Below are 68,617 nucleotides of genomic sequence, written 5' to 3'. Positions count from 1 at the left end.
CCAGGCCATTATTGCCAATGAGCTGGCATATGATGATGGTGCACTCCATACAAACTTCCGCCTCATGGGTCGTGTACACTTGACTTCATCTGGATCTCTGGATGTTTGTCTGAGGTCTGGATCCTCATAAATCACTTCCCGTACGGCTAATTCCCTCAGGTACTGGATTCCATTCTCCATAGTGGTCCACTTGCCTGGTAGACATAAAAGTTCTTCCTTGAAGGGATACCCTTCCCTCACAGCTGAGAGGAGACGCCTCCAGAGGCTGTGAGATTGTGCTCCATCTGCAATTGCTTTGTCAATGCCTGCATCTCTAGCAAGGGATCTCAGCCGTCTGGCTTCCCTGCCTTCTAATTCCACACAATTGGCTCCAGAGTCCCAGCACCGGAGCAGCCAGGTGACAAGCTGCTCACCTATACAACGACCAAAATCTTTTCACACATCTCGTAGCTCACGCTGGTATAGGTTTCGGGTAGTTACTGTTGATTTTTTGGCATCCTCATCTTCCTCCTCCTGAATCCCTGATGGCCCAGCATCATCGTCTCTATACCTAGATTTAGCAGAAGACTCTCTGCATTCTAAATGACCAGAATCCCTATACCATTTTTTCACCTTCTCTACAGGGGCAACTTGCACTGCTACAGATTGTTTCTCTGACCCAGACACAGGAGCTGGAGCCACTGCAGGAGCTGGGAGCCGCTGCAGGATCCATCGTAGGGGTTGGAGTGGCCGTTAGATCTGTCACAGGACTTGGAGAGGCCAAATGGTCTGTCACTAAGTTGATAGCAGTATCAATTGCAGCTTGATAGGCATGAGCCAGGCCCCAGCACATTACAATGATTTGTGTTACTTTGGAACTGCCAGAGTCATGACACCTTTTTTTCAAGCATTCTATCAGTTTTTTTTTTAGGATTTTGCAGTTGTTCAGGGGTGAATTTCCAGAACACTGGAGGTGCCCGCTGCACTAGATGCCTGCCCATATCCTCCCATACTCCCTGCCACTCACAACTATCCTGCCTCCAGGCAGATATCTGGATGAGATTCCTAAATAGTTGTTTAACTTCAAGCAAAACCTGTAGCACATTCAGGAGGCATAACAACAAGAACATGCTGGTCTGAGTATCCCAAGGATATTCAGTATCTTGGAGAACTATTTTAACAAGCTTGGAGGATTAGAGGGTGGTGAAGGAGAAAGGGAGAGTGAACGAGTATGAAAAAGTATCTTCCCCTTTCCCCGCCACAGACTGACTCCATGATGAAAAAAGGCGATAGGTATAATTGCTAATAGTTTCCGAGATACGGTTTCCAGAGTATATAGAGTTGACGATGTTATAAATGGCTCAGGATTCAAATTAGGATTAAATAAAAAAATAGGATTTATTAAAAGATTATAAAGGAATAGAGGTAAGCAAACAGCGCTGGGTGCACCGGGAGTCTCCGCTCCACCGGGACGCACACCAGCTACATCAAGCAGCTGATTTTTATGCACCTAGACTAATACATATTCATTACTACTTCTAAAAAAGTAGATTATTATAATTAGCTTCCGGGGTCCAGTTCCTCCTACTGGAGCATGCGCATCAGTCTCCTCTGGGGGTCTCTAGGGGTCTTTCATGCTGAAGGCTCGTAGTCTTCCTCTCACCCTTTGTACTTACTCGGCACTATTCCAAGTTTATGGAACACTCTCTGTACACTCTCCACAGGTCTTGTCTCCCAACCGTCCTTCAGCTTCTTTTTTCTTCCTCTTAATCTCTTGGCCCCCCTGGCCAGATACCAAGGATCCTCATAGTATCCCATAACAGTCACTAGTTGTTATCAGTTGTTCTGAAACTCCCAGACATCAAACACAAACAGCTTTCTTATTTGACGCTTCACGAGTAATTAAAACATTCTTCCCCAGCCATTCACAGACACATCTATAGCAGTGTTAAGTTAATCTCGAAGAAGACAGGAAAAAAGGCTGTAACTGTTAGAACTAGAAGTCAGGAATAACAAAAGCAAACAGGTTCATAAATTTAAGGAGTGTTTTCTGAAGACGTGATAAATTGACTGGAATGAGGGGGAGACTGGGGCACACTGCATCTGTGGTTCAAGAATTAAACTGCCATTGCAGGGCCCAGAGGCAGACAGGATTCAAACAGAATTATTCTTTATGGACACGAATTGGAATTGTTAAAACATTCCTCACAACGACATCACTGAGTACAAACACCAAGTTAGAGTCATGATCAGATATTTCATTGTCTCATAAGCCACTGCTACAACACACAGTACCATAATGATCTTAAACCAGGGCCCAGAGAGGATAAACAACATGACAGAGAGCACATACGGAAAATAATGTGCTATAATGCTCAATTTGGAAAACAGGCACAGCAGACTTGGGATAAAAGCAATCAGTATTATGACAACTAACTATTAAACAAGTTTAATACTTATAACAATTTTAGTTTAACATACTCTGGTCAGATCTGTTATTATCTCAAAACTTTGTGCCCCACGTTGGGCGCCAGAATGGACTGTTGTGGTTTAACCTGGCTGGCAGCAAAACACCACATAGCCATTTGCTCAACATCCCCCCTCCCTCTCTGGGATGGGGGAGAGAAACGGGAAAGTGAAGCCCGTGAGTTGAGATAAAGAGAGTTTATTAAGACACAACAACACTACTAATACTGTGTAAAAACAAGTGATGCGCAACGCAATTGCTCACCACCCGCTGACCGATGTCCAGCCTAAACCCGAGCAGTTCGGCACACCTCCCCAGGGTAGCCAATCCTATATATTGTTTAGCATGACATCAGATGGTATGAAATACAGCTTTGGCTAGTTTGGGTGACCTATCCTGAGTCTGACCCCTCCCTTCTCTTGCTGCACAATCAGCCTGCAGATCTGGGGACCAGATCTCGGGACCTTGCAGTAGCACGATTCTCAGAAAACCCCTTTCCCCCCATTTTTTTTTTTATTTACAACTCAGGTAGCCATGTCTTTAACAGCAGCTTCAATTTTCCATCCTTTTCTCTCACCGTCTCTGCATGGTCACGCAGGTAAAACCGCAGGGTGGCACGGGCCGTGGTCCCGCTCTGCTCTCTTCCTTTCACAGAAGGACGCTTTCCCCAATACCTCAGACACTGGCTTGTACAGCCTGAGAGAAAGATAGTCTCTCCTCACTGGTGGACCTATTCCAAATCTTTCTCCACAGCCGAGACGCAGGCCTGTAGGGAAGAGGAGAGGCTTTCTTCATACTGCTTTTGACTTACATGTTGTGAAAGCGGCATTTCTTTTAGGAACAGCACAGTCTCGCAACTTCCACTTAGTGAAAGTTATGATAGCTCCACCTTTACCTTCCCCATGGGTTTCTACTCACTGCAAGGCATAATTTGAGTGCACATTAAGGCACCTTTTTCCACACTGCCTGTTGTCGAATCCTAACAAATAATTAAGAACATTCTTCAAAGTCATGCTTACCTGTAAGCACTTGAGCTTCTGAGTTGGCGGGGCTTTCTTTTTAGCTTTCATTCTCATTATATTTGGAAGGGCTGGAAAGGGAGCTTAGAAGCCACAGAAGTAATTTCACTGAAAACAGACAAGGTGAAGGAAGTACTCAAACTCCTCGACATTAAAGAACCGTAGAACCCAGGAACACTTACCTGACAGCTCCTGAACTTGAGTCACTTCCACGCTGCTTCACAGTGACTTCGCGCCACCAGGGTCTCACCGTACTGAGAGGGCACCAACAACGTAGCTAGCTCATAGAGTCAATAAAACTGTTTCACAGAGATGGGAGAAAATGTGAAGAAAAAGCAGCCCTCTGGGGAACACTGAATCCGCTCCACCACAACAGCAGAAAAGCACCCTAGAGAACCTGAGCCTCAAACTCCCCCACCGGGAAGGCAATTCCCCACAAGTCCTCAGGCTTCCTATATAGCAAAAGTCAAATGATCCACACCTGGCAGGTTTCACTTCACAAGGGTGGAGCCAAGAGACCTCCTGGAATAGGCTCATCTACCTGGCTTCAGTCTTTTAAGCTTAATTGCTCCTTGTCACTACTAGAAATAACCTGACAAGGGGCTTAGTGGTTAGAGCTGACCTAATGAATTAACTACAAAAAGTGCACAAGGGTCATATTTCTGTTAGTCATTCTGTGAGGACAAGTAGTACAGAGCCTGTTTAAATAAATAAATAAATAAACAGACAAACAAATAAACGAAAGAAAAGACATCAAAGAAAAAAAGAAAATGACCTTAAAGACAAAATTGCTCTCATAGATTTTCATCTGTCTAGTCATGACAGATTAAGAATATAGCAATAAGAGTTACTTTTCTTGGCATTAATGGTATTTAAATCTGCTTTTCTGAGATGTCTTCTTTATGCAGGACTTTTCAAAATCTAGCCCCGTGACCCCTGACTACACTGCGTATAAACTAACACTTCCACTGCGTATAAACTATCACGTATGAATGCCAGGATCGGGATCGTCACTCACTATTCAGGTCAAGGACTGGTCCAAAGGTTTGGGTTTTGATTTGGGTACATGCCTACCTTGCTGTTTCCTGGCAGGTCATGGGAAGAAGATTGGCTGGCTTGGGGGAGCTCCTGTACACGTGGCTTTTAGGCTGCAGCCAAAGTGTTCCTCTAGATCTGGAAGTCTGAAGAGGGTTGCAGCCTCCAAGCTCAGATACAACCACATGTTAGTCTGGCGCAACTGATTTTTGTGTTCCTTGCACTGGCTGTGCAAGGAACCTCCTCTCCAGAGGCAAGGACATGCGTCTCTTTCGTGCTCCTTCGTTAGTGTCGCATTAAGGGGTGTAGCTGATTAACCGTTATGGGACCGGTCGGATTCAGGGTACCGAACCTGTCAGATACACCAATAACGCGTTACCAATCTGGGGTCCGGTCAGATATTCACCAATAACGTGTTAACCGTCTGGGGTCTGCTTGGATTCAGAACACTGAACTATCACGGTCACAGATGCACCAATAACGTATAACCACCCTTACCCTAGTTGCACTTAATGAGAGCTATGACAATGCAATCAAGTGTGGTTTATTACAGCAACAGATAACCAGGTTCTTTGGATTGCCGGCGATAGTGCCTGTCTGCAAAAGCAAGCTAGCATGCATGAAATACACAGGTGTTACAGGTGCGCAGCCTAGAAATTAATGCGTTAAATGGATCAAAGATTCTAGAAAGATTTATAACTGTTATATATGGAGTGGTAATTCGTGTCGAGAAAATGGTTGATATTAATAAAGAAGGGGAACTTTGGGAATGTGGCCATGGGCATTGGAAAGCCCTGTGGTTGAGATAACATTAGACTCTTAACGATGAGGCCATCAGGAATATGAAAGAGTTTAGAGGGAACAAAGAAAGTAGATTCAGGAGACTCCATGCAGTCTCGGGTTTCTTGTTCTCCAGTTAAGGCATGGATGTTTCTGGGTGTTTGCTGTTGTTACATTCAAAGTTGTTTGAGCAATGAAAAGTTGTTTTAAAAAGAACTGCTGTGGAGAGAAGGGTATAAGAGGGGAGCATGCCCTCAAAATAAAAAAAAAAAAAGCAACACGATGAAGTTGCATCAATAAAGAAGCAGGAACAAGAAGTGAAGAGGAACAGGCTGGCAGAATGGAGACCAGGACGGGAACAGGCACTTTGATCACCTCATGAAGATAGGTTCGGCCAAACTCAGCAAACTGCTCAGAGGAGCTCGTACAGAAAGTCGCTGGAAATAGGCGCACTGGAGCTGGGGAGAAGCTCGAGCTGAGAGAAGCGGACCTGTGCACACAACTGCCTCTCGCTGGTAAGCAGTTGCACGTTATGGGGAATCATACGTCCTTAGGAACAAAGACCGTCCTGGTAACCTTACAGCTTATTCTCCTTATTAACTATTGGACAGTTTATGAGCCTCAAATATGGGACCAAACTGAGGTCAAGGTGTGGGTCTCTGCAACTAAAAATGACAAGGTTGCAGTGGGATTTATCAGCACCTGGCGAGCAGCCTCTGAGGCCTTAAAGAGCCAGGTGGAGCCACAATCACAAACGTGTGGCTTGCCAGATAGCGAGGGAGCTACGGGCACCTTTACTGATCCGACTGCTACGCCATGGGCCCCTCTGCTGTTACAGCCATCGAAGGCTTTTGCTGTTGCGCTCCCTGCTGACCTGAACGTGCCTTTTGACCCAGGCCTATTGGCCTTCGCAAGGAGATGGATATGCTTTTCTTTGATCAGGGAAGAACGGGATACATAAGGCCTGAAGACCAAGTTGCTTGACAAATTAAAGCCAGACACATCGCTCAAAAGGAATGGAAAATGGAGACTGTTAAGTCATAGAACTTAAAGGATTGTTTGTTACCTTTTCTGATTGTGCATATGTATAGGCATACTCGATTTTTATTAAGTTATGGAACTTAGAGGATTGTTTGCTACCTTTCCTGATTGTACATATGTATAGGCATACTAGCGTTTAGTATGTAAAGCACTGTTCTGTATATTTAGAACATTTGATGTTTGTGTGTGCGTGTTGGTGGAGCGTAGACTCCCCGCACACCCAGCGCTGTTTACTTGCCTTTTATGCTTTTTATAGCTTTTATACCTTTTAGAAATGTTTGTTTTTATAAATATTACAAAATTCAGATTGAGTTGAGACCTCATTTATAACAATAACCAAGTGTTCAAATGTCACCCATAGGCATCATAATGGGGGGGGATGGAAGGTGGACTCTGCGCCCCAGCGGAGCCTTCCCCCCCCCCCCCCACAGTTCTTTGAATGGGGCCTAGAACCCACATAAGTAAGTCCACGGAAAACTGACAAGGTGAAGGAAGTACTCAAACTCCTCCACAGTAACAACCACAGAACTCAGGAACACTTACCTGTAGTCTTCTCAACTCGAGTCACTTCCAAAGCGCTTCGCTGTGAAATAGTGCCACCAGCGTTTTACTGAAGAAGGCACCACCTATGTAACTAGCTCTCAGAGTCTCTAAATCTGTTTCACAGAGAGAGCAGAAAAGTTGAAGGAAAAGCAGCCTACTCGGGAATGCTGAGCCCAATTCACGACAAGAGAAAAACACCCTAGGCAACCCAAGCCTCAGTTTCTCCTGGGGAGGCAACTCCCCCCACCTGTCCTCAGGCTTCCTATATAGCAAAGGTCAAATGACCCACACCTGGCTGGTTTCACTTAACAAGGGTGGAGCCAAGAGACCTTGTGGAATAAGCTCGTCTACCTGGCTTCAAAGTTTTAAGGTGAATTGCTCCTTATCACTAGTAGAAATAACCTGACAAGGGGCTTAGTGGTTAGAGTTGACCTAATGAATTAACTACAAAAGGTGCACAAGGGTCATATTTCTGTCAGTCATTCTGTGAGGAAAATTAGTACAGAGCCTGTTAAAAAAATAAATACTAATAAATAAAAGATATGAATAAAAAAGAAAATGACCTTAAAGGCAAACTTGCCATCATAGATTTTCATCTGTCTAGTCATGACAGATAAAGAACGTAGCAATCTGATTTCCTTTTCTTGATATTAATGTTATTTAAATTTTCTTTTCTGAGATCCCTTCTTTATGCAGGACTTTTCTAAATCTAGCCCCATGACCTCTGACTGCACTATTTATAGAATCATAGAATATCCCGAGTTGGAAGGGACCCATAAGGATCATCAAGTCCAACTCCTGGCACCGCACAGGTCTACCCAAATGTTTAGACCCCGTGACTAAGTGCACAGTCCAATCGCTTCTTAAATTCAGACTGGCTTGGTGCAGTGACTAGTTCCCTGGGGAGCCTGTTCCAGCGTGAAACCACCCTCCTCTCGCTGAAGAACCTCTTCCTGACGTCCAGCCTAAACCTTCCCTGCCTCAGCTTAACACCATTCCCGTGGGTCCTATCACTGGTGATTACAGAGAATAGGTCAGCACCTGCCTCTGCACTCCCCCTCGCGAGGAAGTTGTACGCTGCAATGAGGTCCCCCTTCAGCCTGCCCTTCTCCAGGCTGAACAGGCCCAGTGCCCTCAGCCGCTCCTCATACGGCTTCCCCTCTAGGCCCTTCACCATCTTTGTCGCCCTCCTCTGGACGCTCTCCAGCAGTTTACTGTCCTTTTTGTACTGTGGTGCCCAGAACTGCACGCAGTACTCCAAGTGAGGCCGCACCAGCGCAGAGTAGAGCGGGACAATCGCTTCCCTTGATCTACTAGCAATGCTGTGCTTGATGCACCCCAGGATATGGTTGGCCCTCCTGGCTGCCAGGGCACACTGCTGGCTCATGTTCAACTTGCTGTCAACCACCACCCCCGGATCCCTCTGTGCGGGGCTGCTCTCCGGCATCTCGTCACCCAGTCTGTACGTATAGCCAGGGTGGCCCCATCCCAGGTGCAGGACCCGGCACTTGCTCTTGTTAATCTTCATGAGGTTGGTGATCGCCCAGCTCTCCAATCTGCCCAGATCTCTCTGCAAGGCCTTTCCACCCTCAGCCCCTCAGCTGAGTCTACAACTCCTCCAAGTTTGGTGCCATCAGCAAATTGCTCAAAACATATTCTAGTCCTACATCTAAATCGTTTATAAAAACATTGAAGAGGACTGGCCTTAAAATGGAGCCTTGAGGGTCCCCACTAGTGACCATGTGCCAGCCTGATGTGGCCCTTTTACCACAAGCCTTTGAGCCCTGCCCGTCAGCCAATTGCTCACCCATCGCATGATGTTTTTGTTAGGTTGTATGCTGGACATTTTGTCCAGTAGGATCCCACGGGAAACCATGTCAAAAGCTTTGCTCAAGTCCAAAAAATCACGTCAGCTGGTTTCCCTTGGTCGACCAGATGGGTGATCTTATCATAAAAGGAATTCAGATTTGTTAGGCAGGACCTACCCCTCATGAACCCATGTTGGCTGGGACCAATGACTGCATTGTCCCCCAGGTGCGCTTCAAGAACTTCAAGGATCATCTTCTCCATAATTTTACCAGGTGCTGATGTGAGACTAACAGGCCTGTAGTTGCCACGGTCTATTTTCTTGCCCTTCTTGAAAATTGGTACGACATTTGCCAGCTTCCAGTCCACTGGGACCTCTCGAGATTCACAAGACCATTGAAAAATAATTGAGAGAGGTCCCGCGATGGCGTCAGCCAGCTCCTTAAGCACCCTGGGATGAATCCCATCCGGACCCACGAACTTTATGAGCGACTTCTGCGGCAGACTTCTGTGTGGTGGTTTTACCATGTTGGGCAGCTAAACCCCACAACCGTTCTCTCACTCCCCCTCTTTTAGATGAGGAGGGGGAGAAGTAAAGCGAAGAACAACTCACAGGTTGAGATAAGGATAATTTAATTAAAGGAAAATAATAATAACAATTAAATAAAGATTATTATAAAATAAACTATTTAACTAAAGGGAAATAAAAAAAGAAAGGGGAAAAGGGAAAAAATAAAAAGAAGGGAGGAAAACAAACAACTAAAATAAATGAAGGCTATATGGAAGTGCAGAGGAAAGAAATTACTCTACTTCCCACAAGTGAGCGATGATTGACCACGTCCTTGAAGCAAGGCCTCAACGCACGCAGCCGGTGTTCGAGAGGAGGATGAACGTTTTCCCAAAGAGAGACCACCCCTCCCCTCTTCTTCCTGTTTCCACCTTTTATTGGCGACTCTGCGCCCCAGCGACTCTGCGCCCCAGCGACTCTGCGCCCCAGCGACTCTGCGCCCCAGCGACTCTGCGCCCCAGCGACTCTGCGCCCCAGCGACTCTGCGCCCCAGCGACTCTGCGCCCCAGCGACTCTGCGCCCCAGCGACTCTGCGCCCCAGCGACTCTGCGCCCCAGCGACTCTGCGCCCCAGCGACTCTGCGCCCCAGCGACTCTGCGCCCCAGCGACTCTGCGCCCCAGCGACTCTGCGCCCCAGCGACTCTGCGCCCCAGCGACTCTGCGCCCCAGCGACTCTGCGCCCCAGCGACTCTGCGCCCCAGCGACTCTGCGCCCCAGCGACTCTGCGCCCCAGCGACTCTGCGCCCCAGCGACTCTGCGCCCCAGCGACTCTGCGCCCCAGCGACTCTGCGCCCCAGCGACTCTGCGCCCCAGCGACTCTGCGCCCCAGCGACTCTGCGCCCCAGCGACTCTGCGCCCCAGCGACTCTGCGCCCCAGCGACTCTGCGCCCCAGCGACTCTGCGCCCCAGCGACTCTGCGCCCCAGCGACTCTGCGCCCCAGCGACTCTGCGCCCCAGCGACTCTGCGCCCCAGCGACTCTGCGCCCCAGCGACTCTGCGCCCCAGCGACTCTGCGCCCCAGCGACTCTGCGCCCCAGCGACTCTGCGCCCCAGCGACTCTGCGCCCCAGCGACTCTGCGCCCCAGCGACTCTGCGCCCCAGCGACTCTGCGCCCCAGCGACTCTGCGCCCCAGCGACTCTGCGCCCCAGCGACTCTGCGCCCCAGCGACTCTGCGCCCCAGCGACTCTGCGCCCCAGCGACTCTGCGCCCCAGCGACTCTGCGCCCCAGCGACTCTGCGCCCCAGCGACTCTGCGCCCCAGCGACTCTGCGCCCCAGCGACTCTGCGCCCCAGCGACTCTGCGCCCCAGCGACTCTGCGCCCCAGCGACTCTGCGCCCCAGCGACTCTGCGCCCCAGCGACTCTGCGCCCCAGCGACTCTGCGCCCCAGCGACTCTGCGCCCCAGCGACTCTGCGCCCCAGCGACTCTGCGCCCCAGCGACTCTGCGCCCCAGCGACTCTGCGCCCCAGCGACTCTGCGCCCCAGCGACTCTGCGCCCCAGCGACTCTGCGCCCCAGCGACTCTGCGCCCCAGCGACTCTGCGCCCCAGCGACTCTGCGCCCCAGCGACTCTGCGCCCCAGCGACTCTGCGCCCCAGCGACTCTGCGCCCCAGCGACTCTGCGCCCCAGCGACTCTGCGCCCCAGCGACTCTGCGCCCCAGCGACTCTGCGCCCCAGCGACTCTGCGCCCCAGCGACTCTGCGCCCCAGCGACTCTGCGCCCCAGCGACTCTGCGCCCCAGCGACTCTGCGCCCCAGCGACTCTGCGCCCCAGCGACTCTGCGCCCCAGCGACTCTGCGCCCCAGCGACTCTGCGCCCCAGCGACTCTGCGCCCCAGCGACTCTGCGCCCCAGCGACTCTGCGCCCCAGCGACTCTGCGCCCCAGCGACTCTGCGCCCCAGCGACTCTGCGCCCCAGCGACTCTGCGCCCCAGCGACTCTGCGCCCCAGCGACTCTGCGCCCCAGCGACTCTGCGCCCCAGCGACTCTGCGCCCCAGCGACTCTGCGCCCCAGCGACTCTGCGCCCCAGCGACTCTGCGCCCCAGCGACTCTGCGCCCCAGCGACTCTGCGCCCCAGCGACTCTGCGCCCCAGCGACTCTGCGCCCCAGCGACTCTGCGCCCCAGCGACTCTGCGCCCCAGCGACTCTGCGCCCCAGCGACTCTGCGCCCCAGCGACTCTGCGCCCCAGCGACTCTGCGCCCCAGCGACTCTGCGCCCCAGCGACTCTGCGCCCCAGCGACTCTGCGCCCCAGCGACTCTGCGCCCCAGCGACTCTGCGCCCCAGCGACTCTGCGCCCCAGCGACTCTGCGCCCCAGCGACTCTGCGCCCCAGCGACTCTGCGCCCCAGCGACTCTGCGCCCCAGCGACTCTGCGCCCCAGCGACTCTGCGCCCCAGCGACTCTGCGCCCCAGCGACTCTGCGCCCCAGCGACTCTGCGCCCCAGCGACTCTGCGCCCCAGCGACTCTGCGCCCCAGCGACTCTGCGCCCCAGCGACTCTGCGCCCCAGCGACTCTGCGCCCCAGCGACTCTGCGCCCCAGCGACTCTGCGCCCCAGCGACTCTGCGCCCCAGCGACTCTGCGCCCCAGCGACTCTGCGCCCCAGCGACTCTGCGCCCCAGCGACTCTGCGCCCCAGCGACTCTGCGCCCCAGCGACTCTGCGCCCCAGCGACTCTGCGCCCCAGCGACTCTGCGCCCCAGCGACTCTGCGCCCCAGCGACTCTGCGCCCCAGCGACTCTGCGCCCCAGCGACTCTGCGCCCCAGCGACTCTGCGCCCCAGCGACTCTGCGCCCCAGCGACTCTGCGCCCCAGCGACTCTGCGCCCCAGCGACTCTGCGCCCCAGCGACTCTGCGCCCCAGCGACTCTGCGCCCCAGCGACTCTGCGCCCCAGCGACTCTGCGCCCCAGCGACTCTGCGCCCCAGCGACTCTGCGCCCCAGCGACTCTGCGCCCCAGCGACTCTGCGCCCCAGCGACTCTGCGCCCCAGCGACTCTGCGCCCCAGCGACTCTGCGCCCCAGCGACTCTGCGCCCCAGCGACTCTGCGCCCCAGCGACTCTGCGCCCCAGCGACTCTGCGCCCCAGCGACTCTGCGCCCCAGCGACTCTGCGCCCCAGCGACTCTGCGCCCCAGCGACTCTGCGCCCCAGCGACTCTGCGCCCCAGCGACTCTGCGCCCCAGCGACTCTGCGCCCCAGCGACTCTGCGCCCCAGCGACTCTGCGCCCCAGCGACTCTGCGCCCCAGCGACTCTGCGCCCCAGCGACTCTGCGCCCCAGCGACTCTGCGCCCCAGCGACTCTGCGCCCCAGCGACTCTGCGCCCCAGCGACTCTGCGCCCCAGCGACTCTGCGCCCCAGCGACTCTGCGCCCCAGCGACTCTGCGCCCCAGCGACTCTGCGCCCCAGCGACTCTGCGCCCCAGCGACTCTGCGCCCCAGCGACTCTGCGCCCCAGCGACTCTGCGCCCCAGCGACTCTGCGCCCCAGCGACTCTGCGCCCCAGCGACTCTGCGCCCCAGCGACTCTGCGCCCCAGCGACTCTGCGCCCCAGCGACTCTGCGCCCCAGCGACTCTGCGCCCCAGCGACTCTGCGCCCCAGCGACTCTGCGCCCCAGCGACTCTGCGCCCCAGCGACTCTGCGCCCCAGCGACTCTGCGCCCCAGCGACTCTGCGCCCCAGCGACTCTGCGCCCCAGCGACTCTGCGCCCCAGCGACTCTGCGCCCCAGCGACTCTGCGCCCCAGCGACTCTGCGCCCCAGCGACTCTGCGCCCCAGCGACTCTGCGCCCCAGCGACTCTGCGCCCCAGCGACTCTGCGCCCCAGCGACTCTGCGCCCCAGCGACTCTGCGCCCCAGCGACTCTGCGCCCCAGCGACTCTGCGCCCCAGCGACTCTGCGCCCCAGCGACTCTGCGCCCCAGCGACTCTGCGCCCCAGCGACTCTGCGCCCCAGCGACTCTGCGCCCCAGCGACTCTGCGCCCCAGCGACTCTGCGCCCCAGCGACTCTGCGCCCCAGCGACTCTGCGCCCCAGCGACTCTGCGCCCCAGCGACTCTGCGCCCCAGCGACTCTGCGCCCCAGCGACTCTGCGCCCCAGCGACTCTGCGCCCCAGCGACTCTGCGCCCCAGCGACTCTGCGCCCCAGCGACTCTGCGCCCCAGCGACTCTGCGCCCCAGCGACTCTGCGCCCCAGCGACTCTGCGCCCCAGCGACTCTGCGCCCCAGCGACTCTGCGCCCCAGCGACTCTGCGCCCCAGCGACTCTGCGCCCCAGCGACTCTGCGCCCCAGCGACTCTGCGCCCCAGCGACTCTGCGCCCCAGCGACTCTGCGCCCCAGCGACTCTGCGCCCCAGCGACTCTGCGCCCCAGCGACTCTGCGCCCCAGCGACTCTGCGCCCCAGCGACTCTGCGCCCCAGCGACTCTGCGCCCCAGCGACTCTGCGCCCCAGCGACTCTGCGCCCCAGCGACTCTGCGCCCCAGCGACTCTGCGCCCCAGCGACTCTGCGCCCCAGCGACTCTGCGCCCCAGCGACTCTGCGCCCCAGCGACTCTGCGCCCCAGCGACTCTGCGCCCCAGCGACTCTGCGCCCCAGCGACTCTGCGCCCCAGCGACTCTGCGCCCCAGCGACTCTGCGCCCCAGCGACTCTGCGCCCCAGCGACTCTGCGCCCCAGCGACTCTGCGCCCCAGCGACTCTGCGCCCCAGCGACTCTGCGCCCCAGCGACTCTGCGCCCCAGCGACTCTGCGCCCCAGCGACTCTGCGCCCCAGCGACTCTGCGCCCCAGCGACTCTGCGCCCCAGCGACTCTGCGCCCCAGCGACTCTGCGCCCCAGCGACTCTGCGCCCCAGCGACTCTGCGCCCCAGCGACTCTGCGCCCCAGCGACTCTGCGCCCCAGCGACTCTGCGCCCCAGCGACTCTGCGCCCCAGCGACTCTGCGCCCCAGCGACTCTGCGCCCCAGCGACTCTGCGCCCCAGCGACTCTGCGCCCCAGCGACTCTGCGCCCCAGCGACTCTGCGCCCCAGCGACTCTGCGCCCCAGCGACTCTGCGCCCCAGCGACTCTGCGCCCCAGCGACTCTGCGCCCCAGCGACTCTGCGCCCCAGCGACTCTGCGCCCCAGCGACTCTGCGCCCCAGCGACTCTGCGCCCCAGCGACTCTGCGCCCCAGCGACTCTGCGCCCCAGCGACTCTGCGCCCCAGCGACTCTGCGCCCCAGCGACTCTGCGCCCCAGCGACTCTGCGCCCCAGCGACTCTGCGCCCCAGCGACTCTGCGCCCCAGCGACTCTGCGCCCCAGCGACTCTGCGCCCCAGCGACTCTGCGCCCCAGCGACTCTGCGCCCCAGCGACTCTGCGCCCCAGCGACTCTGCGCCCCAGCGACTCTGCGCCCCAGCGACTCTGCGCCCCAGCGACTCTGCGCCCCAGCGACTCTGCGCCCCAGCGACTCTGCGCCCCAGCGACTCTGCGCCCCAGCGACTCTGCGCCCCAGCGACTCTGCGCCCCAGCGACTCTGCGCCCCAGCGACTCTGCGCCCCAGCGACTCTGCGCCCCAGCGACTCTGCGCCCCAGCGACTCTGCGCCCCAGCGACTCTGCGCCCCAGCGACTCTGCGCCCCAGCGACTCTGCGCCCCAGCGACTCTGCGCCCCAGCGACTCTGCGCCCCAGCGACTCTGCGCCCCAGCGACTCTGCGCCCCAGCGACTCTGCGCCCCAGCGACTCTGCGCCCCAGCGACTCTGCGCCCCAGCGACTCTGCGCCCCAGCGACTCTGCGCCCCAGCGACTCTGCGCCCCAGCGACTCTGCGCCCCAGCGACTCTGCGCCCCAGCGACTCTGCGCCCCAGCGACTCTGCGCCCCAGCGACTCTGCGCCCCAGCGACTCTGCGCCCCAGCGACTCTGCGCCCCAGCGACTCTGCGCCCCAGCGACTCTGCGCCCCAGCGACTCTGCGCCCCAGCGACTCTGCGCCCCAGCGACTCTGCGCCCCAGCGACTCTGCGCCCCAGCGACTCTGCGCCCCAGCGACTCTGCGCCCCAGCGACTCTGCGCCCCAGCGACTCTGCGCCCCAGCGACTCTGCGCCCCAGCGACTCTGCGCCCCAGCGACTCTGCGCCCCAGCGACTCTGCGCCCCAGCGACTCTGCGCCCCAGCGACTCTGCGCCCCAGCGACTCTGCGCCCCAGCGACTCTGCGCCCCAGCGACTCTGCGCCCCAGCGACTCTGCGCCCCAGCGACTCTGCGCCCCAGCGACTCTGCGCCCCAGCGACTCTGCGCCCCAGCGACTCTGCGCCCCAGCGACTCTGCGCCCCAGCGACTCTGCGCCCCAGCGACTCTGCGCCCCAGCGACTCTGCGCCCCAGCGACTCTGCGCCCCAGCGACTCTGCGCCCCAGCGACTCTGCGCCCCAGCGACTCTGCGCCCCAGCGACTCTGCGCCCCAGCGACTCTGCGCCCCAGCGACTCTGCGCCCCAGCGACTCTGCGCCCCAGCGACTCTGCGCCCCAGCGACTCTGCGCCCCAGCGACTCTGCGCCCCAGCGACTCTGCGCCCCAGCGACTCTGCGCCCCAGCGACTCTGCGCCCCAGCGACTCTGCGCCCCAGCGACTCTGCGCCCCAGCGACTCTGCGCCCCAGCGACTCTGCGCCCCAGCGACTCTGCGCCCCAGCGACTCTGCGCCCCAGCGACTCTGCGCCCCAGCGACTCTGCGCCCCAGCGACTCTGCGCCCCAGCGACTCTGCGCCCCAGCGACTCTGCGCCCCAGCGACTCTGCGCCCCAGCGACTCTGCGCCCCAGCGACTCTGCGCCCCAGCGACTCTGCGCCCCAGCGACTCTGCGCCCCAGCGACTCTGCGCCCCAGCGACTCTGCGCCCCAGCGACTCTGCGCCCCAGCGACTCTGCGCCCCAGCGACTCTGCGCCCCAGCGACTCTGCGCCCCAGCGACTCTGCGCCCCAGCGACTCTGCGCCCCAGCGACTCTGCGCCCCAGCGACTCTGCGCCCCAGCGACTCTGCGCCCCAGCGACTCTGCGCCCCAGCGACTCTGCGCCCCAGCGACTCTGCGCCCCAGCGACTCTGCGCCCCAGCGACTCTGCGCCCCAGCGACTCTGCGCCCCAGCGACTCTGCGCCCCAGCGACTCTGCGCCCCAGCGACTCTGCGCCCCAGCGACTCTGCGCCCCAGCGACTCTGCGCCCCAGCGACTCTGCGCCCCAGCGACTCTGCGCCCCAGCGACTCTGCGCCCCAGCGACTCTGCGCCCCAGCGACTCTGCGCCCCAGCGACTCTGCGCCCCAGCGACTCTGCGCCCCAGCGACTCTGCGCCCCAGCGACTCTGCGCCCCAGCGACTCTGCGCCCCAGCGACTCTGCGCCCCAGCGACTCTGCGCCCCAGCGACTCTGCGCCCCAGCGACTCTGCGCCCCAGCGACTCTGCGCCCCAGCGACTCTGCGCCCCAGCGACTCTGCGCCCCAGCGACTCTGCGCCCCAGCGACTCTGCGCCCCAGCGACTCTGCGCCCCAGCGACTCTGCGCCCCAGCGACTCTGCGCCCCAGCGACTCTGCGCCCCAGCGACTCTGCGCCCCAGCGACTCTGCGCCCCAGCGACTCTGCGCCCCAGCGACTCTGCGCCCCAGCGACTCTGCGCCCCAGCGACTCTGCGCCCCAGCGACTCTGCGCCCCAGCGACTCTGCGCCCCAGCGACTCTGCGCCCCAGCGACTCTGCGCCCCAGCGACTCTGCGCCCCAGCGACTCTGCGCCCCAGCGACTCTGCGCCCCAGCGACTCTGCGCCCCAGCGACTCTGCGCCCCAGCGACTCTGCGCCCCAGCGACTCTGCGCCCCAGCGACTCTGCGCCCCAGCGACTCTGCGCCCCAGCGACTCTGCGCCCCAGCGACTCTGCGCCCCAGCGACTCTGCGCCCCAGCGACTCTGCGCCCCAGCGACTCTGCGCCCCAGCGACTCTGCGCCCCAGCGACTCTGCGCCCCAGCGACTCTGCGCCCCAGCGACTCTGCGCCCCAGCGACTCTGCGCCCCAGCGACTCTGCGCCCCAGCGACTCTGCGCCCCAGCGACTCTGCGCCCCAGCGACTCTGCGCCCCAGCGACTCTGCGCCCCAGCGACTCTGCGCCCCAGCGACTCTGCGCCCCAGCGACTCTGCGCCCCAGCGACTCTGCGCCCCAGCGACTCTGCGCCCCAGCGACTCTGCGCCCCAGCGACTCTGCGCCCCAGCGACTCTGCGCCCCAGCGACTCTGCGCCCCAGCGACTCTGCGCCCCAGCGACTCTGCGCCCCAGCGACTCTGCGCCCCAGCGACTCTGCGCCCCAGCGACTCTGCGCCCCAGCGACTCTGCGCCCCAGCGACTCTGCGCCCCAGCGACTCTGCGCCCCAGCGACTCTGCGCCCCAGCGACTCTGCGCCCCAGCGACTCTGCGCCCCAGCGACTCTGCGCCCCAGCGACTCTGCGCCCCAGCGACTCTGCGCCCCAGCGACTCTGCGCCCCAGCGACTCTGCGCCCCAGCGACTCTGCGCCCCAGCGACTCTGCGCCCCAGCGACTCTGCGCCCCAGCGACTCTGCGCCCCAGCGACTCTGCGCCCCAGCGACTCTGCGCCCCAGCGACTCTGCGCCCCAGCGACTCTGCGCCCCAGCGACTCTGCGCCCCAGCGACTCTGCGCCCCAGCGACTCTGCGCCCCAGCGACTCTGCGCCCCAGCGACTCTGCGCCCCAGCGACTCTGCGCCCCAGCGACTCTGCGCCCCAGCGACTCTGCGCCCCAGCGACTCTGCGCCCCAGCGACTCTGCGCCCCAGCGACTCTGCGCCCCAGCGACTCTGCGCCCCAGCGACTCTGCGCCCCAGCGACTCTGCGCCCCAGCGACTCTGCGCCCCAGCGACTCTGCGCCCCAGCGACTCTGCGCCCCAGCGACTCTGCGCCCCAGCGACTCTGCGCCCCAGCGACTCTGCGCCCCAGCGACTCTGCGCCCCAGCGACTCTGCGCCCCAGCGACTCTGCGCCCCAGCGACTCTGCGCCCCAGCGACTCTGCGCCCCAGCGACTCTGCGCCCCAGCGACTCTGCGCCCCAGCGACTCTGCGCCCCAGCGACTCTGCGCCCCAGCGACTCTGCGCCCCAGCGACTCTGCGCCCCAGCGACTCTGCGCCCCAGCGACTCTGCGCCCCAGCGACTCTGCGCCCCAGCGACTCTGCGCCCCAGCGACTCTGCGCCCCAGCGACTCTGCGCCCCAGCGACTCTGCGCCCCAGCGACTCTGCGCCCCAGCGACTCTGCGCCCCAGCGACTCTGCGCCCCAGCGACTCTGCGCCCCAGCGACTCTGCGCCCCAGCGACTCTGCGCCCCAGCGACTCTGCGCCCCAGCGACTCTGCGCCCCAGCGACTCTGCGCCCCAGCGACTCTGCGCCCCAGCGACTCTGCGCCCCAGCGACTCTGCGCCCCAGCGACTCTGCGCCCCAGCGACTCTGCGCCCCAGCGACTCTGCGCCCCAGCGACTCTGCGCCCCAGCGACTCTGCGCCCCAGCGACTCTGCGCCCCAGCGACTCTGCGCCCCAGCGACTCTGCGCCCCAGCGACTCTGCGCCCCAGCGACTCTGCGCCCCAGCGACTCTGCGCCCCAGCGACTCTGCGCCCCAGCGACTCTGCGCCCCAGCGACTCTGCGCCCCAGCGACTCTGCGCCCCAGCGACTCTGCGCCCCAGCGACTCTGCGCCCCAGCGACTCTGCGCCCCAGCGACTCTGCGCCCCAGCGACTCTGCGCCCCAGCGACTCTGCGCCCCAGCGACTCTGCGCCCCAGCGACTCTGCGCCCCAGCGACTCTGCGCCCCAGCGACTCTGCGCCCCAGCGACTCTGCGCCCCAGCGACTCTGCGCCCCAGCGACTCTGCGCCCCAGCGACTCTGCGCCCCAGCGACTCTGCGCCCCAGCGACTCTGCGCCCCAGCGACTCTGCGCCCCAGCGACTCTGCGCCCCAGCGACTCTGCGTGTCTGTTTCTACTGACCACAATGGATATTCTGCATTCACGTTAATGCACCTTTTTCAAACAACCCGTTTTTCAATCTTCCAAATACTTAAGAACATTCTAAGGCAGGGTTATCTGTGTGCACTTGGGTTTAGGAGGCCTTCCCCCCCCCCCCCCCCCCCGGTGCTTTGAATGGAGCCTAGAACCCACGTAAGTAATTTCACGGAAAACAGACAAGTTGAAGCAAGTACTCAAACTCCTCAACAGTAACAACCACAGAACTCAGGAACACTTACCTGTAGTCTTCTGAACCTGAGTCACTTCCAAAGCGCTTTGCTGTGAAATAGTGCCACCAGCGTTTTACTGAAGAAGGTACTACCAATGTAACAGTCTTATAGAGTCTCTAAAACTCTTTCACAGAGAGGGCAGAAAACATGAAGGAAAAGCAGCCTACCGGGGAAGGCTGAGCCCAATTCACCACAAGAGAAAAATACCCCAGGCAACCTAAGCCTCAGTTTCTCTTGGAGAGGCAATTCCCCCTCACCCCTCCTCAGGCTTCCTATATAGCAAAGGTCAAATGACCCACACCTGGCCGGTTTCACTTAACAAGGGTGGAACCAAGAGACCTTGTGGAATAAGCTCGTCTACCTGGCTTCAAAGTTTTAAGGTCAATTGCTCCTTATCACTAGTAGAAATAACCTGACAAGGGGCTTAGTGGTTAGAGTTGACCTAATGAATTAACTACAAAATTTGCACGAAGGTCATATTTCTGTTAGTCATTCTGTGAGGAACAGTAGTACAGAGCCTGTTAAAAAAATAAATACAAATAAATAAAAGATATGAATAAAAAAGTAAATTACCTTAACGGCAATCTTGCCATCATAGATTTTCATCTGTCTAGTCATGACAGATAAAGAACGTAGCAATCTGATTTCCTTTTCTTGATATTAATGTTATTTAAATTTTCTTTTCTGAGATCCCTTTTTTATGCAGGACTTTTCTAAATCTAGCCCCATGACCTCTGACTGCACTATTTATAGAATCATAGAATATCCCGAGTTGGAAGGGACCCATAAGGATCATCAAGTCCAACTCCTGGCACCGCACAGGTCTACCCAAATGTTTAGGCCCCGTGACTAAGTGCACAGTCCAATCGCTTCTTAAATTCAGACGGGCTTGGTGCAGTGACTGGTTCCCTGGGGAGCCTGTTCCATCATGCAACCACCCTCCTCTCGGTGAAGAACCTCTTCCTGACGTCCAGCCTAAACCTTCCCTGCCTCAGCTTAACACCATTCCCGTGGGTCCTATCACTGGTGATTACAGAGAATAGGTCAGCACCTGCCTCTGCACTCCCCCTCGCGAGGAAGTTGTACGCTGCAATGAGGTCCCCCCTCAGCCTGCCCTTCTCCAGGCTGAACAGGCCCAGTGACCTCAGCCGCTCCTCATACGGCTTCCCCTCTAGGCCCTTCACCATCTTCGTCGCCCTCCTCTGGACGCTCTCCAGCAGTTTACTGTCCTTTTTGTACTGTGGTGCCCAGAACTGCACGCAGTACTCGAAGTGAGGCCGCACCAGTGCAGAGTAGAGCGGGACAATCGCTTCCCTTGATCTACTAGCAATGCTGTGCTTGATGCACCCCAGGATATGGTTGGCCCTCCTGGCTGCCAGGGCACACTGCTGGCTCATGTTCAACTTGCTGTCAACCACCACCCCCGGATCCCTCTGTGCGGGGCTGCTCTCCGGCATCTCGTCACCCAGTCTGTACGTATAGCCAGGGTGGCCCCATCCCAGGTGCAGGACCCGGCACTTGCTCTTGTTAATCTTCATGAGGTTGGTGATCGCCCAGCTCTCCAATCTGCCCAGATCTCTCTGCAAGGCCTTTCCACCCTCAGCCCCTCAGCTGAGTCTACAACTCCTCCAAGTTTGGTGCCATCAGCAAACTCGCTCAAAACACCTTCTAGTCCTACATCTAAATCGTTTATAAAAACATTGAAGAGGACTGGCCCTAAAACGGAGCCTTGAGGGTCCCCACTAGTGACCATGTACCAGCCTGATGTGGCCCCATTTACCACAAGCCCTTGAGCCCTGCCTGTCAGCCAATTGCTCACCCATCGCATGATGTTTTTGTTAGGTTGTATGCTGGACATTTTGTCCAGTAGGATCCCACGGGAAACCATGTCAAAAGCTTTGCTCAGGTCCAAAAAGATCACGTCAGCTGGTTTCCCTTGATCGACCAGATGGGTGATCTTATCATAAAAGGAATTCAGATTTGTTAGGCAGGACCTACCCCTCATGAAAGTCGCTGGAAATGGAAGCTTCCCCCCAGACTGCCTTTCCAGACGCACGAAGGCCTGCAGTTCACAGGAGCACTTGAACGGATTGTGCCCGGCTTCCAGCTCCCGCACCGTCTGGCAGCTCTCAAAGAAGTCGGCGGAAGGGCTGAGGATCGAGTTCATCTCCATATTCAGGATCTCCAGGGCCGAGAAGCCACCACACCCCGGCAGCTCGGCCAGCCTGTTCGACGCCAGCTTCAGCTCTTTCAAGGACTTCAGCTCAGCAATCCCCTGGGGGACGCTCCTGATCTGGTTGTTGTGTAGGTCCAGTTTGTTGACATTGAGCGGCAAGCACCCGAACACGGACTCTGTCAGCTGCTTTGAGGACAGGTCCAGCTCCTTCAGAGACTTGCTCCATTGGCAGTGCTCCTCGGCTCCATCGTTACGCAGCAAGTTGCTGCTCATGTCCAGATACCTCCGTGATTTCATGTACCTGGTCATGGAGCTCACCTTGGAAAGGCTCTCAAATTTATTATTTAATTAAGACATTCCTTCATTATTTAATTATTATTCGGTGGTGTATTTTCATGCTTTATGATAGGATAAGCAGGCAAAAAACCCGGGAACCATATCTCTCTCCTGTTCCACAGCAGTGTTTTGATTGGGTTAAATAGCGGACACGATGAGAACACTGGGTAAGGTGATATTTATTTTTATTTTATTTTTGAATTAGAGCAGCACCTTCAGTATTGAATGCCAAACACTGGGGTTATTGTCCTGGCAAAGACATAAACCAGTCTCTCTTTCTTTCTGTACGACACTGGTCAGAAAGTCCATCTTAGCTGAGGTCTGAATATGGAACTAACTCCAATGGAACTAATCTATTGTTCTGGTTTAGCATACTATTGTGATATATGGAGTAATAATTCGTGTCAAGAAAATGATTGATATTAATAAAGAAGGGGGAGATGTGGGAGTGTGGCCATGGGGGTCAGCAAGCCCCGTGGTTGATGGTAACAGCAGACTCTTATTGATGAGGCCCTCAGGAATGTAAAAGAGCTTAGAGGGAACAAAGAAGGGTGATTCAGGAGACGCCATGCAGTCTCGGGTTCCTTCTTCTCCAGCCGTTAAGGCATGGAAGCTTCTGGGTGTTTGCTGTTGCTGTTATATGGGACCAAATTGAGGTCAAGGTGTGGGACTCTGCTACTAAAAACCACAAGGTTGCGGTGGGACTGCTCAGCACCTGGCGAGCAATCTCTGAAGCCTTAAAGAGCCCTGTGGGACCACAGTCAGAAACGTGTGGTTTGCCAGACAGTGAGGGAGCTGCGGGCTCCTTTACTGATCCTTCTGCTACGCCATGGGCCCCTCTGCTGCTACAGCCATCGAAGGCTTTTGCTGTTACACCCCCTGCTGACCTGGACGTGCCTTTTGACCCAGGCCTATTGGCCTTGAAAAGGAGATGGATATGCTTTTCTTCGATCTGGGAAGAATGACGGGATACAGAAGGCCTGAAGACCGAGTTGCTTGACAACTTAAAGCCAGACATATTGTTCAAAAGGAATGGAAAATGGAGACTTGTATGTAATCAAGAAAAGGAATGGAAGACGGAGACTGTTAAGGCATGGGACTTCAAGAATTCTTTGTTACCTTTCCTGGTTGTGCGTATGTAGAGGCATCCTCGGGTTTAGTATGTAAAGCAATGTGCTGTATATTTAGAAAATTGATGTTTGTGTGTGCGTGTTGGTGGAGCGTAGACTCCCCGCACACCCAGCGCTGTTTACTTGCCTTTTATACCTTTTAGAAATATTTGTTTTATAAACATTCCAAAATTCAGATTGAGTTGAGACCTCATTTATAACACTTTGGAGACTCAAGAGTTGGCCTCAGCGATCCTCTTGGGTCCCTTCCAGCTCAGGACGTTCTGTGATTCTATGAGCCCAGGGGAGAAGTGGTGAAAGGGACAACCAGACCAAGATACGGTAGGTTTGCCAGGATGGATTTCAGTGCCGAAGTTTCCTCCTCAAGTCTACTTCAGCCATGAGCTAGGGACGGCCCTCTGTGTGGTAACAGGCCCTGGTGCTGAGGTCACAGTGTATCCCCCCTACATCCCTCTGCCGTGCGTGCCAGCTGTGGCCCAGTTGCTTGTGGGGCCGGTAGGAGGAGGACCCAGAGAGAGCGTTGTGTCTATCTGGGGACATCCTGCTGCGATGGAGAGGCTGAGAGCCCTTAGCGGTGAGGGGCAGCGGGAGGGAGGTTGGGGGCTGAAGCAGGACCCTTGCCAGCAGGCTGCTCGGGGCTGCGTCTCCTGCGGAGATTTCTCTCCCAGCTGGCCAAGATCCTCGTCCCTACCAGCTCCAGCCCCCTGCGGCCAGCAGCACCGATGCCACCTGCTCCGTTCTTTCCTTCCTTCCAGGTGTGGGCTGCTGGCCCAGACGGAGCCGTCGCCAGGGCAGAGGCAGGGTGCCAGGGCCTGTCCCTGAAGCGGCCCCGACCTCTGGCATTGTTGCGACTTTGCTGGAGCGCCTGCAAGACGAGGAGGTGAGCTGGGGGCTCCCCACCATGATGCAGCGGGGGGAGCAGGGGGAGCCTGTGCCTGGCGGCACCTCTGCCCTCCTGGTTTTCTCGTCCAGAAGCCCTGGCACAGGGCAGTGCCCAGCCTAGAGCTTCTCGAGGAGCAGTCATTTGCCCGGGCCCCATCTCAAGGTCCCATGGCTGCCCAAGCCCAGAGGCCAGGGGCTTTGTGTCCCTATTGCAGCTTCCCAGCCCCAGCAGCACATCCCTAGGCTCTGCAGAGCGAGGGCGGGCAGCTGGCGGCGCGCTGGCAGGAGGAGCAAAGCAAGTGCAACTGATCCCTATGGTGCTCTGTCCCCAGGGTGACAGAGCGCAGACTTACTGCGAGCTGGAGACCGTCTTGTGGGGAGATGACAGCTGCCTGCAGTGCGGTGTCGTCAACCGGCTGCTAGCAGAGGTGTCCTGGGACCTGACAGCTGGCCAGGTGAGATGGTGCTCTTGGAAGGCCAGGGGAGCAGCCTGCCAGGCATTTATTGGAGGGCAATGCGGAGCACACAGACAGGTTTTTCTGGCCTTGGGGCCCCACAGAGTCTCCCCAGTGGCCCTGACCTCGATCAAGCGGCTGGGGAGAAGCCTGCCGGGCTAGGCGGGGAGCAACAGCTGGGGAGCTGCTCACCTTCCTTCCCCAGGGGAGCAGAGGTGGCAGCCGCCCAGCCCCAGGCACAGCTGTCCCCAAGGGGTGTTGTGGGGGAGCAGGGGCCATCTCCCCAGTGCCTCCAGCACACAAAGCCCATTCGAGCTGAAGCCCCGTAGCCGGGGCTGGCTGCCTCGCAGATCAGGGGATCGCAGGATGGCTGAGGCTGGCAGGGCCCTCTGGGTCCACCTGCTCCAAGCCCTGCTCCAGCAGGGCCACCCAGAGCAGGCTGCCCAAGACCGTGTCCAGGCGGCTTCTGAAGATCTCCAAGGAGGAGCCCCCACAGTGTCTCTGTGCCAGTGCTCCGGCACCTGCAGCTGTTCAGCCCGTCCAAGTGCCTCACGCAGCCTGTCTCCCGGGGGGCAATTCACCTGAGCCTCTTTTTCAGGGCGTGACGGAAGACACGAAGGTGGCTGCCAGTGACGTCCTGGTGGCTCTGGCCCGCTCCCACTTCAGCTTCGTGCTAGCCGAGCTCCTGGCCCAGCTGAATGCCCCAGGGCAGATCTCCAAGGAGTTCGTGCTCATCACTGTGGGCAAACTCCTCAGCACCAACGGTACGGTCCAGCAGCGCCATCCTCCCTCCCTCCCTCCCCTCCCCGCCCGCTTTGGGCCAGGCTGGGAGAGCTGGGATAGAAAGGGATCCTTCCCCTCTCCACGCAAGCTGTGCTGAGCTGGGGGGCACCGTGGCTGCTTTGCCTCCTCCCTCGCTGCCAGTGCCGGCTGGGGGCTCTGACCGTGGCCACTCTCCGTTCTCTTCGCAGCCCTGCAGTGCATCCCCTTCATGCGCGTGGTGCTGTTGGGGCTGCGCACCGTGCTGGGCCAGTTAGGGAGCGGCCGGATCCTGCGTGCTGCCTGCGGTGGTGAGTGGACCCCGGGGAGGGTCAGGGGCAGGGGCAGGGGCAGGGCAGCCCCTGGCACCTCGCTCTGGTCTCAGAGCGGGCATGGCGGGCCTGAGCCCATGCTGCTGCCAGCCCTGGGCCATCCCAAAGCATTGGGGGCGCCTGGAAAGGGTGGCTGAAGGTTTCTGTGGGCTGGAGGTGAAGGTGCCCGGGAACTCCTGGGTCCCCTTCCTGGGCTTTCCTACCGGGTTCGTGTGCCCTGATGGGCAAAAATTGGGCTTCCAGTAGGCTGGCGGGGGGTGCTGCTCCCTTCCCTGCTCCAGGCTCCTTTTTCTCTTCTCTTGGTGCAGCTCTGGAGCAGTGGGCCAAAGCGGTCAACGTTTACATCTGCACCTGGAAAGGATGCTCCTTGCCTGCTACGCAGAAGGAGCAGCTCTACGAAAGCCTTTCCCAGGTGTTGTGCTCTGTGGCAAGCACCTTGCTGGACTGCCAGGAGGAAGAGGTGAGAAGTGCTGCTTTCCCAGCTGGGGACGGCAGCAGGGATGTCCCCTGTGCCTGTGCCTCTGTCTGTGCCCAGCGGGCTGGCTGCAGAAGGCCCCAGCCTGGCTCTGTGCCTGGGGCTGGGGGCTCCCTGCGGGGAAGCAGCTGAAGCCCAGGGCATTTGGGCAGGCAGGGCGGGGGGGTGAGGGGTGGGGAAAACCTCTCTGCCCTGCCCTTCTGCTCTGTGGGCAGGGCAGACCTTCAGCCTTTGACGCTGGGCCTCCCCGCTTCCTCTCCAGGACAAGCAAGCTGTCATCGGGGCCATGACTCCCTTGATGCGTGTCCTCCTGCACAAGGAGGAGCACCGGGAGCATGTCTGGGAGCAGCTTCTCTGGCTCCTGCACCACTACCGGACTGTCCAAGACACCTCCAGGGTGACCAAGGTGAGGTGTGGCGCAGGGCCTGGCACGGCCGTGGGGTCTGTGCAAGTGGCACGAGGGCTCAGGGATCTGTGGCATGCAGGGAGGAGCCAGGGAGCTCCCCTTAGAGAAACGTGCAACAGGGAGGTCCGTGGAGATGCGAGGCTCCCTCGGCTCTTCAGGCAAGGGAAGAGCAAGCGTGTTGGGGCCAGGAGGGAGCCAAGAGGCAGTGGGGCCCACCTCTGGGAGATGGGAGGCTTTGCCCCCACCTCCCTGGGGGCTGTTTGCACGGGGAGCTGTGTTGCTGTGACAGTTGCTCCATTCGCAAGTGGCTTGACATGGCTTCGGCCCTTTCTTCCTCTCCTGTTCTCTTGCAGAGCCTCCTTTCTTTCCTGGAGGCCCTGGAGCAAGCTCAGATCCCCGTCCCCAAGGGCAAGTGTCTTGCCATCAGCAGTGTCGTGTACAGCAAGGTAAGGGGAGCCTGCAGCCACACAGCCACAGCAATTCCCTCTTGGCTGAGTCTCGGGAGGACTCCAGAGCCCCGAGTCTTTGAATGCTGCTCAGCCTTGGCTGCTGGGTGCTCCAGACCTGTGCGTGTGTCCCTGGGGACGCTGTGGGGTGGGCTGGGTTTTGGCTGGGGGTCCTCTTGCCACCAGTGCCCAGGGAGATGAGAGCTGGCAGCGCCGTTTCTTTTCGGGCCCTCTCAGTGCTGCTGGGACTTGCTCCAGCATGTTCCCACCTTGTTCCCACAGCTCACTGCCGACAGCACAGAGCACAGCCAGGAGCAGAAGGCAGAGCTGAGCCAGTGCATCCTGCTGCAAGGTAAGGAGAGGAGCTGTGGCGATGCCCCGTGGTGTCCCGGCAGCTCTCTCCCAAAGCTGCTTGCTAATGCAGGATGGGATTTCCTCCCCACAGCTCGGATCTGCCCAGAGGAGACGATCCTGTTCCTGGAGTCCCAGCTGGGCCACGAGAGGGAGGCCGTGCGCGTGGCAGCCCTGGGTCTGCTCGGTGCTCTGGCACGCTGTGACGGTCAGTACTGCGGGGTCAGGGCTTGGAGGGCTCTCTTCCGCCCTCTGGGCTGTGCCTCCACGCATGCCTCACTGGACCTCTTGCAGAGTCCGCGATTGCAGAGAAGCTGCCCCAGGTGGTGGAGGCTGTCAAGCGTGTGTGCAGGGACCCCAGCATCCGGGTGAGCTGCTTTGGGAAGGGACTGTGCCGTCGGGGTCGGGGTCGGGGTCGGGGCCGGGGTGGGAGAGAAACCTTTTCCCTCAGGGCAGAGGCAGAGCCTGGCAAGGCTGGACTAGAAGGGCTCGGACCCAGGCAGCCATTTCCCCGCTCCTTCGTGTTTAGCGGAGGGAGGGCTGACGGCCAGAGGTGATGCTGCTGCCAGCATGGGCAGGTCCCGGTGTCCCTGTGCTAAGCACACTTGACCCCTGGCAGGTGAGGAGGGCACTTCTGCACTTCATCAGGGAGCTGCTCAGTGCCAATGCCCAGAGCTGCTCAGCGTGGGACGTTGTGGGCTACATCTTCAGCGAGTTCAGCCAGAGCTCGAGCAGAAGGGTAAGGACAGCGTGCAACATCTTCCCTGGGGAGATCTGCTGCCAGGAGGCTGGCATGGGAGCCTGCTGGGGCCACGCCTGAGCCTTCTGGGGCAGGAACTGAGAGCAAGCGGGGCAGGGGGTTCCCAATGTTGTCTTGCAGGCTGCAGGACTCCTGTCTGCCCAGGAAGCCCAGGAAGAAGGAGGTCTCCAAGGGCTGTGCATGGACGTCCTGGGGTCCCTGGACATCTCTGTGAGAGGGATGGCCAAAGTAAGTCCTCCTCTGTCCTGCTGCTGCTGCTGCTGCTCCTCTCCTCTCTTCAGGCCATTTGTTCCTAGTCCCCTTTGCACACCTGAAAGCTCCCCCCCAGCATGCTTGGAAGTGCTCAGGGAGATGCACACCATCCTCCCCATCTCTGAGCTGAGGCAGAAATGCTGACGGGCTGAATTGTCTCATTGCCTACAGCTCCTGTGGCCGAGGCTGCTGATCTATGTGATGCCAGCCAAGTACACGGGCATGCTGATCCCCCTCTCGCGCTGTCTGCGCGCCCTGGCTGAGAGCAATGAGCTGACAGCAGGGCATGAGCATCACGAGCTGGATCCCGATGTCCTCAACGCCTGCTTGCAAGGTAGGAGTAGCAACTCCCCCAAGGAGCTCTGCTGACCTCGGGGTCTGCGTCCTGCAGGGACGGCAGCGTGGCAGGGCACGGTGTGGCTCGGCATCTCACCCAGCATTTCTTTCTCCCCGCAGAGACGACGCTGACTCCGCACAACTTGCTGGCTCGCCTGCTGGTGGTGGCGGGGTCTCCTTTTGCGGGCAGCAAACTCCAAGCTGCTGCCTTGCTGCTGATGCAGAGCCTCCACAGCAGGATCCACGCAGCTGTGGGGGCCACGTGGAACAGCGAGATTCCCCTGCTGCTGCAGTACCTCCAAGGTAAAGTGCTGCTGGGGAGGGGGAGAGGGAGGGAGGGCATGGCAAGTCAGCTTCCCAGCATGGCTAAGGGGAATCCCCGCCTGGTGCCCAGAGCTTGTTCTGCTGCCGTTTTGTTTCCCTGCCCGGGAGCCAGCACTGAAGCTGGGGGGAGCAGTCCCACAGCGATCCATTCGTCGCGGCACATGGATGGGGCCCTTCCCATCCCCTTGGACAGCGTGCTGGTCCTGGTGGCACCTCCATGGCCCTGCTGGGGCGGTGCTCGTGGGGAGGGACGGACGGCTGCCTCTGGAGCGGGTGCAGCCACCAGCTTCCCTGGGCCAGGCCAGCTTTGCAGCAGCTCTTCTTCTGTGGCTTGGTCCCAAGCGAGGTTTTTGTCTTCTTTCTAGGAGGAAAGGGGAACATCCCAGACGCTGCTGAGTGGGAGCGCCGTCTGCTTCAGGTACTGCAGCCCTGGGAGGCGTAGCATCTAGAGGTGGCAGGGGTGTTTCCCAGGCGCCCCACTCCTCCTCCTAGAGGAGTCTCTCCTTTCTCACACGGGCCACAGCTCTCGTGGAAGGCCACTCTGGCATGGCCGTGTGCCTTGGCACTGCCTCTTCCTGCTTGTCAAAGGCCAAGAAGCATTCGCTTCCTCTCCTGTTCTCTCCTGCAGTTCCTGAGGGCATCCCTGGAAACCATCGGGGACGACGCCTGGATCAAGCGCCTGAGCTGTGCGCTGAGCCAGTGGCTGGACAGCTCTCCCAGCAGCTCTGGGGAGAAGGTCGGTTCCCTGCCCGGCTCTCCCCTGGCAGCGCAGCCACGGGGCCCCCGCCCACGTGCGGGGCTGGGGCTGGGGCTGCAGGCGGTGCTCTGCCCACGAGGGCTGTCTGCGCTGCTTCCCTGGCCCTTGCCCCCTGCGGCCTTTCCCTCCTCTCGTGCTGAGCGGGGCTGGCGAAAGCCCATCCCTGCGTCCGGGCTCGGCTGCTCCCCGTGCGCTGGCCCCGTTGCAGCACGCCAGGCTGTTGCTGCATCTCGGGCTCGGCTTGTTCCCTTGCAGGCTTTCCTGTACAAGGCTCTTGGGACGACGCTGGGAGCTTGTCAGGAACTGCCACACGTCCAAGAGAACCTGCTGCAGCATCTGACGAGAGCACAACCGGAGGAGCCATCTGAGGCCCAGGTGAGCTTCCCTGCTCTGTCCCTGGGGGAAGGGGCTTCTCCCGGCCCTGCTCCAGGCTCCTCATCGCTGCCCGCCACTGTGGCTGGCCATGACTGAACGGCTGGGCCCGTGCCGAATGTCCCTCGGTCTCTTGTTGCAGGGAATCATTTCTCTCGTCTGCCAAGCCGCCGACAGCCACTTCGGCCTGGTCTTGGAGACACTGACAGCATTTGCTGCCACCTCGTGCAGTGGCCGGGGCTTGAGGGTTTCCAGACGCAGGAAGGTGAGGCATTTGGGGTTTCCCTCCCTGGCTGTCTTCCACCTGCTTTTCATCGTGGGCTGTGGGGGGCCATGGGGCGGACGTCTCACAGCATCTCTTGCAACGCAGACGACCCAGGCCAGCAGGAGAGCTGAGGCCACTTGCAGTGCTGTCATGCTCGCCCACAGCAGCATGGCACTGCGTGCCTCCAAGGAACAACTGCTCGCCCACGTGGAGGCAGACATCGCGGGCAACATCCTGCTGCTCTCCATCTCCAGCAGCCAGGTGAGAGCTCGGGGCGTGCAGGGGCAGGGCTGCTGGGTGCAATCCCAGCTCCAAGCCCTCCGTGCTAGGGCATCCTGAGCCGGGCCGTCTCTTTCCAAAGGTCCCCCGAGGAATGGTTTGTCCCAGCAGGAAGATGCAAGCCCTTCCCCTAGGAAATCTCTTCCCCTTCCCAGCAGGAAGATGCAAGCCCTTCCCCTAGATTTCCCCCGTGTGCACATGTTCCTCTCGCAGCCTGTGGCCCTTCCTCCAGTTCCAAGGGTTTTCTTCTTCTCTCCTGGGCCCCAGAACTTGCAGACCAATCTTGCTGTGGCGCAGAGCATCCTTGAGGTCGGCTGTGCCATCCAAGCTGTGGGGAACTTGGGCAGCTTCCATCCTGTCCTGAAGCACAAGCTGCTGCTGATCCTGCAGGTGAGTGCCCAGAGCCAGGGCTGTCTTGCAGGGGAGTTTGGGGCCATGCCAGGAGGCAGGAAGGTCTCCCTCAGCTGCGTGGGAGCTCCTGAGCGCTGCAGCCAGTGTCTGGCAGGAGTGCCCGTCCCCGGGCAGGGTGTGAGAGCTCTCCTGTGCCCAATGCCCACTTGGCAACTTTCTCTTGCAGAACTTGATGAAGACGACTCTCTGGGACTTCCCGGCAGCGTCCCTGCACCTGAAGGTGATTCTGGCCCTGGAGCAGTGGAGGTAAGAGTGAGGAGCTGCGGGGGCTGTGAGGCGGGATGACGTTCCTCCTGTCGGGGAGCTCCCAAAGAGCAGCACTCCCTGCCACAGCCTAGGCTGCTTGCATTTGGGGCTGTCGATGAGGACAAGCCCAGATGCCACGTGACCCTCTCTGGAGAGCGCTAGGAACTCCTCTTTGTTTGTTTCCCCTTGCCAGCAAGCTGGAGATCTCGTTCAGCAGCAAGGAAATTTGCAGCCTGCTGTCTGACTGCTGCCGGGCCATCCTGCCACTTCCCTCAGCGGCTGAGCAGCTTGGGAAGATCAGGAACGCAGAGCAGGCAGTACTGCAGCTCCAGGTAACTTACTGTCCCTTCCCAGCACAAGCTGTGTGCTGGCAGCAGCCGTGATCCTGCATCTCCGTCCCTCTCCTGCGCTTTCAGTCCCTGCACATGGCCACGAAGGCTCTGGGCCGGCTCATGGCAGTCCTGCTGAAGACAAAGCCAAGCCCTGTCCACTTTGTAGACATCGCTGAGGTGAGTATCCATGGGGTGCTGGGGCAAGCATCCCTCCTGTCAGCAGTGGGGCCCCTGGGGAATTAGCAGAGCAGCAGGAACCTCCTGCTGCCATGCCAGGTGACTGTGAGCTCGGGGAGGCCAAGAAGTGGGCCCTGCACGGGGGAAGCCAAGAGGCAGCCCCTGGCTGGCTGCAGCAGGGAGCTGGCTGCAGCAGGGAGCTGGCTGCAGGGAAAAGCTCCTGGGTGGGAGCAGGTGCGTCTGAAGAGAGTGGGGCAGTGCCGCAGGGCAGGCCCTCAGGGCAAGTGCCAGGAAGGGAGGGAAATGGAAAGGGATGGCGGGAAGGGAAAGATGCCCCTTGGCAGCCAGAGCTGCTCTGCCCCAGGTGCTGTGGTTCTGGCTCTCCTCGGACAAGCCGTGGGTGTGCAAGAGGGCCCTGCAGGTCTGCACCCAGCTGCTGGAGGACTGCAGAGATGGAGTGGCTTTTCAGGTGAGGAAGGATGCCCAGCGTGTGCTCCCAGCTGCAAGGGGGCCTGGCAGGGCAGCTCTGCCCAGCTGTGCACGGGCTGTCGGGTCCCCCAGTGCCCAGCCCCACTCTGCCCAGTCCTGGCCTGAGCAGGGCGCGGGTGGGAGACGCAAGGGAGTGCTGGGGCCACCTGCAGCCCTTGTTCTTCCTCTCGCCTCTGCAGACAAGAGGTGCCTACCTGCCGTTTGGTGCCTTGGCGGGATTGCTGGGGCCTCTGACCTGTGAGCCCACAAGCAGCTCCCGCCAGCTGGCCGCTGCCTGCCTCAGCTCCCTTCTCCACATCCAAGGTGAGTGTGAGTAGAGCAGGCGCCTGCCGGCCCTCTGCCCCGCCTGGCCCTAGCAGGATCCCCCGCGGGGGCTGGGCCCTGCCGCCAGGAGGGAAAGGAGAGGCACGGTGCTCGGCTGCTGTCCTGTCCCCAGCCTGTTCGTCCTCCACCTCCCCAGCCACCTGGGGAGGGATCCTGGCAGAGGGCCACCCAGTGCCACCTGCCAGCAGCGTTTCCTGCAGCTGGGGGCACTCAGAACCTGGCAAGGGCCATCCCGCTGCAGCGAGTTCAAAACTGACTCCCCTGGCCTTCAGCAAAGGCTGGGAAGGTGCCCTAAGTGGGACTCCCCTTTTCTCCCCGTGCTCGTTCCAGCCAAGGCCACGAACAGGCTGTTGCAGACAGACGACCCTGCGAGCTTGTGTGAGGGGCTGAGTGCTCGCAGCGACGCCTCTCAGCAGCTCCAGACCTCCATCCAAATCGCAGAGGTAAGGAGTGCCCTCAAGCTTGCCTGATGTTCTGAAGAGCTGGAGCGGAGCCGGGCTCTCGATCTCTCCTGGTTCTTGCATCTTTCCAGATGGTTTGCAAAAACGTCCCCAAAGAACAGGCTGGAGACTTCATGAATGCCATCCAGGATCCCTTCCGGCGTGCCAGAGGAAGCCGCGTGCGTGCTGCAGGCAGCTGGATGCTCACCTTTCTGGAAACATGGGGAAAGGACATTGGTCCAGACGTAAGAGACCTTTTTCCATGCCTTGGACTTTCTCGCTTTGGCTGTCGCACCACACATCTTGCCGGTTGTGTGCTAAAGAAGCTCTCGGGGCAGAGTCAGGGCTCGGGCAGGGTGCTAGGGGTGAAATTTCGCCTTCGAGCGTGAAAGCATGGCAAGGGAGCAGGCGTGGCTCATGGGCTGAACGTCCATGTTCCCGTGCCAAGACGTTCTTTCTCCCCTGCTTCTTTCAGGTGCGAGGAATCCTCTCCACCCTGCACAGCTGCACAGAGTCCATGCTGGAGCCCTCGTTCATGTACTTCGTGCACCATGCGGTGCTGATCCTGGCCCGCCATCACGAGAGGCTCACGATGAACGTCATCCTCGAGCAGTTTGTGCCTATGGACAGGTACATGCGCTCCTCCCTTTCCTGCTGGGCTCAGAGAGCCGTAGCTTGCCTCCCCTCCCCTCGGGCGATCCAAGGGAAGCAGCAGCTCCTTGTCCTCCAGCCAAATGTCAGAGGTGTGCTTGTACCACTGGGAACAGAGCAGACGGGCTCATGGTTGCACATCTCTTGGCAGAAACACACTGGAGCTGTGGAGGACTCTGGGGAGAGACAGCATTGGCATCGGTGTGCTGAAGCGCTTAGCGAGGAAGCTGAGGAGAGTGGGAGACGACAGCTCCCAGCCCAGCTCGTCCAGTGGCAGGCTGCACGCCCAGCAGCCTTCTGCGGAGTCCTTGACTGTACGTTCAGAGGCTTTGTGCCTGCTCCCCCACTGCCAATCTGAGGGCAAGGCATTGGGTGCCCTTTGCAAGCGTCTCTGGACACTGCCAGGACACTGCTGCAGTGTCTCAGCGGTAGCAGTTGGGGACGGCCAGGACAGCCGCTGCTCCCAGGCTGCAAGGCTGTCCCGGAGACGGGGCGTGCAGGCAGTAGAAGTGCCCCAGGCAGCCAGCGGGCTGGGGCTGGTGGCAAAGCTCTTGTTTAACGGGTGCTTGTCGGGTGCTCTCATTTCCCTGCAGGTCACCCGTGCCATCTCCGAAATGGTGTCCGTGCAGTCCAAAGAGGGGGTCCAGAGCTTGCTTCCCTCCCTCCTCCCTGGGCTCCTGCTGCAGCTCAGCAAGGCACTGGGGGAAGAGATGCTGTTTGCGCCCCTCAGCCCCTGGAGAGGGCACGCTGAGGATCAGCGGCAAGAGGGCAACGTGTGCAGGTCAGGGGCAGGAGGAGCAGGGCAAGGGGGGCTTGAATGGCCTAGCCAAGCATGGGTGTGTGTTTCCTGTCCTGCTTTGTGGCCCAGCTCTGGCCACGGGCAGCTGTGGAGGCTCTGCCGGTGTAATTCCCGGCCTGTCAGGGTGTACCAAGCATTGCACTCAGGCGGTGCTGCCTCACTGGGGAGGTTCGAGTGCTCAGATCAGTTCCCCCACAACACAACACAACACAACACAACACAACACAACACAACACAACACAACACAACACAACACAACACAACACAACACGGCACCTTGCCACACAGTTGCTTTTCTGGCCAGCTTTTGCCACAGACTTGGTGGCTACAGAGCGTTGCCTCTGCGCTTCTTTGCCTCTCCCTCCCTCGCTGGAGCTTGGGAGGAGTGAAAAACCAGCTTGTAAAGCTGCTGAGCGTTCTTGCTCTGCTAAGTCTTCCCCTGCGGAACACTGCTCTGATCTGAGACTTCTCTGGCTCTTGCTCTTTCCCAGGCCTTTCTGCGAAACTCTCCTGTCAGTGCTGACCAAATGCGCTGAGAAGAGCTGGCTGACGCCGTTCTGGAGGCAGAAAATGTCGGCGCTGCTGGAGAGCCCCCGCACTTATGCCGAGGGCATGTGCCTCCTGACGAGGTGAGAGCCCCAGGGCAGCATCTCGCCTTCCTCTCGGTGGCTGCGCCCAGGGGAACGGCTGCCGGGGCCCTTTCCTGCGTGCTTGGGGAGCTCTTTGCAGGGCAGAGCAGCGCCTGTGCTGGAGGAGGGGAAGTCCGCGGTGGCAGCCTGCAGCCTTCCCACTTGACCGGGCGTTGCCCCTTGTGCTCTTTGTGCAGTGTCCTGCTCCGTGCCCAGCTCATCTCCCGGGAGCTGATTGAGATCTTCTCCCAGTGGCTGTGCTACCCGTCAGCAAACCTGCAGCTGACGGCCATGGCTTTCTTTGCTGAGGTGAGGCAGTAGGAGGGCAGGGGGGCTCCCCAGGGCTTTTCTGAAAGAGGTTGCTGCTTGGGCTGCCTCTTGCTGTGGGGAGAGATGAGAAGCAAGCTCCCCCATCAAGACTCCTTTGTGCGAAGCCTGCTTGTGTGCTGTGCCTGGGCTGAGGTTGTGTCCTGACTCTCGTGGCTGTGTTGCTCTGTTGCAGCTGATGAAGGAGCCGCCTCTTGAGAAGAGGAACGTCCTGAAGACTCTGCGTGTCTTGGCTGAGAAAGCATACCACCGAAGCAGCACCATCAGGCAGCTGGCAGCGAGAGCTCTGGGCAACGCAGCCGGCAGCGTGCCCATGGAGGTGAGACGGATTTCCCTGCGCTCTGACTGCAGGGATATTCCCCTCCCTAGCAAGACCCCAGGGGAGAGCTGCTTCAAGGGCCTGGACAGAGCGGCAAAGGCAAAAGCAGGGCTCCTTCCTAAGGCCGCGCTCCTTTCCCTCATGCCAGCAGGGCTGCCGAGGGCAAATTGGGTGCCAAATGTCAGAGTCAAAAAGTCTGTGCACGTCTTTGGCTTTGCAGGTGCGGAAGTGCAGGAGACGAGTTGTCCGGGTGCTGCAACAGAGCCTGGCGGGCACTGCCCGTCCCGAGGTGGTTGCAGAAAGCATGCTGGCGCTAGCTGAGCTTGTGAGGGTGCTGCAGGTGGTGAACTTGGGATCGGCCTTTGAAGACATCGCCAGGTCCACCAAGATGTTCTTCGAGTCTGTGAGTGAAGCCAGCTCTTGCTGCCGCTGCTCTGAGAAGCGTGGGGTGGGCAGGGGCCTGCACGCGCCACCTGGATGGTCTCTGCTGGCTGAGTGCCTGCTTCGGCCTCGTTACCCAGCTGACAAACGGCTTTCTGCTTGCAGGAAGAAGAGTACCTTCGCTACTCGGCCTTGCGCCTCTATTCAGTCCTGGCCTCCTCAGCCTCGACCAAGGGGTTGTTCTTTGCCAGAGAAGTGGCAGAAACATGGGTCAGCCTTTTCCTGCACCTCCGGGATCCCGACTTGGCAGTTGCCAGCGTAAGTGCCCTTGCAGCTTGCTCCCAAAGCCCCAGAAAGCTGCGTGGCCAGGGCCGAGGCGTTCTGCCACTGCTGCCTGCTCAGCGGCTGCCGGGCGTCTCTGCAGATCCCCCCTAAAAGTGTGCCAGCGAGCCTTGCGCTGTGCTGCCCAGGGCAGTCTTACCAGCGAGCATCTCAGGCCTCTGGGCCCTTTTGCTGGCCACGCGCCTTCGTGCCTGCCTTTGCCTCCCGGAGCTGGTGCTCCCCTGGGAGCAGGCAGTGGGGAGCAAGCCCACGGATTCGGCCGCCAGGCATCAGGACTGGGTTGGGTGCCGGCCGAAGGGATGGAGCAGGTCCCCTCTGCTGCCGCCAGTGCGTTCCCCTGCCAGCGAGTGCCCCTCGGGCAGCCCCCCGCCAGCTGGAGCTCAGCAGCACATGGCTGGCTGAGCTCCCTGGGCAGGTCCCAGACACGCTGCTGGAGGAGGAATGACGGCACAACTCTCCTCTTCAGATGTGCAAGATCACCTTCAGGCTCTGTGTTCCATTTATGGGGTTGAGGCGGCCACGGGAGATCATCTCTCTGTGCAAGAGGCTGGGTGCACAAGAGCTGCAGGATGCGCTCTGCAGTTACCTGGTAAGGAAGCTGTGCTCCAGCGAGACGTCAGGGCCCTGCGGCCCTGCCCGGGCTCCCTCAGGGGAGTGCGCGGTGATGCACGTGGGGCTGGCCGGGACTGGGCCATGGCCATCCCTCCTGGCCACCCACTGCCTCTCCCCTTCCCCCTGCCCCAGCTGGCTGAGGGGCAACAGAAGGCATCTTTTTGGACCCCCGTGAACTTGTGCCTTCCTGTCTTGCCCTAGGCCAGATACGCCCCCTCAAAGTTGGAGAGGCTCCGTACCGTAGCCAGGAGAGGCTGCCTAGAGAACGGGCAGAGGCTGCACCCATCGACCTTCGAAATCCTTGGTGAGAGCCCGCACTGGAACTTACCGCTCCCTTTCCTGACCAGAGAGCTGTAGGGGCCTCTGCTTTCTCTTTCCTCCGGGCCCTGCCTTTGCAGAACAGGGCAGACACCGTGCTGTGTCCCATGGGCTGAAGATGGGGTAGACAGGGACGCAGGGCTTTTCCTTGCAACCTGCCTCCGAGTTCCTTCAAAAGCTTGAGCAACCATCAAGGAGTGATCTGGAGAATCTGGAGAGCAGCTCCAGGGTGGCAGGGGGCACAGCTGCCTGGGCTGGCTGCTCACAGCTCTGTCTGTCTTGTTGCAGCTTTCCAGGGCCCGAGCAGCACTGAGGACGCCCAAGTGTGGAGAAGGCAGACAAGGCCCTCTGTGGCCGTGGCACCCTGTGGACAATAAAACTCTGTACATGTACGTGGTCTCAGCGCTCGCTGTGTCCTTGGGGAAATCCAACTCAACGTGGCCTCCCCTCTGCGGACGAAGGGTCTTTTTCGTAGGGCCAGGGGGGCACGTTGGGGCCTGTGGGGAAAAGCCTGGCAGGATGCACAAATGGGTTCTGAAGGAGCTGGTGGACCTCACCATGAGGCCTCCCAGGGTTATCCAGCAAACGTCACCGCGATCAGGAGAGGCTGCTGGCAAACGGGAGAAAGCAAACGTCGCCCCTCCAAATTGGTTTCTTCCCTTAAAAAGAAACTGCTTGCCACTCCTGTTCCCAACGTGTCCATTTCGTGAGGAGCGTAGAGGATGTATACTACTGTAACCTGGATCTTACCTTTTTCCCCCAGGTTTCACTGAAGAGCCCTTTGCACCCTTTGCACCTTCCAGGAACTCATCTTGGGCATCTTTGGAAAACTGCTCTCCAAAGCAGTTCTCAACATGTGCTTCTGGGATGGTTTTACTCGGGTGGGCAGCTGAGCTCCACCACAACCGCTCTCTCACTCCCCCTCCTCCAAGAGGAACAGGGAGAAAAGAGGATGCAAAGGGCTTGAGGGTTGAGATAAGGACGGGGAGATTGCTCAGCAATGATCGTGACAGGCCAAACAGAGTAGGGAGACAGTCACATTCATTGCCTACTCCTAACAAGCTAGAGAAGCGAGAAACAAAGGAAAGAAACCCAAAATGCCATCCACCCTCTTCCACCTCCTCCCCCCAAGCGGCAGTCTCAGGCAATTTTCTTTCTTGCAACCTAATTTTAACAGAGTCCTATGACCAGCATGTCTAAGCCTTATGATTAATGTAGTTATCTGAAGTCACCAGCAATTCAGTCCCTCTTCTACAGGACTATACCAAATGCTCCAGATTTTATTCCACTGAGAAATAGTTACTACAATATGTCAAGTACAGTTTCAAAAAACACGTTCAGGTTATATCTTGGTGTCAATCTCAAGTGACTTCCAGTAAACTGGGCTAAATTTTTCCTCTAGTAAGGCAGCATAGACAATTCTGTAGAAATAGTATTCTCTAACACAAAGTGAAATATATTGACAACAAATAGAAATCATCAAGTATTTATTGTTTCATTAAAAAAATAATAAATAATAATAAATATATTTCGAATATAAACAAGAATATAAATATATCGTCAAATATAAAACAAGAGTTGTTAACATTAAGATGTAATGTTGTTTTTTTTAGGACTTCTCACCAAAGGTGTAATATTGAGTAGTAACCTGACAACAAATGAAAGGGAAGATGAAAGAGTAGAAGGTACTTGCATGGCCTTAATTTACGTGGCAATTGACAACAACCACAATCCGCAATGATTTCTAAGTGCCTTACACCATTGACCCTTGAGGCACAAAAACGGGATTCCCATATTAGGTAAGGGGAGTACAATCCCTCTCAAAACACGGGAGTCTGGGGTACACGACTGAGTACTGGAAATCTTAAGACTAGGATGGTCATGTACCAGAAAGGAAACTCACATTTTAGCACTAAACAACTATCTTTAGAGACAGGCTGGGAACCACAGAATCACAGAATTTCTAGGTTGGAAGAGACCTCCAAGATCACGTAGTCCAACCTCTGGCGTAACACTAACAAGTCCTCCACTAAGCCGTAGCCCTAAGCTCTACACCTAAACATCTTTTAAAGACCTCCAGGGATGGTGACTCAACCACTCCCCTGGGCAGCCCATTCCAATGCCTAACAAGCCTTTTGGTGAAGAAGTTCTTCCTGACACCCATCCTAAACCTCCCCTGATGCAACTTTAGCCCATTCCCCCTCAGCCTATCACCAGGCACATATGAGAACAGACCAACCCCCACCTCGCTACAGTCTCCTTTAAGGTATCTGTAGAGTGCGATAAGGTCGCCCCTGAGCCTCCTTTTCTCCAGACCGAAAAATCCCAGCTCCCTCAGCCGTTCCTCGTAGGACTTGTTCTCCAGATCCCTCACCAGCTTTGTTGCCCTTCCCTGGACTCACTGGAGCCCCTCAATATCCTTCTTGTAGCGAGGGGCCCAGAACTGAACACAGTACTTGGGCTGCGGCCTCACCAGAGCCGAGTACAGGGGGACAATCGCTTCATAGAATCATAGAATATCCTGAGTTGGAAGGGACCCTTAAGGATCATCAAGTCCAACTCTTGACACCGCACCGGTCTACCCAAAAGTTCAGACCATGTGACTAAGTGCACAGTCCAATCTCTTCTTAAATTCCTTAGTCCTGCTGGCCACGCTGTTTCTTATACGAGTCAGGATGCTGTTGGCCTTCTTGGGCACCTGAGCACACTGCTGGCTCATATTGAGTCGACTAGCCACCAGTACGCCCAGGTCCTTCTCTGCCAGGCAGCTTTCTAACCACTCAGATGGCTTTTCCAACCATCTTCAAACTTCCAGATCTAGAGGAACGCTTTGACTGCGGCCTAAAAGCCACGTGTATGTAAGCTGCCGCAAGCCAGCTAATCTTCTTCCCATGACCTGCCAGGAAACAGCAATGTAGGCAGGTAACCAAATTAAAGCCAAAACTTGCAGCCCAGTCCTTGACCTGAATAGGGAGTGAGGATCCGGATCCTGGCATTTATGTGTGATAGCTTCTATGCAGCCGAAGTAAATACACCCCGGGTGCCCTGAGCTGGAGGACCATGACGGTGGGAACGATAAACTCCCAACCGACCCTGAACGTGTGCGGGATTTGCTGCTCTACCTGGATCTATACAAGTCTGTGGGTCCAGATGGGATTCATCCCAAAGTGCTTAAGGAGCTGGCTGACGCCATCGCGGGACCTCTCTCAATTATTTTTCAACAGTCTTGTGAATCTGGAGAGGTCCCAGTGGACTGGAAGCTGGCAAATGTCGTACCAATTTTCAAGAAGGGCAAGAAAATAGACCGTGGCAACTACAGGCCTGTTAGTCTCACATCAGCACCTGGTAAAATTATGGAGAAGATGATCCTTGAAGTTCTTGAAGTGCACCTGGGGGACAATGCAGTCATTGGTCCCAGCCAACACGGGTTCATGAGGGGTAGGTCCTGTCTAACAAATCTGAATTCCTTTTATGATAAGATCACCCATCTGGTCGATCAAGGGAAACCAGCTGACGTGATCTTTTTGGACCTGAGCAAAGCTTTTGACATGGTTTCCCGTGGGATCCTACTGGACAAAATGTCCAGCATACAACCTAACAAAAACATCATGCGATGGGTGAGCAATTGGCTGACAGGCAGGGCTCAAGGGCTTGTGGTAAATGGGGCCACACCAGGCTGGCACATGGTCACTAGTGGGGACCCTCAAGGCTCCATTTTAGGGCCAGTCCTCTTCAATGTTTTTATAAACGATTTAGATGTAGGACTAGAAGGTGTTTTGAGCGAGTTTGCTGATGGCACCAAACTTGGAGGAGTTGTAGACTCAGCTGAGGGGCTGAGGGTGGAAAGGCCTTGCAGAGAGATCTGGGCAGATTGGAGAGCTGGGCGATCACCAACCTCATGAAGATTAACAAGAGCAAGTGCCGGGTCCTGCACCTGGGACGGGGCCACCCTGGCTATACGTACAGACTGGGTGACGAGATGCCGAAGAGCAGCCCCGCACAGAGGGATCCGGGGGCGGTGGTTGACAGCAAGTTGAACATGAGCCAGCAGTGTGCCCTGGCAGCCAGGAGGGCCAACCGTATCCTGGGGTGCATCAAGCACAGCATTGCTAGTCGATCAAGGGAAGCGATTGTCCCGCTCTACTCTGCGCTGGTGCGGCCTCACTTGGAGTACTGCGTGCAGTTCTGGGCACCACAGTACAAAAAGGACAGTAAACTGCTGGAGAGCGTCCAGAGGAGGGCGACAAAGATGGTGAAGGGCCTAGAGGGGAAGACGTATGAGGAGTGGCTGAGGTCACTGGGCCTGTTCAGCCTGGAGAAGGGCAGGCTGAGGGGGGACCTCATTGCAGCGTACAACTTCCTCGCGAGGGGGAGTGCAGAGGCAGGTGCTGACCTATTCTCTGTAATCACCAGTGATAGGACCCACGGGAATGGTGTTAAGCTGAGGCAGGGAAGGTTTAGGTTGGACGTCAGGAAGAGGTTCTTCACCGAGAGGAGGGTGGTTGCACGCTGGAACAGGCTCCCCAGGGAACCAGTCACTGCACCAAGCCCGTCTGAATTTAAGAAGCGATTGGACTGTGCACTTAGTCACGTGGTCTAAACTTTTGGGTAGACCTGTGCGGTGCCAGGAGTTGGACTTGATGATCCTTATGGGTCCCTTCCAACTTGGGATATTCTATGATTCTATAAATAGTGCAGTCAGAGGTCATGGGGCTAGATTTAGAAAAGTCCTGCATAAAGAAGGGATCTCAGAAAAGAAAATTTAAATAACATTAATATCAAGAAAAGGAATTCTGATTGCTAAATTCTTTATCTGTCATGACTAGACAGATGAAAATCTATGATGGCAAGTTTGCCTTTAAGGTCATTTTCTTTTTTATTCATATCTTTTATTTATTTGTATTTTTTTTTTTAACAGGCTCTGTACTAATGTTCCTCACAGAATGACTAACAGAAATATGACCTTCGTGCAAATTTTGTAGTTAATTCATTAGGTCAACTCTAACCACTAAGCCCCTTGTCAGGTTATTTCTACTAGTGATAAGGAGCAATTGACCTTAAAACTTTGAAGCCAGGTAGACGAGCTTATTCCACAAGGTCTCTTGGTTCCACCCTTGTTAAGTGAAACCGGCCAGGTGTGGGTCATTTGACCTTTGCTATATAGGAAGCCTGAGGAGGTGTGGGGGGAATTGCCTCCCCCAGGAAAGACTGAGGCTTAGGTTGCCTGGGGTATTTTGCTCTTGAGGTGAGTTGGGCTCAGTGTTCCCCAAGAGGCTGCTTTTCCTTCATGTTTTCTGCCCTCTCTGTGCAATAGTTTTAGCGTCTCTGTGAGCTACTTACATTGGTGGCACCTTCTTCAGTAAAATGCTGGTGGCACTATATCACAGCGAAACGCTTTGGAAGTGACTCGAGTTCAGAAGACTACAGGTAAGTGTTCCTGGGTTCTGTGGTTGTTACTGTTGAGGAGTTTGAGTACTTCCTTCACCTTGTCTGTTTTCAGTGAAATACCTTACGTGGGTTCTAGGCCCCATTCAAAGCACTGGGGGGGGGGGGGGGGAAAGGCCCCCCAAACTGAAGCGCACAGAGGTAAGCCTGACTTAGAAGAATGTTCTTAAGTATTTGGAAGATTGAAAAACGGGCTGTGTGAAAAAGGTACATTAATGTGAATGCAGAATTTGCGTTATGGTCAGTAGAAACAGAAAATGCTGGGGCGCAGAGTCGCTGGGGCGCAGAGTCGCTCTTTTTTTCTGTGTGTTTTTTTATTTTTTATTTTTTTATTCTCTTTGGGGGAGTTTGGGTGCATTGGCAAACTTTCTTGTGGACACCTGCAGGAGTTGCAAAATTATAATAAACTTTAGGTGAAGGAAAACTTCCTTCTCTCTTGTTGTTCACAGAATCACTGAATTTCTAGGTTGGAAGAGACCTCAAGATCATCGAGTCCAAGCTCTGACCTAACACTAACAGTCCCTACAAAACCATATCCCTAAGCTCTACATCTAAATGTCTTTTAAAGACTTCCAGGGATGGTGACTCCAGCACCTCCCTGGGCAGCCCGTTCCAGTGTCTAACAACCCTTTCGGTAAAGAAGTTCTTCCTAACATCTAACCTAAAACTCCCCTGGCGCAACTTAAGCCCATTCCCCCTCGTCCTGTCACCAGGCACGTGGGAGAACAGGCCATCCCCCATCTCGCTACAGCCTCCATTGAGGTATCTGTAGAGAGCAATAAGGTCTCCCCTGAGTCTCCTCTTCTCCAGGCTGAACAAGCCCAGCTCCCTCAGCCGCTCCTCGTAGGACTTGTTCTCCAGGCCCCTCACCAGCTTCGTCGCCCTTCTCTGGACCCGCTCAAGCACATCCATGTCCTTCTTGTAGTGAGGGGCCCAAAACTGAACACAGCACTCGAGGTGTGGCCTCACCAGAGCCGAGTGCAGGGGGACGATCACCTCCCTAGCCCTGCTGGTCACAGTGTTTCTGATACAAGCCAGGATGCCGTTGGCCTTCTTGGCCACCTGAGCACACTGCTGGCTCATATTCAGCCGACTGTCCACCATCACTCCCAGGTCCTTCTCTGCCTGGCAGCTCTCCAACCACTCATTTCCCAGCCTGTAGCTCTGCTTGGGGTTATTGCACCCCAGGTGCAGGACCCGGCACTTGGCCTTGTTGAACTTCATGCAGTTGACCTCAGCCCATCGGTGCAGCCTATCCAGATCCTCCTGCAGAGCCTTCCTACCCTCGAGCAGATCGACACACACACCTAGCTTGGTGTCATCTGCAAACTTACTGAGGGTGCACTCAATGCCCTCGTCCAGATCATTGATGAAGATATGAAAGAGGACTGGCCCCAGTACCGAGCCCTGGGGGACGCCACTAGTGACCGGCCTCCAGCTGGACTTGACTCCATTTACCACGACTCTTTGGGCCCGGCTATCCAGCCAGTTTTTAACCCAACGAAGCGTGCGCCAGTCCAAGTCAGGAGCAGCCAGTTTCTTGAGGAGAATGCTGTGGGAGACGGTGTCAAAAGCCTTGCTGAAGTCAAGGTAGACCACATCCACAGCCTTTCCCTCGTCCACCCAGCGCGTCACTTTGTCATAGAAGGAGATCAGGTTCGTCAAGTAGGATCTGCCTTCCATAAACCCATGCTGTCTGGGCCTGATCGCCTGCTTGCCCTGCAAGTGCTGTGTGATGACTCTCAAGAGGATCTGCTCCATGAGCTTCCCTGGTACTGGGGTCAAACTGACCGGCCTGTAGTTCCCTGGAAAAATTAAAGTAACAGAAGAATCCCGAAGCCGCCACCGAGTCCTTTTCACTGGCCGGGGTCACCGTGAGGGTCACGGCCTTGCGGGGAAGCCCTGGGCCTGGTGCTGTCGGGATGCTGATAGCCCGCAACGGGGCGCGGTTGCTGGGAGCCCAGGCCGCTAGGGGCCCGGAGCGGCGCCGTTTCTGCTCCGGGAGCCTCCGGCAGGGGCGCGGCCGCCGTGCGCTTGGCGTGGGCCTTGCGCACTGGTGACCCGCAGGCGGCCAGAAGTGACGCAGCCTCCTCCGTGGTCGTTACCGGGCGGGCGGTGGCAGCGCCGCCGCCGCCAGGCCTTGCTGCCATTGTTTCTGTTGTTGTTTCTGTTTCCTTTTTGATACAGTCTTAAAATGAAGGTCCCATTTTCTGGCCTCTGGCAGAGCGTAAGCATGCTGGAACACTTCACATTACATAGATTATAGTTGTCTGCAATGATAATATCATACCTATAGTCTGCTGCCGGCTGCAAAGTAGCCTATGCCTCAGGTACTGTTTCCTGCCCTTGTAACTTTTGTTAGGACATCCTCGTAAGTCTTCAAAGGGAAATGAAGTTACCCTATTCAGAAAAAAAAACACCACCCAGAAGAAACTTCGGTTGTTTTCAGGGCCTGAATTCTCGCTGAAACCAAAGGCGGGTATAGAATCATAGATTATCCCGAGTTGGAAGGGCCCCATAAGGATCATCGAGTCCAACTCCTGGCACCACACAGGTGTACCCAAAAATTCAGGCCGCGTGACCAAGTGGGCAGTCCAAATACTTCTTGAATGCTGACAGGCTTAGTGCAGCGACTACTTCCCTGAGGAGCCTGTTCCAGTGTGCGACCACCCTCTCCGTGAAGAACCTCTTCCTGATGTCTAGCCTAAACCTCCCCTGCCTCAGGCTGACACCGTTGCCGTGGGTCCTATCAGTGGTGACTGAAGAGAATAGATCGGTCCCTGCCCCTCCACTCCCCCTCTCAAGGAAGCTGTAGGCTGCGACGAGGCCTCCCCTCAGCCACCTCTTTTCCAGGATGAACAGGCCCAGTGACCTCAGCCGCTCCTCATACGACTTCCCCTCTAGGCCCTTCGCCATCTTTGTAGCCCAGTATCTTACTGACTCGAAGAAGGAGGCTTTGATCTCTCCTGCTTTGTTCACTAGCAACCACCCCTCACTGAGCACGCGCTCTGAATTTCTCGGAGCCTATTACTTTAAACGGAGACGGGAGAACTTTTCACCAATCATAACTAAGATATGCTTGACTAGAGCCACTCAAGCTCCACCCAAAAGAGAGAAAATAATATAAATTGGCCTAAGAGAGAGGGGATGTTAGGGAAGATACCACCATCAGGGGAGATACCACCCCGAGGGAATACAACATCCTTAGGACCTCCTGACTCCTGGGACCAGTCGATGGGCTGAGACTCTCTCTCCCCCCCCCCATTTGGAATGCCTTTGGGTGAGATTTGAACACTTGGTTATTGTTATAAATGAGGTCTCAACTCAATCTTAATTTTGTAATATTTATAAAACAAACATTTCTAAAAGGTATAAAAGCTATAAAAAGCATAAACAGCAAGTAAACAGCGCTGGGCGTGCGGGGGATCTACGCTCCACCAACACTCACACACAAACATCAAACGTTCTAAATATACAGAACATTGCTTTACATACTAAACGCAAGTATGCCTCTACATATGTACAATCAGGAAAGGTAGCAAACAATCCTCTATGTTCCATAACTTAATAAAAATCGAGTACGCCTATACATATGCACGATCAGAAAAGGTAACAAACAATCCTTTAAGTTCCATGACTTAACAGTCTCCATTTTCCATTCCTTTTGAGCGATGTGTCTCGCTTTAAGTTGTCAAGCAACTCGGTCTTCAGGCCTTATGTATCTCGTTCTTCCCAGATCGAAGAAAAGCATATCCATCTCCTTTTCAAGGCCAATAGGCCTGGGTCAAAAGGCACGTTCAGGTCAGCAGGGGGCGAAACAGCAAAAGCCTTCGATGGCTGTAACAGCAGAGGGGCCCATGGCGTAGCAGTCAGATCAGTAAAGGGGCCTGCAGCTCCCTCACTATCTGGCAAGCCACGCGTTTGTGATTGTGGCTCCACGTGGCTCTTTAAGGCCTCAGAGACTGCTCGCCAGGTGCCGATAAATCCCACTGCAACCTTGTCATTTTTAGTTGCAGAGACCCACACCTTAACCTCAGTTTGGTCCCATATTTGAGGCTCATAAACTGTCCAATTGTTAATAAGGAGAATAAGCTGTAAGGTTACCAGGACGGTCTTTGTTCCTAAGGACGAATGATTCCCCATAATGCACAACTGCTTACCAGTGAGAGGCAGTTGTGTGCACAGCTCCGCTTCTCTCAGCTCGAGCTTCTCTCCAGCTCCAGTGCGCCTATTTCCAGCGACTTTCTGTACGAGCTTCTCTGAGCAGTTTGCTGAGTTTGGCCGAACCTATCTTCATGAGGCAATCGAAGTGCCTGTTCCCGTCCTGGTCTCCATTCTGCCAGCCTTTTCCTCTTCGCTTCTTGTTCCTGCTTCTTTATTGATGCAACTTCATCGTGTTGCCTTTTTTTTTTATTTTGAGGGCAGGCTCTCCTCTTATACCCTTCTCTCCACAGCAGTTCTTTTCAAAACAACTTTTCATTGCTCAAACAACTTTGAATGTAACGACAACAGCAAACACCCAGAAACATCCACGCCTTAACTGGAGAACAAGAAACGGGAGACTGCATGGTGTCTCCTGAATCACCCTTCTTTGTTCCCTCTAAACATTTTTATATTCCTGATGGCCTCGTCGTTAAGAGTCTAATGTTATCTCAACCACAGGGCTTTCCAACGCCCATGGCCACATTCCCAAAGTTCCCCTTCTTTATTAATATCAACCGTTTCCTCGACACGAATTACCACTCCATATATAACAGTTATAAATCTTTCTAGAATCTTTGATCCATTTAACACATTAATTTCTAGGCTGCGCACCTGAAACACCTGTGTATTTCATGCATGCTAGCTTGCTTTTGCAGACAGGCACTATTGCCGGCAATCCAAAGAACCTGGTTATCTGTTGCTGTAATAAACCACACTTGATTGCATTGTCATAGCTCTCATTAAGTGCAACTAGGGTAAGGGTGGTTATACGTTATTGGTGCATCTGTGACCGTGATAGTTCAGTGTTCTGAATCCAAGCAGACCCCGGACGGTTAACACGTTATTGGTGAATATCTGACCGGACTCCAGACAGTTAACGCGTCATTGGTGTATCTGACAGGTTCGGTACCCTGAATCCGACCGGTCCCATAACGGTTAATCAGCTACACCCCTTAATGCGACACTAACGAAGGAGCACGAAAGAGACGCATGTCCTTGCCTCTGGAGAGGAGGTTCCTTGCACAGCCAGTGCAAGGAACACAAAAATCAGTTGCGCCAGACTAACATGTGGTTGTATCTGAGCTTGGAAGCTGCAACCCTCTTCAGACTTCCAGATCTAGAGGAACACTTTGGCTGCAGCCTAAAAGCCACGTGTACAGGAGCTCCCCCAAGCCAGCCAATCTTCTTCCCATGACCTGCCAGGAAACAGCAAGGTAGGCATGTACCCAAATCAAAACCCAAACCTTTGGACCAGTCCTTGACCTGAATAGTGAGTGACGATCCGGATCCTGGCATTCATACGTGATAGCTTATACGCAGTGGAAGTAAACACTGCAGTCAGAGGTCACGGGGCTAGATTTTGAAAAGTCCTGCATAAAGAAGACATCTCAGAAAAGCAGATTTAAATACCATTAATGCCAAGAAAAGTAACTTTGATTGCTATATTCTTTGTCTGTCATGACTAGACAGATGAAAATCTATGAGAGCAATTTTGCCTTTAAGGTCATTTTCTTTTTTCCTTTGATGTCTTTTCTTTCGTTTGTTTGTTTGTCTGTTTATTTATTTATTTAAACAGGCTCTGTACTACTTGTCCTCACAGAATGACTAACAGAAATATGACCCTTGTGCACTTTTTGTAGTTAATTCATTAGGTCAGCTCTAACTACTAAGCCCCTTGTCAGGTTATTTCTAGTAGTGACAAGGAGCAATTAAGCTTAAAAGACTGAAGCCAGGTAGATGAGCCTATTCCAGGAGGTCTCTTGGCTCCACCCTTGTGAAGTGAAACCTGCCAGGTGTGGATCATTTGACTTTTGCTATATAGGAAGCCTGAGGACTTGTGGGGAATTGCCTTCCCGGTGGGGGAGTTTGAGGCTCAGGTTCTCTAGGGTGCTTTTCTGCTGTTGTGGTGGAGCGGATTCAGTGTTCCTCGGTGGGCTGCTATTTCTTCATGTTTTCTCCCATCTCTGTGAAACAGTTTTAGTGACTCTATGAGCTAGCTACGTTGTTGGTGCCCTCTCAGTACAGTGAGACCCTGGTTACGCGAAGTCACTGTGAAGCAGCGTGGAAGTGACTCAAGTTCAGGAGCTGGCAGGTAAGTGTTCCTGGGTTCTACGGTTCTTTAATGTCGAGGAGTTTGAGTACTTCCTTCACCTTGTCTGTTTTCAGTGAAATTACTTCTGTGGCTTCTAAGCTCCCTTTCCAGCCCTTCCAAATATAATGAGAATGAAAGCTAAAAAGAAAGCCCCACCAACTCAGAAGCTCAAGTGCTTACAGGTAAGCATGACTTTGAAGAATGTTCTTAACTATTTGTTAGGATTCAACAACAGGCAGTGTGGAAAAAGGTGCCTTAATGTGCACTCAGATTATGCCTTGCAGTGAGACGAAACCGATGGGGAAGGTACAGGTGGAGTTATCATAACTTTCACTAAGTGGAAGTTGCGAGACTGTGCTGTTCCTAAAAGAAATGCCGCTTTCACAACATGTAAGTCAAAAGCAGTATGAAGAAAGCCTCTCCTCTTCCCTGCAGGCCTGCGTCTCGGCTGTGGAGAAAGATTTGGAATAGGTCCACCAGTGAGGAGAGACGATCTTTCTCCCAGGCTGTACAAACCAGTGTCTGAGGTATTGGGGAAAGCGTCCTTCTGTGAAAGGAAGAGAGCAGAGCGGGACCACGGCCCGTGCCACCCTGCGGTTCTACCAGCGTGACCATGCAGAGACGGTGAGAGTAAAGGAAGAAAAATTGAAGCTGCTGTTAAAGGCATGGCTACCTGAGTTGGGAATAAAAATAATGGGGGGGAAAGGGGTTCTCTGAGAATCGTGCTACTGCAAGGTCCCCAGATCTGGTCCCCAGATCTGCAGGCTGGCTGCGCAGCAAGAGAAGGGAGGGGTCAGACTCAGGGTAGGTCACCCAAACTAGCCAAAGCTGTGTTTCATACCATCTGACGTCATGCTAAACAATATATAGGATTGGCTAGCCTGGGGAGGTGTGCCGGACTGCACGGGTTTAGGCTGGGCATCGGTCAGCGGGTGGTGAGCAATTGCGTTGCGCATCACTTGTTTTTACACAGTATTAGTAGTGTTGTTGTGTCTTAATAAACTCTCTTTATCTCAACTCACGGGCTTCACTTTCCCGTTTCTCTCCCCCATCCCAGAGAGGGAGGGGGGATGTTGAGCAAATGGCTATGTGGTGTTTTGCTGCCAGCCAGGTTAAACCACAACAGTCCATTCTGGCGCCCAACGTGGGGCACAAAGTTTTGAGATAATAACAGATCTGACCAGAGTGTGTTAAACTAAAATTGTTATAAGTATTAGACTTGCTTAATAGTTAGTTGTCATAATACTGATTGCTTTTATCCCAAGTCTGCTGTGCCTGTTTTCCAAATTGAGCATTATAGCACATTATTTTCCGTATGTGCTCTCTGTCATGTTGTTTATCCTCTCTGGGCCCTGGTTTAAGATCATTATGGTACTGTGTGTTGTAGCAGTGGCTTATGAGACGACGAAATATCTGGTCATGACTCTAACTTGGTATTTGTACTCAGTGATGTCGTCAACTCTATACTCTGGAAACCATATCTCGGAAACTATTAGCAATTATACCTATCGCCTTTTTTCATCATGGAGTCAGTCTGTGGCGGGGAAAGGGGAAGATACTTTTTCATACTCGTTCACTCTCCCTTTCTCCTTCACCACCCTCTAATCCTCCAAGCTAGTTACAATAGTTCTCCAAGATATTGAATATCCTTGGGATACTCAGACCAGCATGTTCTTGTTGTTATGCCTCCTGAATATGCTTCAGGTTTTGCTTGAAGTTAAACAACTATTTAGGAATCTCATCCAGATATCTGCCTGGAGGCAGGATAGTTGCGAGTGGCAGGGAGTATGGGAGGATATGGGCAGGCATCTAGAGCAGCGGGCAACTCCAGTGTTCTGGAAATTCACCCCCGAACAACTGCAAAATCCTAAAAAACTGATAGAATGCTTGAAAAAAAGGTGTCTTGACTCTGGCAGTTCCAAAGTAACACAAATCATTGTAACGTGCTGGGGCCTGGCTCATGCCTATCGAGCTGTACAAACCAGTTTCTGAGGTATTGGGGAAAGCGTCCTTCTGTGAAAGGAAGAGAGCAGAGCGGGACCACGGCCCGTGCCACCCTGCGGTTCTACCAGCGTGACCATGCAGAGACGGTGAGAGTAAAGGAAGAAAAATTGAAGCTGCTGTTAAAGGCATGGCTACCTGAGTTGGGAATAAAAATAATGGGGGGGAAAGGGGTTCTCTGAGAATCGTGCTACTGCAAGGTCCCCAAATGTGGGGCGCAGGGCACGGCTGGGCAAACAGGGCACGGCGTGTCAGAAGGCTGTGGCGCAGCAGTTAGCGCAGGTAGGGGGAGCAGGAAGGGCAGAGCGTTCCCCCCGCCCATACAAACACAAGGGGGGTTGTTTTCTTGCAGGTGGGGTTGTTTTCTTCTAGTTGTTTGTCTGAGTGCTGCTGACCAATAATCTTGTGTGAAACACTGTCTGCCCCTGTTAAGTTCACTATAAAAGTTAGGCCATTTGGGCAATAAAATGGAGCAGCATGATCTGACTCAACCGGTGTCTGTCATGCTTTCGGCCGTGCTTCCTAACAAATGGCGCCCGAACAGGCTGAGACCTGAACAGGACATCGCAGCGGCGCCGGGACATCGCAGCACAGCGGGAGACCGGCGGCGCCGGGAGCCCAGGGAGAGCAGCGGCTCCGGGACATCAGAGCGGCAGCATCGGCACATCGGAGCGGCGCCGGGACACCCGAGGCACACAGAGGGACTCCTGCCGGACGGAGAGAGCCCTGAGAGACGCTGCAGAGCCACGGACGGCTCTGAAAGACACAGACCTGACAGAAGCCGGAACACCTGAGAGGCACTGAGAAACTGCACGCACCGACCCGGACAAAGGACTCACGGTGAGACACGGGGAAAAGAAACCGTGGGGAGCGTGGGAAGAGATCCGCGGGGAAACGCGGGAAACGGAACTGCGCAGGGACGCGGGAACGAGGTCTCGCAAAGGCTGCAACAGCATAAATAAAGGTATGGAGAGAGAAGCGGCGTATGATTTGCTCAAATGCTTTTTAGATAAGCGGAGCACGCAGGGTATAGACTGCAAAAAGGATTTACCAGGATTATTAGAATATGGAGTAACAAAGGGTTGTTCTATCAATCCGGATACAGTTTTTGAACAAACAGAGTGGCATAAATTTGGGGACAAATTGTTTGATGAAGTTATTAATGAAAATAAGGCTGCTAAAAAATTATTGAAGCCTTGGAGAGCAGTCACTAATGCCTTAGCTATACATCAGGCTGAGCAGAGAGTCGCTGCTGCTGCTACAGAGCAACTGGGATTGCCAGGAAGTGCTGGTAGTGTTAACCCTCAACAGGGAGGGATGGGGGGAGCTGGGGATTACCCATTGCCGCCTTCAGTGAGGACGATAACGCTGCCTCAGGGGGCTATGGGGCAATGGGAGCCTCCTCCTCTCTCATCATCCTTCTCAGAGTCGGCGTTGGTGCTCTCGCCATCACCAGCAGCACCACCGGCTCCTTCTCACAAAAGTGGGGAAATGGATGAGGAAATAAGAGAGCAAAAACCAGAAAGAAAAAATACAAGCCCGTTTATAGAAGGTGTTCAAGAGAGGCAGAGGGTGTGGAAGCAAATAGCAGATGAGGCTCTACACGAGGGTGAACACGGGATAGCTGCACAATTGGTTCAAGAGGCCTTCCCGGTAGTATATTCACCACCGGACGCCCAGGGTAATGTTACGGTTAATCTAGTGAATTTGGACTGGAAATTGTTAACTCAGCTGTGGTCCACAGTGAACGACTCAGGTCTGAAAGGTGAACCCACGAGACAGATGTTGGACTATATTTGGGGAACAAATATTTTGCTTCCAGGAGACATACGTAGCATAATGAAGTTAATATTGACCCAACACCAGCAGCTCTTATTTAATGCCCATTGGCAGGCTGCTTGTCAAGAAGCAGTCGCAGTGATAAGAGCACCTGGGGACCCTTTACATGGGGTCACGCTGGAAGAGTTGATGGGGGTAGGACCGTATTTTAGGACAGAAGCACAGGCCTCGCGGGGACCTGATAAAGCGAAGGAATCGATGAGAATGGCCAGAAGAGCATTGGATCGGATAAAGGGGCCAGGGGGAATACCTTCCTACATGGGAATCAAACAGGGTAGAGAGGAACCATTTGGGCTTTTTATTGACCGCGTAGCAAACGCCATACAGGCGGCTGGGGTGCCTGATTACCTCCAGGGCATGATATTAAAACAGTGCGCAATTCGGAATAGCAACCCCTCTACTCGCAATATATTGGCTTCCTTACCCGGGACATGGACAATCGAGGAAGGGTTGGAAATATTGGCTCAGGTACCAGTAGGCCCCCAGGCTATGTTAGTAGAAGCAGTAAAGCAATTAGGTGACAGCATGCGAGAGCAGGCACAGGCTATGAAAGAGCATGCTCAGTTTACACAGAGTCAGGTCCTTGCAGCTCTTGCTCCTTTGCAAACGGCCGGTTCACGCTCTGGTGGTCAAGTACCACCCCTAGTGGCCAAATACCACCCCGCTTGCGATGTTCTGGTTGTGGTGGTTTTGGACACGTGAGACGAAACTGCAAAGCTGGGGCAGTATGGTGCTCAAATTGTCAGTCGGGCAATCCCAATGAAGCGGCATGTCGACGCAAGGTGTTGGGAAACGGCCGGAAGAGCGGGAAGAGTCGCCCCGTGACGACACAAAACGCTGCCGCATACACAGCAACACCGAGGGGGAACCCGTTCCTCTCCGACCAGCCACAAGAGGGAGCCGATGTATCTATAATCAGCACACAAAACTGGCCGCAGCATTGGCCAACATCTGAAACCAATGCCACGGTGGCCGGGGTAGGAGGAATGACACTTGCCCGTCAGTCACCACCCCTGCGGTGGACAATAGGGGACAAAGTGGTGAAATGTTGTGTCTCTGTTATTCCGTTGCCTGACGGGGTGCACGCACTAATAGGGCGGGACATCCTTGCTCAAATGGGAATGGTCCTTACCTGGGAACGCCCTTTATAGATATGGCCATTGTTTGGACTTTCCCGATCCCGCTCCGGTGGAAGAATGATGATCCTGTGTGGGTCGAGCAATGGCCGTTAAAAAGGGAAAGCCTGATACAAGCGCATGAGCTGGTTTAAGAACAGTTTCAACAGGGGCACTTAAGGTTGTCAACAAGCCCGTGGAATACACCTATCTTTGTGATTAAAAAGAAGTCGGGAAAGTATTGACTGCTCCACGATCTGCGCGCGGTAAATAAGCAGATGTACGATATGGGAGCAGTGCAGCCAGGGTTGCCTAATCGTGCGATGATACTTGAAGGATGGCATTTACTCATAGTGGACTTAAAGGACTGTTTCTTCACAATTGCTCTCCATGAAAACGATAAACAAAGATTCGCTTTTACACTTCCTGCAATAAACCGAGAAGGGCCGGACCAGAGATTTGAGTGGACGGTCCTGCCGCAGGGAATGCGAAATTCGCCAACTCTATGTCAACTCTATGTCAACGATGCTCTACAGCCGTTGCGATGAAAACGGTCAGGAACAATAATCTATCATTATATGGACGATATTCTATTGGCCCAGTCAACACCATTTTCTTCACAGCAAAAGGATGAACTAACGAAACAACTTAAACAGAGAGGATTAGTAGTTGCCCCCGAGAAGGTACAGGAGACAAGCCCATGGAAATATCTTGGACGACATATCACCGATGCTACGATCCAACCGCAGAAATTGACAATACAATCAGACCTTAAGACTCTTAACGACGCCCTGAAGTTGATGGGTGATTTGCAATGGATTCGACCAGTGGTTGGTATTCCCAACGAGCTGTTAAATCAGCTATGACCTTTGCTACGAGGGACAGATCCAGCAGCACCAATTCAGCTTACAGACCAACAAAAACAAGCACTACAGCTAATAGCCTCAATGATTACAACACGGGCTACACATCGGCGTATAGAGGGTGCGCCTCTTGATCTAACTACTCTGTGTGGCCCCCAATATTTGATGGGTGCGATAACACAGCAAAAAATAAAAACGGGGGAGAAGCAGGGAGATACGGTGGTACTAGAATGGCTAGCTCCTCCGTTGCGGCCACGACAAACAATTCAAGAAAAAATCACCACATTAGCAGAATTAATTAAAAAGGGACGAAGTAGAACCTTGCAAGTAGACGGGGCCCCTCCTAACACCATATGGTTACCCATGAAGTCAAGTGGAATGGTATATACAAAATTCTGAGGAACTGCAAACTGCTCTATTGCATGATGGAGCCATGTTAATAGCAAAACCATTACAATCTCCTGTCTTGTCCTGGATGAAAAACCAGGGCTGGATAAGTAGACCAAAGCGATCACCCCAACCAGTTGCAGATGCAATAACAGTCTTTACAGATGCCGGTAAGTGCTCCAGAACTGCTGCAGTGACATGGAAGGATGAGCATGGCTGGCAACATCAGATTTTGCAAGCTCAGAAAGAGGATTCATTACGGACACTAGAACTGTTCGCAGTAGTATGGGCGTTTGTAAAATGGAAAGATGTTCCGTTGAATGTTGTATCTGACTCTCTTTATGTAGTAGGCATAGCCAATCACATTGAGGACTCGAGTTTGCGAGAAGTGCAGAATGGACGACTGGTTCAACTATTGACAAGTTTGCAGCTCTCAGCAAGGCACTGGGGGAAGAGATGCTGTTTGCGCCCCTCAGCCCCTGGAGAGGGCACGCTGAGGATCAGCGGCAAGAGGGCAACGTGTGCAGGTCAGGGGCAGGAGGAGCAGGGCAAGGGGGGCTTGAATGGCCTAGCCAAGCATGGGTGTGTGTTTCCTGTCCTGCTTTGTGGCCCAGCTCTGGCCACGGGCAGCTGTGGAGGCTCTGCCGGTGTAATTCCCGGCCTGTCAGGGTGTACCAAGCATTGCACTCAGGCGGTGCTGCCTCACTGGGGAGGTTCGAGTGCTCAGATCAGTTCCCCCACAACACAACACAACACAACACAACACAACACAACACAACACAACACAACACAACACAACACAACACAACACAACACGGCACCTTGCCACACAGTTGCTTTTCTGGCCAGCTTTTGCCACAGACTTGGTGGCTACAGAGCGTTGCCTCTGCGCTTCTTTGCCTCTCCCTCCCTCGCTGGAGCTTGGGAGGAGTGAAAAACCAGCTTGTAAAGCTGCTGAGCGTTCTTGCTCTGCTAAGTCTTCCCCTGCGGAACACTGCTCTGATCTGAGACTTCTCTGGCTCTTGCTCTTTCCCAGGCCTTTCTGCGAAACTCTCCTGTCAGTGCTGACCAAATGCGCTGAGAAGAGCTGGCTGACGCCGTTCTGGAGGCAGAAAATGTCGGCGCTGCTGGAGAGCCCCCGCACTTATGCCGAGGGCATGTGCCTCCTGACGAGGTGAGAGCCCCAGGGCAGCATCTCGCCTTCCTCTCGGTGGCTGCGCCCAGGGGAACGGCTGCCGGGGCCCTTTCCTGCGTGCTTGGGGAGCTCTTTGCAGGGCAGAGCAGCGCCTGTGCTGGAGGAGGGGAAGTCCGCGGTGGCAGCCTGCAGCCTTCCCACTTGACCGGGCGTTGCCCCTTGTGCTCTTTGTGCAGTGTCCTGCTCCGTGCCCAGCTCATCTCCCGGGAGCTGATTGAGATCTTCTCCCAGTGGCTGTGCTACCCGTCAGCAAACCTGCAGCTGACGGCCATGGCTTTCTTTGCTGAGGTGAGGCAGTAGGAGGGCAGGGGGGCTCCCCAGGGCTTTTCTGAAAGAGGTTGCTGCTTGGGCTGCCTCTTGCTGTGGGGAGAGATGAGAAGCAAGCTCCCCCATCAAGACTCCTTTGTGCGAAGCCTGCTTGTGTGCTGTGCCTGGGCTGAGGTTGTGTCCTGACTCTCGTGGCTGTGTTGCTCTGTTGCAGCTGATGAAGGAGCCGCCTCTTGAGAAGAGGAACGTCCTGAAGACTCTGCGTGTCTTGGCTGAGAAAGCATACCACCGAAGCAGCACCATCAGGCAGCTGGCAGCGAGAGCTCTGGGCAACGCAGCCGGCAGCGTGCCCATGGAGGTGAGACGGATTTCCCTGCGCTCTGACTGCAGGGATATTCCCCTCCCTAGCAAGACCCCAGGGGAGAGCTGCTTCAAGGGCCTGGACAGAGCGGCAAAGGCAAAAGCAGGGCTCCTTCCTAAGGCCGCGCTCCTTTCCCTCATGCCAGCAGGGCTGCCGAGGGCAAATTGGGTGCCAAATGTCAGAGTCAAAAAGTCTGTGCACGTCTTTGGCTTTGCAGGTGCGGAAGTGCAGGAGACGAGTTGTCCGGGTGCTGCAACAGAGCCTGGCGGGCACTGCCCGTCCCGAGGTGGTTGCAGAAAGCATGCTGGCGCTAGCTGAGCTTGTGAGGGTGCTGCAGGTGGTGAACTTGGGATCGGCCTTTGAAGACATCGCCAGGTCCACCAAGATGTTCTTCGAGTCTGTGAGTGAAGCCAGCTCTTGCTGCCGCTGCTCTGAGAAGCGTGGGGTGGGCAGGGGCCTGCACGCGCCACCTGGATGGTCTCTGCTGGCTGAGTGCCTGCTTCGGCCTCGTTACCCAGCTGACAAACGGCTTTCTGCTTGCAGGAAGAAGAGTACCTTCGCTACTCGGCCTTGCGCCTCTATTCAGTCCTGGCCTCCTCAGCCTCGACCAAGGGGTTGTTCTTTGCCAGAGAAGTGGCAGAAACATGGGTCAGCCTTTTCCTGCACCTCCGGGATCCCGACTTGGCAGTTGCCAGCGTAAGTGCCCTTGCAGCTTGCTCCCAAAGCCCCAGAAAGCTGCGTGGCCAGGGCCGAGGCGTTCTGCCACTGCTGCCTGCTCAGCGGCTGCCGGGCGTCTCTGCAGATCCCCCCTAAAAGTGTGCCAGCGAGCCTTGCGCTGTGCTGCCCAGGGCAGTCTTACCAGCGAGCATCTCAGGCCTCTGGGCCCTTTTGCTGGCCACGCGCCTTCGTGCCTGCCTTTGCCTCCCGGAGCTGGTGCTCCCCTGGGAGCAGGCAGTGGGGAGCAAGCCCACGGATTCGGCCGCCAGGCATCAGGACTGGGTTGGGTGCCGGCCGAAGGGATGGAGCAGGTCCCCTCTGCTGCCGCCAGTGCGTTCCCCTGCCAGCGAGTGCCCCTCGGGCAGCCCCCCGCCAGCTGGAGCTCAGCAGCACATGGCTGGCTGAGCTCCCTGGGCAGGTCCCACACCCGCTGCTGGAGGAGGAATGACGGCACAACTCTCCTCTTCAGATGTGCAAGATCACCTTCAGGCTCTGTGTTCCATTTATGGGGCTGAGGCGGCCACGGGAGATCATCTCTCTGTGCAAGAGGCTGGGTGCACAAGAGCTGCAGGATGCGCTCTGCACTCACCTGGTAAGTAAGCTGTGCTCCAGCGAGACGTCAGGGCCCTGCCCGGGCTCCCTCAGGGGAGTGCGCGGTGATGCACGTGGGGCTGGCCGGGACTGGGCCATGGCCATCCCTCCTGGCCACCCACTGCCTCTCCCCTTCCCCCTGCCCCAGCTGGCTGAGGGGCAACAGAAGGCATCTTTTTGGACCCCCGTGAACTTGTGCCTTCCTGTCTTGCCCTAGGCCAGATACGCCCCCTCAAAGTTGGAGAGGCTCCGTACCGTAGCCAGGAGAGGCTGCCTAGAGAACGGGCAGAGGCTGCACCCATCGACCTTCGAAATCCTTGGTGAGAGCCCGCACTGGAACTTACCGCTCCCTTTCCTGACCAGAGAGCTGTAGGGGCCTCTGCTTTCTCTTTCCTCCGGGCCCTGCCTTTGCAGAACAGGGCAGACACCGTGCTGTGTCCCATGGGCTGAAGATGGGGTAGACAGGGACGCAGGGCTTTTCCTTGCAACCTGCCTCCGAGTTCCTTCAAAAGCTTGAGCAACCATCAAGGAGTGATCTGGAGAATCTGGAGAGCAGCTCCAGGGTGGCAGGGGGCACAGCTGCCTGGGCTGGCTGCTCACAGCTCTGTCTGTCTTGTTGCAGCTTTCCAGGGCCCGAGCAGCACTGAGGACGCCCAAGTGTGGAGAAGGCAGACAAGGCCCTCTGTGGCCGTGGCACCCTGTGGACAATAAAACTCTGTACATGTACGTGGTCTCAGCGCTCGCTGTGTCCTTGGGGAAATCCAACTCAACGTGGCCTCCCCTCTGCGGACAAAGGGTCTTTTTCGTAGGGCCAGGGGGGCACGTTGGGGCCTGTGGGGAAAAGCCTGGCAGGATGCACAAATGGGTTCTGAAGGAGCTGGTGGACCTCACCATGAGGCCTCCCAGGGTTATCCAGCAAACGTCACCGCGATCAGGAGAGGCTGCTGGCAAACGGGAGAAAGCAAACGTCGCCCCTCCAAATTGGTTTCTTCCCTTAAAAAGAAACTGCTTGCCACTCCTGTTCCCAACGTGTCCATTTCGTGAGGAGCGTAGAGGATGTATACTACTGTAACCTGGATCTTACCTTTTTCCCCCAGGTTTCACTGAAGAGCCCTTTGCACCCTTTGCACCTTCCAGGAACTCATCTTGGGCATCTTTGGAAAACTGCTCTCCAAAGCAGTTCTCAACATGTGCTTCTGGGATGGTTTTACTCGGGTGGGCAGCTGAGCTCCACCACAACCGCTCTCTCACTCCCCCTCCTCCAAGAGGAACAGGGAGAAAAGAGGATGCAAAGGGCTTGAGGGTTGAGATAAGGACGGGGAGATTGCTCAGCAATGATCGTGACAGGCCAAACAGAGTAGGGAGACAGTCACATTCATTGCCTACTCCTAACAAGCTAGAGAAGCGAGAAACAAAGGAAAGAAACCCAAAATGCCATCCACCCTCTTCCACCTCCTCCCCCCAAGCGGCAGTCTCAGGCAATTTTCTTTCTTGCAACCTAATTTTAACAGAGTCCTATGACCAGCATGTCTAAGCCTTATGATTAATGTAGTTATCTGAAGTCACCAGCAATTCAGTCCCTCTTCTACAGGACTATACCAAATGCTCCAGATTTTATTCCACTGAGAAATAGTTACTACAATATGTCAAGTACAGTTTCAAAAAACACGTTCAGGTTATATCTTGGTGTCAATCTCAAGTGACTTCCAGTAAACTGGGCTAAATTTTTCCTCTAGTAAGGCAGCATAGACAATTCTGTAGAAATAGTATTCTCTAACACAAAGTGAAATATATTGACAACAAATAGAAATCATCAAGTATTTATTGTTTCATTAAAAAAATAATAAATAATAATAAATATATTTCAAATATAAACAAGAATATAAATATATCGTCGAATATAAAACAAGAGTTGTTAACATTAAGATGTAATGTTGTTTTTTTTAGGACTTCTCACCAAAGGTGTAATATTGAGTAGTAACCTGACAACAAATGAAAGGGAAGATGAAAGAGTAGAAGGTACTTGCATGGCCTTAATTTACGTGGCAATTGACAACAACCACAATCCGCAATGATTTCTAAGTGCCTTACACCATTGACCCTTGAGGCACAAAAACGGGATTCCCATATTAGGTAAGGGGAGTACAATCCCTCTCAAAACACGGGAGTCTGGGGTACACGACTGAGTACTGGAAATCTTAAGACTAGGATGGTCATGTACCAGAAAGGAAACTCACATTTTAGCACTAAACAACTATCTGTAGAGACAGGCTGGGAACCACAGAATCACAGAATTTCTAGGTTGGAAGAGACCTCCAAGATCACGTAGTCCAACCTCTGGCGTAACACTAACAAGTCCTCCACTAAGCCGTAGCCCTAAGCTCTACACCTAAACATCTTTTAAAGACCTCCAGGGATGGTGACTCAACCACTCCCCTGGGCAGCCCATTCCAATGCCTAACAAGCCTTTTGGTGAAGAAGTTCTTCCTGACACCCATCCTAAACCTCCCCTGATGCAACTTTAGCCCATTCCCCCTCAGCCTATCACCAGGCACATATGAGAACAGACCAACCCCCACCTCGCTACAGCCTCCTTTAAGGTATCTGTAGAGTGCGATAAGGTCGCCCCTGAGCCTCCTTTTCTCCAGACCGAAAAATCCCAGCTCCCTCAGCCGTTCCTCGTAGGACTTGTTCTCCAGATCCCTCACCAGCTTTGTTGCCCTTCCCTGGACTCACTGGAGCCCCTCAATATCCTTCTTGTAGCGAGGGGCCCAGAACTGAACACAGTACTTGGGCTGCGGCCTCACCAGAGCCGAGTACAGGGGGACAATCGCTTCATAGAATCATAGAATATCCTGAGTTGGAAGGGACCCTTAAGGATCATCAAGTCCAACTCTTGACACCGCACCGGTCTACCCAAAAGTTCAGACCATGTGACTAAGTGCACAGTCCAATCTCTTCTTAAATTCCTTAGTCCTGCTGGCCACGCTGTTTCTTATACGAGTCAGGATGCTGTTGGCCTTCTTGGGCACCTGAGCACACTGCTGGCTCATATTGAGTCGACTAGCCACCAGTACGCCCAGGTCCTTCTCTGCCAGGCAGCTTTCTAACCACTCAGATGGCTTTTCCAACCATCTTCAAACTTCCAGATCTAGAGGAACGCTTTGACTGCGGCCTAAAAGCCACGTGTATGTAAGCTGCCGCAAGCCAGCTAATCTTCTTCCCATGACCTGCCAGGAAACAGCAATGTAGGCAGGTAACCAAATTAAAGCCAAAACTTGCAGCCCAGTCCTTGACCTGAATAGGGAGTGAGGATCCGGATCCTGGCATTTATGTGTGATAGCTTCTATGCAGCCGAAGTAAATACACCCCGGGTGCCCTGAGCTGGAGGACCATGACGGTGGGAATGATAAACTCCCAACCGACCCTGAACGTGTGCGGGATTTGCTGCTCTACCTGGATCTATACAAGTCTGTGGGTCCAGATGGGATTCATCCCAGGGTGCTTAAGGAGCTGGCTGACGCCATCGCGGGACCTCTCTCAATTATTTTTCAACAGTCTTGTGAATCTGGAGAGGTCCCAGTGGACTGGAAGCTGGCAAATGTCGTACCAATTTTCAAGAAGGGCAAGAAAATAGACCGTGGCAACTACAGGCCTGTTAGTCTCACATCAGCACCTGGTAAAATTATGGAGAAGATGATCCTTGAAGTTCTTGAAGCGCACCTGGGGGACAATGCAGTCATTGGTCCCAGCCAACACGGGTTCATGAGGGGTAGGTCCTGTCTAACAAATCTGAATTCCTTTTATGATAAGATCACCCATCTGGTCGATCAAGGGAAACCAGCTGACGTGATCTTTTTGGACCTGAGCAAAGCTTTTGACATGGTTTCCCGTGGGATCCTACTGGACAAAATGTCCAGCATACAACCTAACAAAAACATCATGCGATGGGTGAGCAATTGGCTGACAGGCAGGGCTCAAGGGCTTGTGGTAAATGGGGCCACACCAGGCTGGCACATGGTCACTAGTGGGGACCCTCAAGGCTCCATTTTAGGGCCAGTCCTCTTCAATGTTTTTATAAACGATTTAGATGTAGGACTAGAAGGTGTTTTGAACGAGTTTGCTGATGGCACCAAACTTGGAGGAGTTGTAGACTCAGCTGAGGGGCTGAGGGTGGAAAGGCCTTGCAGAGAGATCTGGGCAGATTGGAGAGCTGGGCGATCACCAACCTCATGAAGATTAACAAGAGCAAGTGCCGGGTCCTGCACCTGGGACGGGGCCACCCTGGCTATACGTACAGACTGGGTGACGAGATGCCGAAGAGCAGCCCCGCACAGAGGGATCCGGGGGCGGTGGTTGACAGCAAGTTGAACATGAGCCAGCAGTGTGTCCTGGCAGCCAGGAGGGCCAACCGTATCCTGGGGTGCATCAAGCACAGCATTGCTAGTCGATCAAGGGAAGCGATTGTCCCGCTCTACTCTGCGCTGGTGCGGCCTCACTTGGAGTACTGCGTGCAGTTCTGGGCACCACAGTACAAAAAGGACAGTAAACTGCTGGAGAGCGTCCAGAGGAGGGCGACAAAGATGGTGAAGGGCCTAGAGGGGAAGCCGTATGAGGAGCGGCTGAGGACACTGGGCCTGTTCAGCCTGGAGAAGGGGAGGCTGAGGGGGGACCTCATTGCAGCGTACAACTTCCTCGCGAGGGGGAGTGCAGAGGCAGGTGCTGACCTATTCTCTGTAATCACCAGTGATAGGACCCACAGGAATGGTGTTAAGCTGAGGCAGGGAAGGTTTAGGCTGGACGTCAGGAAGAGGTTCTTCACCGAGAGGAGGGTGGTTGCACGCTGGAACAGGCTCCCCAGGGAACCAGTCACTGCACCAAGCCCGTCTGAATTTAAGAAGCGATTGGACTGTGCACTTAGTCACGTGGTCTAAACTTTTGGGTAGACCTGTGCGGTGCCAGGAGTTGGACTTGATGATCCTTATGGGTCCCTTCCAACTCGGGATATTCTATGATTCTATAAATAGTGCAGTCAGAGGTCATGGGGCTAGATTTAGAAAAGTCCTGCATAAAGAAGGGATCTCAGAAAAGAAAATTTAAATAACATTAATATCAAGAAAAGGAATTCTGATTGCTAAATTCTTTATCTGTCATGACTAGACAGATGAAAATCTATGATGGCAAGTTTGCCTTTAAGGTCATTTTCTTTTTTATTCATATCTTTTATTTATTTGTATTTTTTTTTTTAACAGGCTCTGTACTAATGTTCCTCACAGAATGACTAACAGAAATATGACCTTCGTGCAAATTTTGTAGTTAATTCATTAGGTCAACTCTAACCACTAAGCCCCTTGTCAGGTTATTTCTACTAGTGATAAGGAGCAATTGACCTTAAAACTTTGAAGCCAGGTAGACGAGCTTATTCCACAAGGTCTCTTGGTTCCACCCTTGTTAAGTGAAACCGGCCAGGTGTGGGTCATTTGACCTTTGCTATATAGGAAGCCTGAGGAGGGGTGGGGGGAATTGCCTCCCCCAGGAAAGACTGAGGCTTAGGTTGCCTGGGGTATTTTGCTCTTGAGGTGAATTGGGCTCAGTGTTCCCCAATAGGCTGCTTTTCCTTCATGTTTTCTGCCCTCTCTGTGCAATAGTTTTAGCGTCTCTGTGAGCTAGTTACATTGGTGGCACCTTCTTCAGTAAAATGCTGGTGGCACTATATCACAGCGAAGCGCTTTGGAAGTGACTCGAGTTGAGAAGACTACAGGTAAGTGTTCCTGGGTTCTGTGGTTGTTACTGTTGAGGAGTTTGAGTACTTCGTTCACCTTGTCTGTTTTCCATGAAATTCCTTACGTGGGTTCTAGGCCCCATTCAAAGCACTGGGGGGGGGGGGGGGGGAAAGGCCCCCCAAACTGAAGCGCACAGAGGTAAGCCTGACTTAGAAGAATGTTCTTAAGTATTTGGAAGATTGAAAAACGGGCTGTGTGAAAAAGGTACATTAATGTGAATGCAGAATTTCCGTTATGGTCAGTAGAAACAGAAAATGCTGGGGCGCAGAGTCGCTGGGGCGCAGAGTCGCTGGGGCGCAGAGTCGCTGGGGCGCAGAGTCGCTGGGGCGCAGAGTCGCTGGGGCGCAGAGTCGCTGGGGCGCAGAGTCGCTGGGGCGCAGAGTCGCTGGGGCGCAGAGTCGCTGGGGCGCAGAGTCGCTGGGGCGCAGAGTCGCTGGGGCGCAGAGTCGCTGGGGCGCAGAGTCGCTGGGGCGCAGAGTCGCTGGGGCGCAGAGTCGCTGGGGCGCAGAGTCGCTGGGGCGCAGAGTCGCTGGGGCGCAGAGTCGCTGGGGCGCAGAGTCGCTCTTTTTTTCTGTGTGTTTTTTTATTTTTTATTTTTTTATTCTCTTTGGGGGAGTTTGGGTGCATTGGCAAAATTTCTTGTGGACACCTGCAGGAGTTGCAAAATTATAATAAACTTTAGGTGAAGGAAAACTTCCTTCTCTCTTGTTGTTCACAGAATCACTGAATTTCTAGGTTGGAAGAGACCTCAAGATCATCGAGTCCAAGCTCTGACCTAACACTAACAGTCCCTACAAAACCATATCCCTAAGCTCTACATCTAAATGTCTTTTAAAGACTTCCAGGGATGGTGACTCCAGCACCTCCCTGGGCAGCCCGTTCCAGTGTCTAACAACCCTTTCGGTAAAGAAGTTCTTCCTAACATCTAACCTAAAACTCCCCTGGCGCAACTTAAGCCCATTCCCCCTCGTCCTGTCACCAGGCACGTGGGAGAACAGGCCATCCCCCATCTCGCTACAGCCTCCATTGAGGTATCTGTAGAGAGCAATAAGGTCTCCCCTGAGCCTCCTCTTCTCCAGGCTGAACAAGCCCAGCTCCCTCAGCCGCTCCTCGTAGGACTTGTTCTCCAGGCCCCTCACCAGCTTCGTCGCCCTTCCCTGGACCCGCTCAAGCACATCCATGTCCTTCTTGTAGCGAGGGGCCCAAAACTGAACACAGCACTCGAGGTGTGGCCTCACCAGAGCCGAGTGCAGGGGGACGATCACCTCCCTAGCCCTGCTGGTCACACTGTTTCTGATACAAGCCAGGATGCCGTTGGCCTTCTTGGCCACCTGAGCACACTGCTGGCTCATATTCAGCCGACTGTCCGCCATCACTCCCAGGTCCTTCTCTGCCTGGCAGCTCTCCAACCACTCATCTCCCAGCCTGTAGCTCTGCTTGGGGTTATTGCGCCCCAGGTGCAGGACCCGGCACTTGGCCTTGTTGAACTTCATGCAGTTGACCTCAGCCCATCGGTGCAGCCTATCCAGATCCTCCTGCAGAGCCTTCCTACCCTCGAGCAGATCGACACACACACCTAGCTTGGTGTCATCTGCAAACTTACTGAGGGTGCACTCAATGCCCTCGTCCAGATCATTGATGAAGATATGAAAGAGGACTGGCCCCAGTACCGAGCCCTGGGGGACGCCACTAGTGACCGGCCTCCAACTGGACTTGACTCCATTTACCACGACTCTTTGGGCCCGGCTATCCAGCCAGTTTTTAACCCAACGAAGCGTGCGCCAGTCCAAGTCAGGAGCAGCCAGTTTCTTGAGGAGAATGCTGTGGGAGACGGTGTCAAAAGCCTTGCTGAAGTCAAGGTAGACCACATCCACAGCCTTTCCCTCGTCCACCCAGTGCGTCACTTTGTCATAGAAGGAGATCAGGTTCGTCAAGTAGGATCTGCCTTCCATAAACCCATGCTGTCTGGGCCTGATCGCCTGCTTGCCCTGCAAGTGCTGTGTGATGACTCTCAAGAGGATCTGCTCCATGAGCTTCCCTGGTACTGGGGTCAAACTGACCGGCCTGTAGTTCCCTGGAAAAATTAAAGTAACAGAAGGATCCCGAAGCCGCCACCGAGTCCTTTTCACTGGCCGGGGTCACCGTGAGGGTCACGGCCTTGCGGGGAAGCCCTGGGCCTGGTGCTGTCGGGATGCTGATAGCCCGCAACGGGGCGCGGTTGCTGGGAGCCCAGGCCGCTAGGGGCCCGGAGCGGCGCCGTTTCTGCTCCGGGAGCCTCCGGCAGGGGCGCGGCCGCCGTGCGCTTGGCGTGGGCCTTGCGCACCGGTGACCCGCAGGCGGCCAGAAGTGACGCAGCCTCCTCCGTGGTCGTTACCGGGCGGGCGGTGGCAGCGCCGCCGCCGCCAGGCCTTGCTGCCATTGTTTCTGTTGTTGTTTCTGTTTCCTTTTTGATACAGTCTTAAAATGAAGGTCCCATTTTCTGGCCTCTGGCAGAGCGTAAGCATGCCGGAACACTTCACATTACATAGATTATAGTTGTCTGCAATGATAATGTCATACCTATAGTCTGCTGCCGGTTGCAAAGTAGCCTATGCCTCAGGTACTGTTTCCTGCCCTTGTAACTTTTGTTAGGACATCCTCGTAAGTCTTCAAAGGGAAATGAAGTTACCCTATTCAGAAAAAAAACACCACCCAGAAGAAACTTCGGTTGTTTTCAGGGCCTGAATTCTCGCTGAAACCAAAGGCGGGTATAGAATCATAGATTATCCCGAGTTGGAAGGGCCCCATAAGGATCATCGAGTCCAACTCCTGGCACCACACAGGTGTACCCAAAAATTCAGGCCGCGTGACCAAGTGGGCAGTCCAAATACTTCTTGAATGCTGACAGGCTTAGTGCAGCGACTACTTCCCTGAGGAGCCTGTTCCAGTGTGCGACCACCCTCTCCGTGAAGAACCTCTTCCTGATGTCTAGCCTAAACCTCCCCTGCCTCAGGCTGACACCGTTGCCGTGGGTCCTATCAGTGGTGACTGAAGAGAATAGATCGGTCCCTGCCCCTCCACTCCCCCTCTCAAGGAAGCTGTAGGCTGCGACGAGGCCTCCCCTCAGCCACCTCTTTTCCAGGATGAACAGGCCCAGTGACCTCAGCCGCTCCTCATACGACTTCCCCTCTAGGCCCTTCGCCATCTTTGTAGCCCAGTATCTTACTGACTCGAAGAAGGAGGCTTTGATCTCTCCTGCTTTGTTCACTAGCAACCACCCCTCACTGAGCATGCGCTCTGAATTTCTCGGAGCCTATTACTTTAAACGGAGACGGGAGAACTTTTCACCAATCATAACTAAGATATGCTTGACTAGAGCCACTCAAGCTCCACCCAAAAGAGAGAAAATAATATAAATTGGCCTAAGAGAGAGGGGATGTTAGGGAAGATACCACCATCAGGGGAGATACCACCCCGAGGGAATACAACATCCTTAGGACCTCCTGACTCCTGGGACCAGTCGATGGGCTGAGACTCTCTCTCCCCCCCCCCATTTGGAATGCCTTTGGGTGAGATTTGAACACTTGGTTATTGTTATAAATGAGGTCTCAACTCAATCTTAATTTTGTAATATTTATAAAACAAACATTTCTAAAAGGTATAAAAGCTATAAAAAGCATAAACAGCAAGTAAACAGCGCTGGGCGTGCGGGGGATCTACGCTCCACCAACACTCACACACAAACATCAAACGTTCTAAATATACAGAACATTGCTTTACATACTAAACGCAAGTATGCCTCTACATATGTACAATCAGGAAAGGTAGCAAACAATCCTCTATGTTCCATAACTTAATAAAAATCGAGTACGCCTATACATATGCACGATCAGAAAAGGTAACAAACAATCCTTTAAGTTCCATGACTTAACAGTCTCCATTTTCCATTCCTTTTGAGCGATGTGTCTCGCTTTAAGTTGTCAAGCAACTCGGTCTTCAGGCCTTATGTATCTCGTTCTTCCCAGATCGAAGAAAAGCATATCCATCTCCTTTTCAAGGCCAATAGGCCTGGGTCAAAAGGCACGTTCAGGTCAGCAGGGGGCGAAACAGCAAAAGCCTTCGATGGCTGTAACAGCAGAGGGGCCCATGGCGTAGCAGTCAGATCAGTAAAGGGGCCTGCAGCTCCCTCACTATCTGGCAAGCCACGCGTTTGTGATTGTGGCTCCACGTGGCTCTTTAAGGCCTCAGAGACTGCTCGCCAGGTGCCGATAAATCCCACTGCAACCTTGTCATTTTTAGTTGCAGAGACCCACACCTTAACCTCAGTTTGGTCCCATATTTGAGGCTCATAAACTGTCCAATTGTTATTAAGGAGAATAAGCTGTAAGGTTACCAGGACGGTCTTTGATCCTAAGGACGTATGATTC

General features: G+C 55.6%; 2 protein-coding genes and 1 long non-coding RNA gene across 3 annotated transcripts; all 3 read left to right on the top strand.

Annotated features, from left to right (window-relative positions):
* The first annotated feature begins 23,549 nt into the window (after positions 1-23,549).
* LOC113840961 (maestro heat-like repeat-containing protein family member 2B) lies at positions 23,550-37,744 on the top strand. The gene is made up of 39 exons (XM_072033065.1): positions 23,550-23,678; positions 23,860-23,984; positions 24,319-24,441; positions 25,040-25,205; positions 25,413-25,511; positions 25,841-25,992; positions 26,270-26,413; positions 26,767-26,859; positions 27,142-27,211; positions 27,305-27,418; positions 27,505-27,578; positions 27,830-27,949; positions 28,091-28,198; positions 28,394-28,556; positions 28,679-28,861; positions 29,248-29,300; positions 29,511-29,618; positions 29,895-30,014; positions 30,154-30,276; positions 30,382-30,537; positions 30,823-30,945; positions 31,133-31,212; positions 31,406-31,544; positions 31,629-31,721; positions 32,086-32,190; positions 32,390-32,513; positions 32,865-32,977; positions 33,067-33,219; positions 33,450-33,604; positions 33,777-33,939; positions 34,219-34,406; positions 34,916-35,053; positions 35,251-35,362; positions 35,556-35,699; positions 35,920-36,102; positions 36,246-36,398; positions 36,889-37,011; positions 37,236-37,338; positions 37,641-37,744. Exons 1-39 carry the CDS (start codon positions 23,654-23,656, stop codon positions 37,727-37,729), a joined length of 4,800 nt encoding a protein of 1,599 aa, XP_071889166.1. The 5' UTR covers positions 23,550-23,653; the 3' UTR covers positions 37,730-37,744.
* Positions 37,745-48,835: 11,091 nt separating this feature from the next.
* On the top strand, positions 48,836-49,776 carry LOC140001458 (uncharacterized). Its single transcript, XR_011806689.1, has 3 exons — positions 48,836-49,092; positions 49,167-49,274; positions 49,528-49,776. It is a non-coding gene; the product is annotated as an uncharacterized lncRNA (long non-coding RNA).
* Positions 49,777-55,737: 5,961 nt separating this feature from the next.
* LOC140001457 (protein maestro-like) lies at positions 55,738-59,154 on the top strand. Its single transcript, XM_072033064.1, has 9 exons — positions 55,738-55,824; positions 56,334-56,471; positions 56,669-56,780; positions 56,974-57,117; positions 57,338-57,520; positions 57,664-57,816; positions 58,307-58,429; positions 58,646-58,748; positions 59,051-59,154. The coding sequence occupies exons 1-9, from the start codon at positions 55,754-55,756 to the stop codon at positions 59,137-59,139; spliced, it is 1,116 nt and encodes a 371-aa protein (XP_071889165.1). The 5' UTR covers positions 55,738-55,753; the 3' UTR covers positions 59,140-59,154.
* The last annotated feature ends 9,463 nt before the right edge of the window (positions 59,155-68,617 follow it).

The sequence above is a fragment of the Anas platyrhynchos genome, chromosome 1 (assembly GCF_047663525.1).
Source record: "Anas platyrhynchos isolate ZD024472 breed Pekin duck chromosome 1, IASCAAS_PekinDuck_T2T, whole genome shotgun sequence".
In the NCBI taxonomy this organism is placed as follows: Eukaryota; Metazoa; Chordata; class Aves; order Anseriformes; family Anatidae; genus Anas; species Anas platyrhynchos.
Note: the sequence above shows the minus strand (reverse complement) of the source record. Positions and strands in the feature narration are given on the sequence as shown.

What these genes read in the sequence shown, in the direction of transcription:
- LOC113840961 (XM_072033065.1), top strand. Translation starts at nt 23,654, where the DNA reads ATGGAGAGGCTGAGAGCCCTTAGCG. An exon ending in GCAGTGTCGTGTACAGCAAG is followed by an intron (nt 26,860 to 27,141) that starts GTAAGGGGAGCC and finishes TTGTTCCCACAG; the next exon opens with CTCACTGCCGACAGCACAGA. An exon ending in GGCATGTGCCTCCTGACGAG is followed by an intron (nt 35,054 to 35,250) that starts GTGAGAGCCCCA and finishes CTCTTTGTGCAG; the next exon opens with TGTCCTGCTCCGTGCCCAGC.
- LOC140001457 (XM_072033064.1), top strand. Translation starts at nt 55,754, where the DNA reads ATGCTGTTTGCGCCCCTCAGCCCCTGGAGAGGGCACGCTGAGGATCAG. An exon ending in CCATGGCTTTCTTTGCTGAG is followed by an intron (nt 56,781 to 56,973) that starts GTGAGGCAGTAG and finishes GCTCTGTTGCAG; the next exon opens with CTGATGAAGGAGCCGCCTCT. An exon ending in ATGCGCTCTGCACTCACCTG is followed by an intron (nt 58,430 to 58,645) that starts GTAAGTAAGCTG and finishes GTCTTGCCCTAG; the next exon opens with GCCAGATACGCCCCCTCAAA.